General features: G+C 32.8%; 2 protein-coding genes, 1 long non-coding RNA gene and 1 pseudogene across 20 annotated transcripts; 3 read left to right on the top strand and 1 right to left on the bottom strand.

The window, feature by feature from the left end:
* Nucleotides 1-19,614: 19,614 nt before the first annotated feature.
* On the bottom strand, nucleotides 19,615-26,377 carry LOC107922375 (RNA-binding protein 39). Of its 3 annotated transcripts, XR_005920609.1 has the most exons (14): nucleotides 25,353-26,377; nucleotides 24,807-24,885; nucleotides 24,604-24,660; nucleotides 23,436-23,491; nucleotides 22,396-22,627; nucleotides 22,046-22,132; nucleotides 21,843-21,920; nucleotides 21,603-21,686; nucleotides 21,399-21,463; nucleotides 21,134-21,326; nucleotides 20,936-21,024; nucleotides 20,347-20,461; nucleotides 19,913-20,125; nucleotides 19,615-19,822 (listed from the first exon to the last, which is right to left on the bottom strand). XR_005920609.1 is itself a non-coding variant. In XM_041104517.1 (13 exons), the coding sequence occupies exons 1-13, from the start codon at nucleotides 26,021-26,023 to the stop codon at nucleotides 20,090-20,092; spliced, it is 1,842 nt and encodes a 613-aa protein (XP_040960451.1). In that variant the 5' UTR covers nucleotides 26,024-26,377; the 3' UTR covers nucleotides 19,890-20,089. The 3 variants fall into 3 exon arrangements, 1 of the variants encoding a protein (XP_040960451.1); XR_005920610.1 differs by lacking the exon at nucleotides 19,615-19,822 and having other exon boundaries at nucleotides 19,890-20,125; nucleotides 20,936-21,035; XM_041104517.1 differs by lacking the exon at nucleotides 19,615-19,822 and having other exon boundaries at nucleotides 19,890-20,125.
* A 7,202-nt stretch (nucleotides 26,378-33,579) lies between these two features.
* LOC107921135 (uncharacterized) lies at nucleotides 33,580-36,456 on the top strand. Of its 16 annotated transcripts, none has more exons than XR_005920614.1 (6): nucleotides 33,789-33,964; nucleotides 34,235-34,377; nucleotides 34,718-34,766; nucleotides 34,867-34,941; nucleotides 35,471-35,552; nucleotides 35,649-35,994. XR_005920614.1 is itself a non-coding variant. In XM_041104518.1 (3 exons), the coding sequence occupies exons 1-3, from the start codon at nucleotides 35,289-35,291 to the stop codon at nucleotides 35,754-35,756; spliced, it is 237 nt and encodes a 78-aa protein (XP_040960452.1). In that variant the 5' UTR covers nucleotides 34,948-35,288; the 3' UTR covers nucleotides 35,757-35,994. The 16 variants fall into 16 exon arrangements, 1 of the variants encoding a protein (XP_040960452.1); XR_005920623.1 differs by having other exon boundaries at nucleotides 33,798-33,964; nucleotides 34,888-34,941; XR_005920624.1 differs by having other exon boundaries at nucleotides 33,801-33,964; nucleotides 34,891-34,941.
* A 763-nt stretch (nucleotides 36,457-37,219) lies between these two features.
* On the top strand, nucleotides 37,220-38,285 carry LOC121223315 (uncharacterized). Its single transcript, XR_005920608.1, has 2 exons — nucleotides 37,220-37,707; nucleotides 37,848-38,285. It is a non-coding gene; the product is annotated as an uncharacterized lncRNA (long non-coding RNA).
* A 5,159-nt stretch (nucleotides 38,286-43,444) lies between these two features.
* LOC121223184 (calcium-dependent protein kinase 32-like) lies at nucleotides 43,445-45,278 on the top strand (annotated as a pseudogene).
* Nucleotides 45,279-72,089: the final 26,811 nt, after the last annotated feature.

Here is a 72,089-nt window from a genome sequence, read left to right as displayed (position 1 = left end):
GTAACACTTGATTCTATCACTTTAAACTACTTTATAACCTTTGGAAATCAGAATTTTAGCACTAGACTTTAATTCCAAACCTTTTCACAATTAGGTCCTACAAATCAATTTCTATTGAAATTACCTAATAAAATCATCTCATAAACAAATTAAAGCTTCAATTTCATGCTATTTCATCATAAACTTCCAGTACATATTCATAGCAACTTTCAATTTCATTCATAAAATAAAAAACTAATGAATTTAGTAATAGGACCTAGTTGTAAAAGTCTTAGAAACACAAAAATTATAAGAAAAATGCAAGGATAAACTCACTTGGTGCAAAAATTATGAAGTACTAGCTTGAATAAACCCCTAGGACATTTTTTGACTAATGATAATAAAGAAAATATGAAGAGAATTCTAGATATTCCAATTTGGTCCTATTTTTATGTTAGTTAAATTTGTTATTTTCTCATTTTACCCTTATTTCACCAATTCTCCTGATTTTTCTCAGCTTATGCCACCCAAAATATCTCATTTTGGGCTTATTTACAATTTATGTCCCTTCTCCTTTAACAATTGAGCTACTTAATCCTTCTAGTAACTTTTACATTTTTTTCAATTTAGTTCTTTTCACTTAATTGACTACCCAAACATTAAAATTTTCTAACAAAATTTTAATACCATATTACTAACATTTCATAAATATTTATAAAAATATTTTTGACTCGTTTTTACGAGATCGAGGTCTAAATACCTTGTTTTTACCCAATTTCTTCAATAATTTTCTTCTAACCACTAAATCGGTAAAATTCTTCTATCTATATTTTCATACGATTTTCCTATCATATCAATATTCATGCAAAAATATTAAAATAAATTTATCTTTAAATCAAATTTGTGGGTACGAAACCACTGTTTCGATAACCTTAAATTTAGGTCATTACAACTCTCTTCCCTTTAAGGATTTTCGTCCTCGAAAATCTTACCAGTAAAGAGGTTCGGGTATTGTTTTCTCATTGCCTCCTCCGGTTCCCATGTCGCTTCCTCAATCCCATGCTTTTGCCATAATACTTTCACCAAATTTATCTTTTTATTTCTAAGCTCATTTATTTCTCGTGCTAATATCTTGACCGGTTCTTCACTGTAAGTCATATCCGGCTAAATCTCCACTTCTGATGGAGATATAACATGTGAAGGATCTAATCGATACCGTTGTAGCATAGACACATGAAAAAAATTATGAATTCTATCGAGTTCCGGTGGTAATGCCAATCGATAAGCGACCGGTTCAATTCTTTCTATGATTTCATATGGCCCGATAAATCTTGGACTCAATTTACCCTTTCGACCGAACCGGAGAACTTTCCTCCAATGAGACACTTTTAGAAATACCTTATCACCCACCTGAAATTCAATCTCTTTTCGTTTAAGATCGGCATATGACTTCTGACGATCGGAAGCTTCTTTTAGACTATCCCGAATCACTTTTACTTTTTCTTCTATTTCCCGGATCAAATCAACCCTATGTATCTTCTTTTCACTGAGCTCTGTCCAATATAATGGTGTTCTACATTTTCTACCATACAAAGCTTCATACGGAGCCATTTTAATACTGGATTGATAACTGTTATTGTAAGCAAATTCAATCAAAGGTAGATACTTCTCCCAATTACCTTCAAACTCTAATATACAACATCGGAGCATATCTTCCAGTACCTGAATTACACGCTCAGATTGGCCATCTGTCTGAGGATGAAATACCTAAATTACACGCTCAGATTGGCCATCTGTCTGAGGATGAAATGCAGTGCTGAAATGCAATTGAGTACCCAAGGCTTCTTGCAATTTGTCCCAGAAACAAGATGTAAAACGGGAATCTCTATCAGAGATAATGGAGATTGGCACTTCATGTAGCCTGACAATCTCAGATATATACAGTTCAGCCAATTTATCTAGAGAATAATCCATACGTACCAGGATAAATGTGTTGATTTTGTTAATCGATCAACGATCACCCAAATGGCATCTTTCTTCTTCGGTGACAATGGTAATCCCGACACAAAATCCATAGTAATTCTTTCTCATTTCCATTCCAGTATAGTAATTTGCTGGAGCAATCCCGAAGGTACCTGATGTTCTGCTTTGACCTATTCACATATCAGACATCTTGATACAAACTCAGAAATACTACGTTTCATACCTGGCCACCAGTACATCTTCTTCAAATCATTATACATTTTATTACCTCCCGGATGTACGGACATAATACCACTGTGTGCCTCATGTAAAATCTTCTGTACAAGCTCTGAATTCTTTGGTACACATACTCTGCCTCTGAATAATAAACAACCATCAGTCCTAATCTGAAATTCTAAATCATTACATGACTCACGTTGTACCCGTTTAGCCTATAGCTTCTCATCATTTTTCTGAGCTTCATATATTTGTTGTTAAAATGTCGGTTTAACTCTCAACTCAGCTATGACTGAACCATCATCAACCAAAGACAATCAGGCATTCATAGCTTGCAAAGCAAACAGAGATTTTCGACTTAAAGCATCAGCAACATTAGCCTTACCCGGATGGTAATCAATAATCAAATCATAGTCCTTTATCAATTCAAGCCACCTACGCTGTCCCAAATTCAAATGTTTTTGTGTCATCAGATATTTCAGACTTTTATGATCAGTATAAATATGACATTTCTCACCATACAAGTAATGCCGCCATATTTTTAATGCAAATACAATAGCAGCTAATTCAAGATCATGCACCGGGTAATTTCTTTAATGTGTCTTAAGTTGTCTCGAAGCATAGGCTATAACTTTACCTTCTTGCATCAAGAAACAACCTAAACCATTTACTGATGCGTCACTATAAATAATAAATTCTTTACCCGGTTCAGGTTGTACCAACATAGGTGCTTTCATCAACAAATCTTTCAATCGGTCGAAACTCTGCTAGCATTTATCATTCCACTCAAATTTAACATCTTTCTGTAATAAACGGGTCATCGAAGAAGCTATCATAGAGAATCCCTGCACAAATCTCTGATAATAACCAGCTAAACCCAAGAAACTTCTAACTTCAAATACATTTTTCGGTGGACTCCAATTGAGTCCTCCAAAGAAGAAATTTTTTATTCATACTTCTCTGGTAAGGTTGTTATGACTTTCTCAACTACCCTTTGATCACTAAACTCATCCCCAAGCAATCTTATGTTGTTGATTGTGGCCATAATTCTGTCAGTATACTGCTTGATGGTTTTTAATCTTTCATTCTATGATTCTCAAAGTCCCTTCTTAAATTAATCAGTTGTTGCTGCCTGGTCTTGTCTGACCCTTGAAACTCCTCCTTGAGTTTATCCCAAGCCTACTTTGGTGTGTCACAGGCCATTATCCTTATGAAGATGACATCAGAGACTCCACTTTGAAGGCATGACATGGCCTTGTACTTCTTGGCATCGTATTTATTATGCTACCTTATTTAAGCTATGGTCGGATTAAATCTCAAGGGTGGTGGCTCTGTGTCATTCAAAACAACATTCTACAGGTCATGTGCCTGCAGATATGTTCTCATTTTCACAGCCCAAATGTTATAGTTTTCACCAGCAAAAATAAGTGGAGGAAGTGGTGAAAAACTCATCTTTATAGCAACCAAAACCAACCAACAAAAAAATAGCTTCTGTTTTCTTGTTCAAACACGAGTCACTTAGAAACAATGCACAACCAAGGCTCTCAAAGACAACAGGCTCTTGATACAATTTCTTGGAGTTTTGCAGCAAAAGAAAAATAGAAAAGATTGAAGCAAAAACTAAATGAAGAACTTTGGCAAAAAATAAATGAAAAACTTCACGCTATTTCATTCAAATTTTGAAAATATATGAGAGTTACAAAAGTAATTGGTCAGTTACCTAATAGTTTAACTGCTCCCACTTAATACATTGATCAAAGCTAGCCTAACTTGTACACAAAAGTAAGCTGACATATCAGCTATTACATCAATTTAAATCAACAACATATCCTACTGACTTTGCTATCAAATTACAAGTGAACTAGCCAAAGTTACATAGGAAGAAAATAATCAAAAATAAATTGTAGCATTCGGTTCAACTTCAATGCTGCACATCATGTTGTGTTTCTGCTGGTGTTGTACTGAAATGCTTCGTTGACGCTCCCGAGGTAAACCAACCATACGACATTAATAGTTATTTGTAAGATCACTAAGAAGTTAAATATCCAAACAAAATTTTTTACCTTTTTTCCCAGAAATTGAGGGAGCAAGGATTCCCATCTCAGAAGCTCCATCTTCTCCGAGATGTTTCTGGTGCACTCAGGCCTGGAGTTTTTACTGCTTTGATGGGTGCCAGTGCAGCTGGTAAGACAACACTGTTGGATGTTCTATCTGGAAGAAAAACTAGAGGCTATATTGAAAAGGATATAATGGTTGAACGATACCCTAAAGTTTAACAGACGTATGTTATGGTATTTGGGTTTTGTGAGCAAACTGATGTACACTCTCTGTTGTTAACATTATGGGAATCAGTGATGTTTTTCAGCTTGGTTACGATTACCGAAATATATTCCTAGTGATAAAAGATCAGTAAGATGAAATTGCCATTGTTACCACCATGGACGTATTTATTGAAGGCACACTTAATTGTTGTATTTTACAGGGTTTTGTGGCAGAGGTTCTTCAAATGATTGAGCTTGACGAAATTAAAGATGGTTTATTTAGCATCACTAGTGTCAGTGGTCTATCAGTAGAGCAGCGTAAATGGCTATTTATGGATGAGCCAACCTCCGATTTAGATGCCAGAGCAGCGGCTATTGTCATGCGAGTGCTGAGGAATATAGCCAGTACTAGGAGGACAATTGTATGCACCATTCATCAGCCAAGTATAGACATTTTTGAGGCATTCAACGAGGTAACTAAATAATACAATCATAGACATTTCCCATTTGTTAATTAGGAGTTGCATTGTTGTTACTAACCTGCCATGATTATCTTGTTTTGCAGATTATTTTAATGAAAAGAGGAGGGGAAATAATATATTCTGGAGAGCTTGGTCAATGTTCTAGTAAGCTTATTGAATACTTTGAGGTAAGCAAAAAGTAGCATCATGATTCATCCATTTCTTTAGTGTAAGAAAATAGTAATTCAAAACACTTGAAGCAGGGAATACTAGGGATGCCGAAAAAAAAATTACAATCCGGCAACGTGGATGTTAGAGGTCACAAATCCTTCTATTCAATCTCAACTTGGAGTGGATTTTTCCTATCTCTACAAACAATCTCATATGTATCCGTAAGTTCACAACTGGTTAAGGCCTTTGAAGTTGACTTGAGTTTCATGAATTGAGGACCTTTAACCATATATTTCAGCTACAAAAATATGTCATTTAATTTTACTACTTTTATGTGTAGGAGAAACAAAGAACTAGACAAGGAGCTGAAAGTTCCAAAGCAGGGTTCAAAGGAACTATGTTTTACTACACGCTTTCCACAAAATGGATGGGAGCAATTCAAAACATGCCTCTGGAAACAACATTTGTCCTATTGGAGAAACCTAGCATACAGCTTGGGGCACATGGTTTTTTCTATAATATCTTCTTTGTTTTATGGCATGCTTATTTGGAACAAAAGGCAAAAACTGTAAGATTATCTACAATCACAATGACTATGAGCCTAAATTTCTTATTACATCATGCACAATGTCTACAGTCATAAAGTTAAAACATAAATTTCTCATCTAACGAAATTATGTTACTTATTTCCTGAAGAGAAAATGAACAGGATCTGATCAACGTAATAGGATCAATGTATCTCTTCATGATGGTCATGGGACAGAGCAACCACGCATCAATTGTTCCTATCATAATTACTCAGCGGACTATTGTGTACCAAAAAAGGTTTGTTGGAATGTACTCGTCTAAGGCATATTCATTAGCACAGGTTCAAACTACATAACTATTCTCACAAGCTAGCTTTTGAGACTCGGTTTGAGTTTCTTTAATTGATAAACTTGGAGATTTACAATTCCAAGTGATAATTGAAGTTCCATATATCTTCCTAGAAGCAGTTGTGTTCTTGGTAATTTCATATCCAGCAGTCAACTTTTATGGATCAGCTTACAAAGGATTTTGGTACTTGTATACCATTTTTTGTACAATGATGACCTACAAATATTTCGGCATGGCGATTGCATGTTTCTCTCCACCTTACCAAATAGCTTCAATATTTGCAAGTTACTCTGTCACTTTGATGAACTTGTTCTTCGATTTTCTCATACACGAAACGGTAAGCCAGCAGGATAGCTTTTAACAAACAAAAACTATATTCGTTCTCATTTCATACCGAATAAAGTTGAATCCATCAGTAGTGAATTAAGTTTGAGGTTGCATGCAGCTATTACCTAAACGGTGGAATTGGTTTATTGGATTACCCCAACTTCGTGGACAATGAGAGGTCGCATCACTTCACCATATGGAGATATAAATCAAGAAATTACGACATCTAGAGAGCGCAAGAGTATCAACGCCTTATTAGAAAGCCGCTATGGGTTCAAACATAACCATTTACCCCTCACGGCTCTTGTGCTAATTGCTTACCCGCTGGTCTTTGCCTCTATTTTTATGTATTTTATGACCAAGCTAAACTATCAAACGAGGTAAACCACCTTTCATTTTCATGCATCTTTTGTATCATCATATAATATATATATAAGTGTGATTCACGTCATTCCTATCCCTTGATAAATCAAATTTTTCTCCTGATTTTTAGCATTTTTAGTTTGATTTGAAATTTTTGATTTGTCATTCTCTTATTGAAAATGGATAGGGATGATGTGGAATCACAGTTTCATACAATCTCTTCTCATAATGAGAAAAAATTGTATGAATTTGTGATTCCATTCCACGTTGTAAGGGCCCAGTTTTATTCGGCCCTAATAAAACAAAATCCAAAAAATAAATAAATAAAAAATAAAAAGTCTATTAATAATAACAGTCCATTTTACAAATACAAGCTCAAATACTACCCAAGACTCATTCAACCCAAAAAAAAACAAAACCCTAATACCCAATAAACCCGAGCCCAAATACCTAGCCCAAGCCCACTATTCTAAAACTATTAGAAACTCTAATCCCTAAAACTTCACCAGCCGGCGCTGCTCCTCAGCACTCGCCACGTCAGCAGCGCACCATCCGAGGCTTATGCTGTCACCTATCTACCACCGTTTCACCAAAGTAGCAAAGGGGCATGTCCCCCACCATGGTTGACCGAAAAGTCCCTCACCACCACCATGTTACCTGCAAAAAAGGAGAACAGAACAGAGAAAAAAATAAAACAAACAACTAATTTGTTGTATATTCGGCTATAAAAGTTGAGCCCTTTGTAACCATTTGACCATCATGAATGAAAACATATAACAAAAAAACAAGAAAGAACATTTTCTAGAAAGAAAAAAAGAAAGAATCGCAAGGTATTCGGATTTATTTTATTTATTTTTTAAAGAATAAAGCTTTTTTTCTTACATTCAAGTCATTTCATCTTTTGGCACGAGACACTCCCCTAAATTCCTTTGGGTTCATCGAAGCGCCGTCGAAAGAGAGGTAAAGTCGTTTAAAAAAATAAGGAAAATCGAGGGATTTTCTTGTTTATTTCTAAAGACCCATTTAGTTCTTATAGTTGGATGACCACTAGGTCTATCAACTAAATTCCATACTTGATTTCTTTCAAATTGATTTAATTTTTCTTACATAGCCATTATCCAAAATTCATCATCGAAAGTAACATAATTACAAGTATTTCTAATTGAAGATCTAGTAATTACCCCTTTAGATGGATCACCAATGACGTGTCCGTCCTTAACATATGAAATCTCTCTAGGGTGGCTAGATTCTCTTTCAACGTGAGTTGGTTCTTGGAGTTCATCAGTTTTTAGTTCTTGAACCAACTCACTTACGCCTTGATCTACACGTGATGCTTGATTTTTCTCAACTTGATATATTTTTACATCATCAAAATCAATAGATTCCTTACTAGAAGGAGAGTTAGATTCATCAAAAATAGCTTGTATAAATTATTCTACAACAAGGGTTCTCTTGTTAAAAATTTTATAAGCTTTAGAATTTGTGGAATATCTAAGAAAAATAACTTCATCACTTTTGGCATCAAATTTTCCTAAATTTTCTTTTCTATTATTCAAAACAAAACATTTGCAACCAAAAGGATGAAAGCTTGTTAAGCTTCATTCCTTTAAAAAGTTCTTAAAGTTTTCTCTTCAAAATAGGCCTAACCATAGCTCTATTTATTATATAGCAAGAAGTGTTTATGGCTTCCGTCCAAAAATATCTTGGCAAGTTATTTTCACATAACATGGTTCCAGCCATTTCTTCTAAGGTCATATTTGTCCTCTCAACAACTCCATTTTGTTGAGGGGTTCTAGGTGCCAAAAAATTATGACTAATACCATGTTCATTACAAAAATTATTAAAGCTAAGGTTTTCAATTTTTTTTCCATGATCACTTCTTACACTTGAAATTGAATATCCCACTTGGTTTTGAATCATTTTACAAAAAGTAAAAAAAAATTCTAAAGCTTAATCTTTTGAAAACAAAAAGAAAACTCATGTATATCTAGAATAGTCATCAACAATAACAAATCCATTTTGTTTACCTCCTAAACTCATAGTTCTATTGGGTCTAAAAGGTCAATATGAATAAGTTGGACTACTCTAGATGTAGAGACTATATTTTTAGACTTAAAAGATACTCTCCTATGTTTACCTTTAGCACATGCATCACATACTTTGTCAAAGTCAATTGGAAAGTTAGGTATGCCAACAACAAGTTCATTTTTAATAAGCATTGAAATAACACTCATGCTTGCATGTTCTAATCTTCTATGCCATAGCCAACATACATTTTCAGTATTAGCCATAATGCAAATATTACAGGAAGATATGTCATCAAGATGCACCATAAAAATATTACCTACCCTATGTTCTACAAAAAAGAATCGTATTATTTACAATATTTACAACTTTGCACCCATTAGACTAAAACATTACTTTGAATCCCTTGTCACAAATTTGACTAATACTAAGGAGGTTATGCTTAAGACCATTCACATAAAACACATTTTTAATAAGAGTGGACGAATTTATACCTATAGAACCAATACCTTCAATAAGCTCTTTGGGGTTATCACCAAATGTAACTTCTTCTCCATTCTTTGGCATTAGTTCCATGAAATGGATTTTGTCACCTGCTATGTGTCTAGAACATCCACTATCAAGGTACCATGAGTTCTACTTAGAGTTTTTTGCCTTGAAGCAATGCTCTTCCTCCTACAAGCATAAAGTTAAACTTCAGATTTTGGTACCCAAACTTTCTTAGGTCCATTAACATTAGTCTTAACAATTTTTGTTCCCTTAGGAATCCACTTCTTTAAAGCATCCTCATTTTCAAATGTGTTTTATTCTTTTGGAATCCACACACTCTTAGTGAATTTGCTCCTAGATGTAAGCTTCCTTAGAGAACATACTTGTCTATCATGCCCCCTTTTTGTGACAATGTGTGCATGAGAGTGAGACACCATAAATATAGCTTGGTTTGTCAAAGAAATTTTTAAATTTACTTTCTCTTTGTAAATTACAAAACCTAAACCACTCTTGTCAAAGAAGGCTATTTGAGATTCAAGCATATTGTTTAGTTTTTGTTGCCTCATATAGAACATAAAAAAGGAATTATGCAAGTTCTTATTCTTTAAAACCAAATCATCAATTTGAGCTTGCATATCATTAAATTTTTTTCTATTTCCTCTTTAGTTATGATTAGAGGTTTATTTTTCTCCTTTCATTTTGAAATAATTTCCTTATATTTGGAGTTCACAGTGTCAAAATCTATAGTTAATTCATCAAAGGCATCTTATAATTCTTCAAATGTATATTCATTTAATTCACTAGAATTTAGGATTACCTTTGGTTCTTCAATAGCCATAAAACATAGGTTTGCAACTTCATTGTTATCATCACTCTCGGATGAACCGCTATCGCTCTAAGTTGCCATCATGGCTTTCTTCTGTTGTTTTAATGCCCCTTTTCTTCTTTAATTGTGGGCAATTAAATTTAATGTGACCTTACTTTTTACACTCATAGCAAATGATTGGGTCATTTTCCTTCTTGCTTGGTTCACCCTTGATGATATCTTTTCTTGGGAATCTGTTGGCTTTGTTGAACTTCATGAATTGTTTGAATTTCTTTGCAAACATAGCCATCTTATCCTCATAATCATCACTACTAGAGTCTTCATCCTTCTTACAAGTTGTTGGTTTGAAGGTAACTCCTACTTTCTTTAGAGCTTCTTTGATTTCTTGTGCATTGTGATTGATCTTCATTTCATATGTCAACAAGGAACCAATGAGCTCATCAAGGCAGAGTGATTTGAGATCCTTTGATTCTTTTATTTTCGTCACTTTAGCTTCCCCTGTAGTCTAATTTTTCTAAATTTTTCTTCTCATTTCCGATTGTTTCCAATTTGATTCCAAACTATTCTTAAGGTATTGTTAGGGCCTCGAAGAATTGATTAAGGGACGTTATGTATGTGATTGAATCTATTAGATTAGGATTACAATAATGTATGAAATAAATGTTTTAATGTTATATTTGTACAGTAATGCTCTGTAACCCTACTCCGGCGACAAATACGGGATAGGGGTATTACATTTAGTGGTATTAGAGATACAGTTTAGTCGATTCTAGAACTAACATAGCGAAGTAAACTTTAGTATATACATGTCACATATACCCTGTGATAGTGTGATGCTTTTGATCCGTTCTAACATTGTATTTTTTTATAGATTCAAGATGTCAGCTGAGTCGAACCGAGCTACAGTTAATGAAGCTGAAAGTAATGTTCAGGCTTCGAATCCTGAAGCAAGTAATAGTGCGTCTATTCCACTACTCGTTGGTGATGAGATGAAATATGTATTTCTTGGAATGATAAACCAATGGTTCAACAAGTTTAAGAAAGAAAATCTTGCAACCCCGCCGCCTCCACCCCTTGTTATACCTCTTCTGATACCCCTAACTACTCCAAACCTTATACCTATGACGGTTACCTGAGTATTAGTAGATAAAATTCATAAATGTAGACCAAAAGAATTCAGAGGTACAGTAGATGATGATCCTTCAAAAGGCGAGTATTGGCTAATGAATAAAAAGAGAGTTTTTGCGGAATTGTTGTGCACCCCTCAATATTATTTGAGGTGTGCGGTATCCTTACCAAAAGATTAGGCGTATCTATGGTGGGATATTTTGAGCACAATGACATCGAATGATCATGTTAATTGGGATTTCTTTCAGAATGAATTCAAGAAAAAGTATGTTAGCTGACTGTTTATTGACCAAAAAAAGAAAGAGTTTCTCGAGTTAAAATAAGGAAATCAGACTATACTTGAGTATGAATGTGAATTTATGCAGTTAAGCAAGCTCGTAACATCGTATCAAATGAGAAGGAAATGTGTATTAGATTTGAAGATGGGTTAAATGATGATATCCGTATGGTTGTAGCAGCATTAAAGTTATCGGAATTTGTATAACTTTCAAAGTGGGCTCAGAAAGTTAAAGAAATTTGTAAAAGCAAACGACATTCAGATTCAAAATTTCGAGAATATAACAAAAGGGGATCATTCAAGCCTATTCAAACGTTTCTATCGAAGAAATTTAGAAATGAAACTAGTCGATCAGCTACTCCTTTAGAGTTTGTTGGTAAAGAGAAATCGAGGCAAAGCAATTTCCAGTCAATTAATTCTCAAGTGGCTAGTGTTGAAAGTGTAAGAAATCTTGATAGAATCGTTTCTGTGTGTGATGAATGCAATAAAGGACATTTTGGTGAATGTCGATCAAAATTGGGAGCTTGTTTCCGTTCAAGGTCTACTAACCATTTTCTTCATAACTGTTCGAAGAAGCAAAATGATTTCGAAAATTAATCAAATAATCCTGAAATAACTTCTCAGAGGGGTAGACGATCTAGAAACGTTAGAATTGCTACTCTCGGTCGAGGAAAAAATAGAGAGATGAACGAATGGTCTGAAGCAAAAAACCAGCTAGGGCCCGTGGAATTTGAGCTCGAGAGGAAGCTACTGCTCCAGATGTTATTGCGAGTACTTTTTCTCTCTTTCATATTAATGTATATGCATTGATTGATCCTGGATCAACTCATTCGTATATATGCACTACATTAGTAGCAAAGAGAAAATACATGTTGAATGCGCTGAATATACTGTCAAAGTTACAAATCCCCTGGGTTAGTGTGTTCTAGTTAATCAGTTATGTAGATCATGTCCACTGAAAATTAGGAGTTACGATTTCCCCACTAGTTTGATGTTGTTACCCTTTGATGAATTTAATGTGATTCTGGGTATAGACTTGTTGACTCTGCATGATGCTATTGTGAATTGTAGAAGAAAACATATTGTCATAAAATGTCAGGATGGTAAACGGATCTAAATTGAGTCAGATAGATGAGATGGTACATCTAATATAATCTCAGCTATGACGGCATAGAAATATATTAAAAAGGGTTGTGAAGCATATCTCACTTATATAGTTGATTCCAAGGTTTCAAAATTGAAGTTAGAATCGGTTCCAGTGGTATGTAAGTATATAGATGTATTTCTAAAAGAGTTACAAGGGCTACCGTCGATCAAAGAGGTTGAGTTTGCTATTGAATTAATGTCGGGAACATCTCCGATATCGATAGCCCCGTATAGAATGGCACCTATAGAATTGAAAGAATTGAAAGCTCGGTTGCTAGAATGGCACTTATAGTTAGCTCTTATGTTATTTGTTAAGAAAAAGGACGAATCCATGCAACTATGTATAGATTATCGACAGCTTAATAAGGTCACGATCAAGAACAAGTATCCATTGCCACGTATTGATGATTTGTTTGTCCAGTTGAAAGGTGGAACAGCATTCTCAAATATCTATCTTCGTTTTGGTTATTATCAGTTACGAGTTAAAGACTCAGATGTGCTAAAAACCGTGTTCAGAACCAGGTACGAACATTATGAGTTTCTTGGGATGCCATTTGGTTTAACTAATGCACCTACTATATTTGAAGATTTGATTAATAGAATATTCAGACCATATTTAGATAGATTTGTTGTTGTGTTCATTAATGACATATTTATCTATTCACGAGATGAGATAGAGCATGCCCAGCATTTGAGAATTGTTTTACAAACCTTATGCGATAAACAACTATTCGCTAAGTTTAGCAAATGTGAGTTCTGGCTCAGAGAAGTCAGTTTTTTAGGGCATGTGGTATCAATAGGTGGCATTAGATTTTATCAGAGCAAAATTTTAGCTATGATAGGTTGGAAGCCTCCGAGAAATGTATTTGAAGTTAGAAGTTTTTTGGGTTTAACCGGATATATTACAGAAGATTCGTCAAGGGATTCTAGATGATTGTTGTACCATTGACGAAACTGTTGCAAAAAGATGTAAAATTTGAATGGTCAAAGAAATGTTATCAAAGTTTTAATCAATTGAAAGCTTTGTTAACCGAGGCACCTGTGTTGGTTCAGCCAGAGTCTAGTAAAGAATTTATGGTTTATAGTGATGCTTCATTGAATGGTTTAGGTTGTGTTTTGATCCAAGAAGGCAAAGTGATAACGTATGCTTCTAGACAGTTGAAACCGCAGGAAAAGAATTATCTGACCCACGATTTAGAGCTTGCAACTATTGTGTTTTCTTTGAAAATTTTGCGATACCTTTTGTACGAAGAAAAATGTCATATCTTCACGGATCATAAAAGCCTAAAGTATTTGATGTCGTAAAAATATTTGAATTTGAGATAGCGTAGATGGCTTGAGTTATTGAAAGATTATGACTTGATCATTGATTATCATCTGGGAAAGGCTAATGTCGTTGTTGATGCATTGAGTAGAAAATATTTATGTACTTTGTGAGCTGTGAACACACGATTAATGTTGAGTGATGATGGTCTGATTTTAGCTAAATTAAAAGCCAAACCGATGTTTCTGCAACAATTTTGTGAAGCTCAGAAAAGTGATGATAATTTGATAGCTAAACGGAAACAGATTGAGATGACACTTGATTCAGATTTTCATGTGGGTTCAGATGACAATATGTACTTCAAAGATAGAATTTGTGTTCCGAGAAATTCTAATCTTATTCAACAAATTTTACAGGAAGCTCACAGTAGTAGCTTGTCGATTCATCCTGGTAGCAATAAAATGTACAGTAATTTGAAACAGATGTACTGGTGGCCAGGTATGAAACAAGAGATTTCTGAGTTCATATCAAAATATTTGGTTTGTCAGCAAGTTAAAGCCAAGCATCAGGTACCTTCTGATTTGTTACAACCAGTGATGATTCCAGAGTGGAATAGGAAAGTGTCACAACGGATTTTGTATCGGGATTGCCTCTATCCCCTAGAAAGAAAGATGTTGTGTGAGTCATTGTGGATCATTTGACAAAATCGGCGCATTTTTATTCCAATGCGTACAGATTATTCACTCGAAAGATTAACAGAGTTGTATGTTGTTGAGATCGTTTGGTTGCACAGTGTGACACTTTCTATTATATCTGACAAAGATCCACGGTTTGCGTCTCAATTTTGGAACAAGTTACATGAAGCTCTAGGTACTCGACTACATTTTAGTACAGCATTTCATCCCCAGAAAGATGGTCAATCTGAGCGAGTGATTAAGATACTCGAATATATGCTACAATGTTGGATTTTGGAGTTCGAAGGTAGTTAGGAAAGATTTCTATCGTTAGTTGTTGAATTTACATACAATAATAGTTATCAATTGAGCATTAAGATGGCACCGTACGAAGCTTTGTATGGTCAAAAGTATTTAACTCCATTACATTGGACTGAGCTCAGTGACAAAAAGCTTTTAGGTTTTGATTTGATACGGGAAATCGAAGAAAAAGTTAAAGTAATACATGACAGACTGAAAGCAGCTTCGGATCGACAGAAGTCTTACGCGTATTTAAAAAGAAAAGACATTGAATTTCAAGTCGGCGACAAAAGTTTTTTGAAAGTGTCACCTTGGAAGAAAGTCTTCTGATTCGGCTGGAAAAGAAAGCTTAGTCCGCGGTTCATCAGGTCATATGAAATCATTGAAAGAATTGGTCCAGTAGCTCACAGATTAGCTCTACCGTTAGAGTTAGAAAAGATTCATAATGTATTTCACATATCGATGTTACGACGGTATCGATCAGATCCTTCACATGTGATTTCACATGTTGATGTCAAGATACAGCCAGATATGACTTATGGTGAAGAACCGATCAGAATTCTAGCTCGAGAGGTTAAAGAATTCAGAAATAACAGTATAACTTTAGTGAAAGCTCTTTGGAAATGACACGGAATAGAAGAAGCTACCTAGGAACCAGAAGAAGCTATGAAAGTGCAATACCTGAACCTATTCTCTGGTAAGATTTTCGAGGATAAAAATTCTTTTAGAGGGGAGAGTTGTAACAGCCCGTTTTCAGTAAAATCGAAATAGTGGTTTTGGGACCACAAATCTGACGAGTAAATTATTATTTTATTATTATTTTAATATTTACGAGACATTTGTAAGGTCATATTAAAATTTCATTAAGGAATTTTTACGTTTGCATGATTAATTATGTAAAAAGGATTAAATCGTAAAAAGTACAAAAGTAAAGTTCTATTAGTTAAAGGGGTCAAATGGCTAAGGAATTTTAAAGTGAGTGGACTTAAAGGATAATTAGACCATTCAAAATGTTAGTGGACATATATGGACATGGCTTAAGTGATTTTTAAGGTTAAAAATAAAGGTTAAAATAGTAATTAGTAAATTAAATTAAAAATAAATAAAAGAGAATTCGTGCTCATCTTCTCCAAGGGCTATTCCACCGAAATTGAAGAGAAGAAATAATCCATTTTAGGTTTCTTAATTTAGGCAAGTTCAGAGGTGTGCATGTAAGTGATTTCAACCCCATTTTTTAATGATTTCGATGTTTTTGAGGTCGTTTTAGCTTAACCTAGCTAACCCTGGGATAAATTTGTAAACCTGTTAAAGAATTAGGATTATACCATGAACACTATTTCATGATTCTTGATGTTCAATGTTAGATTATTAGTCCTTGTTGAAAAATAAACAAGTTTTGTTAAATGATTTTTTGTTGAATTTTTAAATTAGGGATTCAATTGTTAAAGGTATAAATTATAGGGTTTTATTATGAAAAGGTGATAAATATGAGTATTTTCAAGACCCCTAGCATGTTTGGTTAGCATGGAATTTGATTGAAATGGTTAAATTTTAGGCTATAAACTAAAGGACTAAATTGTGAAAAGTTAAAATGTTTAGGACAAATGGTAAATATGCATAAATATGAAATATGGATTGAATTGAATGTTTGAGATTGATTGAAACACTTAATTGAATATAATTACTTATTTAGATCAAGATAAATCTCAACCGAATCTAAATCGAGAAAAGGCGAAAATCACAGATTAGCTTGATCATATTTCCACGCTCTAGTCGTCAATGTAAGTCCATAGTATTTCATTATGTAATTGAATTTCTATTTGAATTTTTAGATTATATTTATGTAATTTAAATGCTTATAGTTAATTATTGTATGAATTGCACATGCGTGCCCCTGTTTGTACTTTAGTACCCCTAAATTGCACATGTATGCCCCTGTTCGTACTTCGGTACCCCTGAATTGCACATACGTGCCCCTATATACACTCCGGTAATTTTGAATCGAGTAATATATGAGTTTTATTCAATTGTTGTTAGATTTAATGATATACTATGTCCTTACTAAGCTCTATAAGCTTATTCGTTCTTATGGATTGTTTTGTAGATCGTTGTTGCTGACATTTGGAAGGATCGATCTTTTGACTCACACTATCCATCGATGTTGGTAATTTTTGTGTCTCTTAGGGTAGTGGCATGTATATGTGGCTATGTAGGTTGTTTTGGTACAATATGACACTAAACAAAACTAAGTTATTAGGTATTTTATCAATAGGTATCATTTTGGTATAATTAGAATGGTGTGAAGGTGACTTGTGGTATGTTTTAGTTTATGATTGAATTAAGTTGATATGCTAGGAATGGATCAATGTTGACATGTTTTAGTTTATGTTTGGACATAATTGTAGTGTCTATGAAGGGCATATTGGTTGGTTGTTTTTAGGGCATTAAAATGGTATGTTTATATGGAATTGCTTATGCTCATAATTATGGTATGTTTTAAGATGATATTGAACTAGATGTGCATGTTTTAAATGTGGTAATGTATACACATTTAGGTAGGTTTGTATGTTTGTATTTGAGGTGCCTTGTATGGTATATTGGTTGAATGGTTTTGAACTTTTGAATTGATCATTTCATGTTGGTTTTGGTCATATTTTGATGCTTTGAATAGGTGTTATAAAGGCCTTTAGATGATTGCTTGAATTGGTGATTGAAATGACTTGTTTTTAGGTAAATTCATGTTCGCACGGCCTGAGACATGGGCATGTGACTCAGCCGTGTGTGATAAACGGCCAAATTACATGGTCGTGTATCCCCTGTAAGTTTTCAAGCATGCAAGTCAGGCTGTTACACGGCCTAGCACACAGCCCGGCGCACGGGTGTGTGTGACTATTTCCAGAGTTACACAGCCTGGCATACAGGCGTGTGGCTTGGCCGTGTGACCCAACTCAGAGAGTTACATGGGTGAGGACACAGGCTGGGACACGGGTATATGTCCCTATTTCGATTGTTACACGGCCTGAAACACGAGCGTGTGTCTCAGCCGTGTGAGTCACACGGCCATGTGACCCCTGCAGTCTAATTTTTCTAACTTTTTCTTGTACTTTTTTATTGTTTCCAATTTGATCCTGAACTGTTCTTAAGGTATTTTTCGGGCCTCGAGGACTCGATTAAGGGACGTTATGTATGTGATTGAATGTATTAGATTAGGATTACAATAATGTATGAAATAAATGTTTTAATGTTATGTTTGTATGGTAATGCTCTGTAACCCTACTCTGGCGACGGATTTGGGATAGGGGTGTTACAAGGTTAAGCACTCTCACACAAAGTTACAACATTTGAAAGAATATAGAAAACTTAACCCACAAGTGTGCACAAGAAATATTTAGTAAAAGATTGAGAAAGATTGAAAATTGAGTTCTTGGAAGTTAGGCACTTGTTTCTTGTCTTTGTTGACTTCAATGGAGAGCCTTTACCTTGTATTTAAGTCCTCTAACAACCTTGTGAACGTTTGTAGCCGTTAGAAACAAAATGGAGTCGTTGCAACCTTATAAACAAGCATTAAATGCAATCTGCAGCTTTGTTGTATCAGTAAAAGGAAACTTGTATCGATTGAAGTCTTTCCAAAATATGATCGTTGGGCTTGTTCTATTGGTATAAGTTCTCTTGTATCGATAGAACTTTAAGGGTTCCATTTGGTATCGGTAGAACCCGTCAGAGTATCAGTAGAACCTGTCAAAGTATCAGTAGAAGTGCAGGGGATGCTAAACTTTGACTATTGTCTTGACTTGTTTCGGTAGAAGTCTTCAAGGTATCAGTAGAACTCCAGTGGTTTCAACTCGTATCGGTAAAAGCCATCAGAGTTTCGATAGAAATGTAGGAGAGGTTGAACCTTGGCTACTGTTGACTTGTTGCGGTAAAAGTCCTTAAGGTAGCGGTAGGACTCTAAAGATATCAGTAGATTTGACCGGGGTATTGATAGAAGTCCCAGGCCAAAACTACCTTGCTTATTGGAGTGCGCTCTGCTGATAGAAGTCTAGGTTGTATCAGTAGAACCCATAGTTGTATCGGTAGAACATCCAGTTCTACCGGTAGAATACTGTAGCCTTTTCAAGGTCATTTTCATCTTGAGTTCTTATCCACCTAAGTATCGGTAGAAGTCCTTCAAACTTCAAAAAACTCGTTAAAAATCAAGGTAATTTAAGACTTTTTAAAAGTTTATTTTGTCTAATACTTTGGAAATAATTTTCAAGACCTATAAACAATTTTTGCAAATTTAAGTAGGGGATTTTTAATATTTTTTTTATTATATCAAAATACTTGAAAAACTAGAGCTAATAGATGTTTTATGATTTAATCAATCACAATCTATAATTGGTAAATCTTTTTAGGTGATAAATTTGAAAAAAAAAGTTAAATTACTTAAATAATAAAAAAAATTATGTTATTTCAATTAAATAATTATTTAAATAATAAATAAAATTATTTTTCATTATTTAAATAATTTGAAAAAATATATATCCAAATTTATCACCTAAAAATTTAAAAATATTAAATTTTCTAGTATTTTTTTAAAAATTTAGTACTTTTTATATTTTTATAATTTTTTTTGTAATTTTGTAAATTTGTTTTATTTTTTAAAGAAGTTTGATAGTTTCCATAATTTTAAAAATACTTCTTTGTAATTTTCTGCATTTTTCACATTTTTTAAGGTTTTTTTGGATGATGATGTTACAATTAAGTACTAAACTGAATATCTAACATCAAGACCCAAAGTCTCTCATTGGTCTAAATTGGTAGCATGCTAAAAATTGAATATAAGTTCCGACATCACATAAGACCGTCTGATCTGTTACGTAGCCATTATATAGAGCAGAGAAAGAATTAAAACAAGTACATAAAATTCCGTCCATTTCAAATAAATTGTTACCGATAAATTTCTTTTGAAGTTCATATGGCCATAGCTGTTCTTTTTTAAATGATCTTGAAAATTTTGGAGTACTGGAATAAATTCTGATACAAACAAAATTATTTGCCTCTTCCAAGTATTGTCCTGTTCCCAAAAATAAAATTGGCAGATTTTTAAGCAAATTAAAGAAAAAAACAACAACAAAAAAGTGTGAACAAATATCAATTATCTTACATTTAGCTCATTGTGTACCAATCTGAAATAAAAATAAAAATAATCTGAACCCAGTCAAGACAATTATCCTAAATATATATATGTGCACTGAAGCAAACATGAGGAACCGAAAATAAAAACCCCACATCGAAAAATTTGCAAAACTCACTTGATAATCTGAAAGCTGCTGAACTTCAATCAACCTTTAAACCTCGCTTCATATTCATGGGGTTGCTGAAATAGTTGATCAAAGTTATTAACTAGGAAAACACATGTAACCAGCAAGTCCTCTATATACTAAATAGATTCAACCACCAGAAAACATACTAAGACGACAGATAAATTAAAGACCAAGGTCCGTTCAAACTTCGACCAGGAATTAAGATAACTATGGAAGTATTACTAGACTGGAAAAGAAAAGCTAAATGTTTTTCATTCTGGAAAACGACTTTTACCATAAATAAGGCTGATATTGATCTGCCTGCAAACCATCTCATGTGCATTGCACGTTGAGCTTTACCCGCTGCTTCTGTCGAATCAAATCGAAGATAGACACAACCGCCACTGTTTCTGTAAGGAAGAAAAAATGACAAGTGTTAAAAGAAAGAAGTTTTCTGTTAAACTGCAGATGGGAAAAAGGCAAAGCAATCTTTCTTTCCTCGTAACAGTTTTCATTTGTTAATAAAATATGTATTGGGTAATCCTACAAATTGAAATGATAAACCAAAAGAGCTTTATAATACAAAATAAGATGCCATTAGTCATTGATTGTCAGCTACAGATATTAATCAAGTTGCTGAATGACTGCATAATGTCCATAACTTGCACAGAAATAACATTACTAACAGATTAATAGATGTAAAAATATGTGATTATCCCCTTGCTCAACATTGATACAACATTTGCCCCTTCATAAACAACATAGAACAGATAAAATATATTTATCCGGTTCTGGAGTACACAATTATCAAGCCAACTAAAAAAAACAAAAGAATTGCGGTAAAAAATGAGTTTATCCAATGCAATAGACAGTCCAATGCTTACTTGTCCACATAAATATGCTTCACCCTGCCATATTTGCTGCATTCTTCTTCAACATCCTCTTTAATATCCAAATCAAAATCAGGTTCCGTCTGAAATAGAACTTAAAAAGAAAATCATCACATTGTATAAGGAAGCAAAAAAGGAAGAAGACAAGAAGTAACGCAGAAATAGCATGTTTAGAAACCGGAAAATCTAAACCTCAGTTGCAGGATCAAACATATTCTTCAACAGCAAACACTCGCTGGGCTGTCCAATAGGTTCAAGGGCTGTAGTAGACATGATTGGCTGTAGAACTGGTGCTGGAAATGCCCCTTGGCCATTGACAGGTAATGTTGCCTGTTGATTTGGAGCAGACCCATTAACGAGGGGTACTCCAAGAGAGCTCGTAATGCTGTAAAACTATCACATTAGATATATAATATGATTAAAAACAGGAAAAGACAATCTGAAAGTACAAACGAACCTCGTTGCAATACCAGAGCGATCCAGTTTCTGCATAAGCAACGCTCTTGATTGTGCGTTCAAAGCCTGGATAGAAGTTACGCCAGTTAAGCAAAGAGAAAAGTGATATAACAATTCCTCAGCACTATTACTAGAATGAGACAAACTGCGAACTAAAAACCAGCATTCATTAAATACTACTATAATAAAATGAATTTCAACTTACCAGGCCACCACCCTCATCATCATCAAAGTCTGCAGATTTTGCCGTAGCATCTTGGGTAACAACATGATCTGTAACAGATGAAACCTACATCCAATTTTGACCGCAAAGCCATTAATACGATATAAGCCAGTTGTAGTTTTTTTTTTTTTTATTCCGCTACAGTGACTGAAAATAGAACACACAACTGACACTGAGATTACACTAACATAACATACAATTTCATGAAATTAACAAGCCTACCTTAATGGTTCGACCAACAATCTCCAGTTTCCCGTTCAAGGCACTTTGAGCTGCTTTTGCATGTTCAAGTTGAGCAAACTGTAAAAACACAAACGGCCAACAAAGAACATGCATGGTTATTACTATACAGGAAAATGAACATGCATGGTTATTACTATACAGGATAATGAACATAAAAGCTCAAGTCTTCAGCCATATCTAACCTGGACAAACCCAAAACCTTTGCACTGCCCAGTCTCAAGGTCAAGTGGTAGTTGCACAAGCTCCACAGGTCCAAAAGGTTCAAATATCTGAGCCATTAACATAAGAAAAGGGTTTGAAATGAAAATAATGTAACATGGAAAAGGTTCAAAGAAAATTAACATTTCAAAAAATTCATGTAACTCCTTCCAATTTTTTTCCTAAGAAACAACTATTAGAATGTACTTTTCTTTTAATAAAAAGTTAAATTTGGAAGAGTACAGAGAACACCAAAATATAAATGCAGTAATTCATAAACCAAATCAAAGAATGGTAACTTCTAATTTTGCTGATAAGCTAATGATCCTATTACCTGTCTAAGCTGCATTTCTGTCATATTAAAATGCAAGTTCCCTACATATAGTTTTCTATCAACAGCTCCATATGGTCCAGCAACACCACCTGCGCCTGCACCAGAAGTATTGGACTGAACAAGATTCTTTTCGGCCTCTGAAGGTTTAACCATCACAGGTTGACCAAGAAGCAGTTGACCAGACAATGCTATTGCCATTGGCACAGACATCACATCATAAAACTCAATGTACCTGCAATTTTATCAGTGACTAATTAGTTTCTCAAAATATGAGAAATAAATACAACCAAAGTTTATGTCAAAGTGATGCAGGGAAAGAAAAACTGTTGTGCAGGGAGCTATGCTGAGCAACTTTTGTTGAATCTGAAGTCTGATGCAATAAAAAGGTTAGCTCAGCATAACGATTAGAAAAGCAAAATTGATTTCATACACCAAGATAATAAACAATGATAATCAAACGACACAAAGGACTCAAAAAGGAGGTTAAAAGATTGGCATGTCCTTCTTGATTTTAACAGAAAGTAAAGACAGCATAGATAACACCTTTAGCTTAGATTATACACATGGAACAAGAAATCAAAATGAACCCGCAAAAAAAAACAAAAACAAAAATCATAGATGAACAACATCTCAACCCCTCCAGACAACCAAAAAAATGAAAAAGAACATATTAAAGGGAGAAAAAAAAGCCTAGCAGTGAGTCAAGTCACAAACAAAACCACTTTTAGATTAAACCATATGGAGTACCTTAAAATTCTTATCTGTACCACTAACAAGTTGAATAGAATAAGGTACCCATGTCTATAAGCTGCATTTAATGCTAAGAAATTTGAAAGGTGAGGAACAGAATTCAGGTTTATGTCATCTAATATGCGAAAGAAGCATGAATTGATTAAACATTGAGAACTATTCCCATCAATCCTCATCGTTATAGCATTGCAAGTGCATTTAAGAATACAGTAAACCTTGATTCTAGTACAAAGATATATTTCACACAACTGCAGAAGGAAGTCTAATTTGCTCAACATAAAGGCACATACCCAACCCCCTTTGATCTTCTTGAATTTCTATCCATGATCAGCCGAACATCCCTTACCTGAAGATAATAAAGGAAAACAGATATGACATCAAACATAAAATAATAACCTAAAAGATAAAATAAGCGGGGAGATCCCAGACTTTCAAGCTTCCCGATGAAACACCTATCAAGGAGTGTCCGCAAGATTATATCGTTTAACATGTGCTTTTAACTCACCCCACATATATAGAATGTTGAGACACAAGAAAGTCATAATACTACTCGAAACTGAAGGCAGAGGATCATATACTGCAAGAGGAAGCAGATGAATCTCAATAATGTGCATTCACATCATTCTAAACATTGTTTTATGCATTAACTTAAAGTTATTATCAGAAATGCATAAAGACAAATGAATTTGAAGGATATAGCAGATTATGCAAAATGATAATCCTAGTATGCTAAATTCTAGAAATTGCAATAGTGAGTTTTTCTAAAGGAAATAAACATAGTATTTGAAGTGTACACAAACTTCCAAAACATTACATTAACATTCTCCCAGGTCAATTAATGTGGAATCTTAGCATGCTTGAAAGTTGTTGATAATTCATAGAACAACCAATGTTGTCAAGGGCGAAAGGTGCATCTAGGTACTAGAACCCTTATATTGCCTCAGGCGCAAGGCTCAAAGATAAAAAGAATGCTTACCTAAGCTATGTAGTGCCGTATAAGTACAAGTGCATGTTTTTATGTGTGTGTGTGATAAGCTTAAGATATACAATCATCATGACAATATCTCTAAAGAATGGTGAAATTTATTTGCAGAAAATGCAAGTATTTTTTGGTCAATATGCATGGTTCTTTACAGTCCCATGCCTACTGTTGAATAGGCAACTATCAAAAAGTGGAGAGTTTGATGCTATCCCCTTTCTTACCAGTAAAGCAACATCCAATGAAAAAAAGAAAAATAAAATAAAATAAAGAGTAACTTCGACCAGGCAAGCTTTTTTATGCATATTGCCCTTAAGAAAAAGTATGCCTAGAAGCACCAAGTGTGTGCCTGATCAAATGCACCTCGCTTGAAAGGGTATTGAGGTGCTCTATTATCAAGCACAAGGAGCAAAGTGTAGGTACAATACTGACTACAACCTTCACAAAGAAATAAAATAACCAAGTTAAACCCGACTAACCTTGCCTGCTTTTGAGAAGAATTCATAGACATCTCTCTCAGTTGCTTTTAGAGGCATCTGTCATCAACCAATTCAAGGTGAACAACAATTAATAAATAGTGAAATTCAAAAAAAAAAAAAACAATGCATGTTGATACACATAAATATTACATTTATATCTTACAATACTTTGAAGATGAAAGCAAAAATTGCAATGTATCTACCTGGTAAGCAAAAACAGTTCTCTGGTCCCTCTCAGGATCAGCCTCAGGCTCCACTGCATCTTTCTTATCCTTAAATCTCCTGAAACATCCATGTTCATGAGATAATTCAGGATACCACTAAAATCATGCTCTGAAAAAGAAAAAAGAACCATCTGCACAAAATTACTAGACATTGCCATCCACATCCTACCAAAAATGCCCATACAAAAGGCGTTACAGTTCTATAACTCTAAAGGATACAACTAAGGAATCCTCTCACCCTATTTCTTGCATATAAATTTACTCCAAAAAATGAATTCTGAAACATCATAAAATAAAATAAACTTCATCCCTAAGGGGTGACCACTGAGCACTCCAACCATGTTTATGTGCTTAGATCATGACAGACAACATAATTGGATGGTATAAACACGATGCAAAAATGCATGTTTAATTGAACTTAGCAGTCATCTAGTCATTTCTACATCTGCATAAACATTACAAAACTTCAACATAGGTGCCTAGAAATTCATTTTGCGTATATAATGTACTTTTTAAAAAAATTACCTGCTATCTCTGATGTCAATTTCACGTTCCCTCTCTTGATCGCGTTCACTTTCGTGTCTCCTCAACCTACTACTGCTTCTCTCTCTCCTATCTCTCTCCCGCTCCCTCTCTAGCTCACGATCACTCTCGTGCCTCCTCGACCTACTACTGCTCCTCTCTCTCCTATCTCTCTCCCGTTCCCTCTCTATGTCACGATCACTTTCGTGCCTCCTCGACCTACTACTGCTTCTCTCTCTCCGGTCTATCTCCCTCTCTTTCTCCTTTTCCTTCTCTCTTTCCCTCCTCTCTCTCTCCTTTTCCTTCTCTCTCCTATCCCTCTCTTTCTCCTTATCTTTTTCTCTTCTTTCTCTCTCCCTTTCCTTCTCCCTCTCTCTGCTACCCCTCCTCTCTAAATCCTTATCTCTATCTCTCTCCCTTTCCCTATCCCTGTCGCGGCTGCTTCTATGGCGGTCCTTATCCCGATCTCGCCTCTCCTCGTCGTCCTCATCGCGGCCGCTTCTCGATTTCTTGCTGCTCCTCTTGCCCTCATCATCCTCTTCCTCTCTATCTCCATCTCTCTTCCTATAGCTTTTCTCGCTTTTATCCTCCGATCCTCCTCCGTCTTTCGTCTTCTTCGGATCTTCCTGCTCCTCAACGGTTTTTTCCAAATACTCGTACTCGTCGAAATCCATTATTTTGTTTCAGAACTTCCAAGATTTCACCTCTTTTTGTTGAAGATAATAAAGTTGGAACCTCGAAATATGGTTTGAGAAATTAGGGTTTTGTTGGGGTTCAGCTGTCAATTGCAAGGGTTTGGTTTAATTTGGGTCCTCGAAATCTGGGAATGGGACTTGGTGCAATTTGATAAAATTGCGTGGGCTTTGAGAGAATTTACCAAGAAGTTTGAAGAAAGATAGAAGAAAAGAACCGAGTAGAAACAAAGACAAACAGCGAGTGATTCCCTTTTCCACAGCCCATTCACCGGATACGATATGTGTGAAGTGTGTGAAGCGTACGGAATCTATGGGCTTCCAACTTCGTTGTATACAATATTGGGTATGTTATAGGTTTCTGACAATAATGGTTGGCCTGTGTTTTAGGGAAAATTTGTTCTCCCTTTTTGTGTATTTGTTTTTAAAAAAACAGTTTCATCATCAGAAAATGGCTTAAAATTAATGTAAAACAAATTATTTTTTTGTAAAATTACTTATGGTCGTGATACGAACTCGTTTCGGTGATGATTTGAGTCGTAAAAATTGCCCGATCGTCAAATTAAGTAGTTCTCGTTTTTAATTCAATAAATTGGCTAAGTTATAAAAATAGCTATTTAGGCAGCGGATAAAACAAAGTAAATATGATGGATGGATGGTATAGTGAACTCAAAACAAGAATGAACCCGTAACAAAGGTTAAGGACCCGATCCTTAAATGTTTTAAGGTGATTGGCGAAAAGTTGGATAAAACCGAGACCCGTTATCTATAAAGATAGAAACCAACGGTATAGGTGAACGCCACACACAAAAGTGATAAGTTCAGGAACGGAGATTGGATGACGCCGTTAGCAATGCTAGATAAGTCAGATCGAATCACCAAGAACAATGAAAGTTGAATAAAACTCACAAAGTTTATAATTCATAAAATAACAAAGTTCAGTAAGCTAACCTTGCAAATGACCTATTACAAACTATTTATAGATACAAAGAATGACCATTTAAATTCGGCATCTTTGTGTTCACTCAACTATTAAAAAAATGTTCACACTTCAAACATTAAATCTCTATTCATGGATAGTGTAAGTTCATGCACGGTTGAATAATCATGTTTCTTCCCAAAACCGTTCATGCATGCTTAACCAATAAGAAAGCTTCTTTGTTCCATGAATGTGCATCTTTAATCATATCCATCCCCCCTTGGCCGAATGCTAGGTTCATGGGACATGCATCTCTCTTAATTGAAGCTTTAATGATGGGCTGGTTCATGAATGGCAACATGTACCTTGTAAATTCGTTCTCCCCTTTGTGCATGCACATTATTCATTCAATGTGCTAAATTTATGTGTCAATTCCTCCCTTGGACGTTCTTAAAGGTGAAGGTGCCATGCATATCCCTTAATTGAATCTTAATGGCGTCTTGAGCATATAAATGGGCAACAGGCATTAAACTGATTCAGCCCCTACTTTCAATGCATGTATGCGCTGGTACATTGGCTGAATTAATGAGCTAATTATTCATGAACTTGAAGCATGTATCTTGGAGATTCAAGGCATGACATTAAAACCCGTACAATGCCCTTTAGAGTGCATGAATGGATAGATTCGTTCCTCTTGATTAATTCTTGTATGAGCAGAAACGAACAGCCACATTCTTCATCTTTAAAGAATGCGCATGACATGAATTTTTGCTTCCATGTGATCGGTTACAATGCACCTTCATTGAAGCATCTTCATTGACGTCCATGCATGTACATGAAAGCAAATTAATTCAGCAACTTAAATCATGTTAGAACATATTTAAATCGGCAGCAACAAGACACATTAAAATGATGTAATGAGCTAAGACACATTAATGATATGTACTAACTGGACATATTAAAAAACATGCATTAAAATAAAACATATTTAACATATAATTAAAAATGTCCAGATTTGACAAATTAAAGACCTAATAATTATTCGAGCTGAATTAACTAATTGCATTTATTTAATTCCAGCAACTAAAACGAATAAATTGAAATAAACTCAAAACAAATAAATGAGCTTATTGATCTGGAAATGAGCTGAATTGAGCTCAACAAGCTGAGGTTAAGCTTCATTTTGCACTTGGGGCCCTCGTGTTTAGGCCAATCTCGGTGTCGTCGATTTGAGTCATAACATGATGCGACCGGGATCGCATCAGGTCGTGAAAAGCGTAAGTTATTTTTCGAAAAGAAATTAATTAATTTAAATCAAGTTTAATATTATTATATTGATAATAAATTTTATTTTTATTTTTTAAATTATTAAAATATTAATAAAATATTATATTTTTAATATTATTAAACATACATATTTAATTATTTATATTTATTCATATAATTAGTATAATTTGTTAATAAATTATTTAATATTTCAATTTTATTTTAATAATAAATTTTAAAAATAATAATTTTAAATAATATTATTCAATCTTATTGAAAATATTTAATATTAATATTTTAATAATAAATATTTATTACAATTATAAATATATTAAAAATAAATGTTTTGTAGTATAAAGGTTAAAATATGTCATAAGTCTATATAGTATTCACAAATTTGTAATTTAGTCTATGTACTTTTATTTTCAAGAATTTAGTCCGTCTACTTTTCAAATTTGAAAATCAAGTTCAATTGTTGACATTGTTAACTTTTTTTTGTCAATTTTGTTGATGTCACATTTTTAAATAAAAAATACTTAATTGATAGTCTTGTAACTAAAAAATGACGTTATAATGAACCTGAATTTTAAAAAATATTTTTAATTTAAATTTATAGATATAAAATAAACTCATTTAAACAATGAAAAGATAAGAAAATCTCAAATGTATGTTTGTTTTATTTAAAACAATTTTTATGAAATATTTTTAAGATATCTGTCAAACAACAGAAAATATTTTACACAGATTCATCCAAACACCAAAAAATATTAATTTTTCCAAGAAGGTAAGTTATTTTCCAAAAATCATTTTCAGTGAAACAACCAGACCCTAACTTCAAACTCTATTATTATATAAGAATAGTGCGATTGTTTCACAAAAATTGATTTAGGCGTCAGTTTGATAAATGATTTAAAATTTTAATATTTTATACATTAAATTGATAAAACAAATATAAAAAAATAAGATAAATAATAAGTAGATAAGAGTTTTTTTTTTGAAATTTCCGGATTGGGCTTTATTAATAAAATAAATACAAACTGTTCAAAATGAAACTAGATCCTAAGAAATCCAACCTATAACATAAAACTTAAAAAAAAAGCCTAAGCCTAAGAAATATGGCCCAAAGTAGATAAGAGTTACTTATCACTGAATGGAGAATATTTTCAATTTATTTATCAAACAATCTAATTATATTCGGTAATTAATTTTAAAAAATATATCAAACAAATTTTATAACTTAAATTTAGCACTCAAATGTTCAACATTTATTTTTTTCAACATTTAATTTTTCAATTTATCAAACAATAACTTATATAAAATGTTTTTTTTCATTTTATTGTATTTTATTCATTAAAAAAATTGATCAACAAAAAAATACTTACAAATCAATGGAAATTAAGCCTTTTTTTTTAATTGAGTTCATTTTTGAAAAACTAAGTTATTTTTTAAAGAAGTGTTCATTTATGGGGTTTTTATTTAAAAATTAAATTAAATTAAGCATAATATTATTATATTAATGATATTTTTATTTTTATTTTTAAAAATATTAAAATATTAATATCAAATATCATAATTTTTTTTAATATTAATCTCATTACATATTCTTATCATATCTGCTCTTTTTCATACAATGCTTAGAACTACCCATAGCCCTTCCCCAACCCTTAAATAGAAGCGCACTTGAACTTACGTCCTCTTGCACTAACAAAAATATCGATGTCAATCAAGCTAACACTCAATCCACAAATATTAAAATGTTGAATAATATGAAACATACTTATTTAATTATTTATATTTAATATAGTAAATTCTTTAATATTACAACTTTACTTTTAAATATAAACTTTAACAATAATAATTTTAAATTTTAAATAATATTTTTAATATATTATTGAAAATTGTTTATATTAATATTTTAACTATAAATGAATATTACAATTTATAAATATTTAATAATAAATAAAATATTAATATTTTAATAATATAAATATAAGTATTTGTTTAAATCATGATTAACTTCATTTATTCATTCCAACTCTTATGTGTCATTATTCATTTTCATATATGTAATTAGTTTTCTTACTCGTACAATGTACTTATTAAGTGTGTATATCAATTAAAATGTATTAAAAATTTTCTAATTTTTTATATAATTTTTGTGAATGATATGAGAAAAAATTCAAATTGATTATTCAAGAAATTGTTAGAAATAATAAGTGAAACAATAATTAAAAGGAATAAATCTTAAAATAATATATAAACTTTGGTTTAATGTGCATATTTATACATAAACTTTTATTTTATGCAATTTTATACATAAAATTTTGATTTGATCCAATTTTCACAAATTAATATAGTTATGGGTATAGCGCTATTTTATATTTATATATTACATACAAAAATAATTATATTTATCCAATATATAAATAAGTTGATGTATTTATTTCTTTAAAAATGTATGACTGGATATAAATAAAAATTATTTTATTAAAAAAACAAATTTTTGGTAATTATGTTATTTAAATAATTTTTAATTTTTTCCTAACAGTTTTAAACGTTTTTTACAAGCTTTAAAAAACATATTTTTTGAAATAATTCTATGGTTTTATTTATGAAAAAAGGTCCAATATTTATTGGAGAAAATAGTTTAATAATTTTAAATTAGAAATTTTTATGTTTAGCACCTTTAAGACATTGATTAAAAATTAGAAAAAAAAATTGTTTAGAAAAAATGGATTATTTGTAAATTTTTTAGAGTGACATTTTTTTATATGTAACGAGATAATTGTTTAGAAAATATATACAAAATTGTTTGGTGATATGTTTTTAGGTGGGATTTTTTGTTTCTATATTGTATTTATGATCTCAAATTTTTGGGTGCAATGTATAAAAGAATGGTTAAATAAGTTAAATATGTCGTTTTTTTAATTGGTTAAATAGGTTTTTTTTTTAATTTAAGGAATTAGGTCGATTTTGGAGAGATCATGTGAAAGTGCGTCTAACTGGACGAGTTTTCTACTGACATGTCAGAGAAAACGTGTCCAGCTAGAAGTGTTTTCTAAAATTTCTAAAGAAAACATATCCAGTTGGGCACGCTTTTCCTGACATGTCAACAGGAAGCTCGCTCAGCCGGACGCGCTTTCACACTCTCTCTCCAAAATCAATCTATTTTTCTAATTTTAAAATATATGACTTATTTAACCAATTAAAAAATCAGCATATATTAAAGCAAAAAGTAAAAAAAAAAGTAAATTGTATTAGCGACAAATTCAAATTGTTGTATATAATTATCATTAAATATTTTGAAAATTATTTATTTTAATTTATTGGTTTTTTTTTCAAAATGTTGTATTTTATTTTAAATATATGTTTATTTTAATGCATACTACGTCGTTGATGGTGCGTATTCTAATAGCCAAATACTTTCCTAATACAAGGTTTCTTAGTGCTTAGTTAGGTTTCAAAGCATCCTACGTCGTTCATGGTGCGTATTCTAAGGGCCAAATACTTTCCTAATACAAGGTTTCTTAGTGCTCAGTTAGGTTCCAAACCATCACTCGTTTGGAGGGGCATCTGGAGTGCCAGGAAATTAATTGAGATGGGGCTTAAATGGAATGTGGGGATAGGTGAAAGCATTAACATTTGGGAGGACTGTTGGGTGCCAAGATCTTTACCTGGAAAAGTTCAAACTTCTAGATCAAGTAATATTGAAAGGGTGTCTGAGCTTATTTTGCCAAATGGAATGGGTTGGAATCGGGATTTGATTGACTTGCTTTTTGTAGTTGCTGACGCAATCCTCATTCAGGGTATTCCTTTACCGTCTATTCATTAAGGGGATTGTCTCGTGTGGCGCGGTGAACACTCGGGTATCTACTCTGTTCGTAGTGGTTATCGTTTATTATTCCAACAGCTGACTCCTTTATCATCTAGGCATGATGTTTTCAAGCAAATTCGGGCAACTAGATGTCCCCCGAAAATCAAAATAGCTTTGTGGAAATTTGTTCATGGTTCTGTAGCCACTAGATCATGCTTATACAATAGAAGAGTTGCAAATAACCTAAGCTATCCGAGGTGTAATGTTGATTATGAGACAGTGAACCATGTGCTAAGATTTTGTGCTAAAGCAAAAGATGTGTGGGTAATGTTGGGTTACCCTTTGCATGTGGTTAGTGCTCAAATGGATTTCCATGAGTGGCTTTCATGGATACTAAAGATACATCATACAACAAAACATAATGAAATTTGTGTTACGATGTGGGCTATATGGTTTGCCCGGAATCGTATGGTGCATGAGGGAACAAACCAGAGTGTACGTGAGATTGTTAGCTTCATTTGCAACTATTGTGTGGAGTTGGTCTCTATGATCCATACGAATAATGGTGTAGTCTCCGACGTTCAAGTTCGGTGGTCTCTGCCACCTGCAGGGGTGGTCAAAATAAACGTTGATGCAGGGTTTAGATTAAATCAAAAGAAAGCTGCAGCAGGGGTTGTGATTCGAGATGAAAATGGGGAAATTTTGAGAGCTTGTTGCAAAATCACTTACCTTGTTCTTTCGGTATTTGTAGCAGAAGTAGTTACGGTGATACACGAGTTCCGATTTCCTAAAGAGTTAGGTTTTCTGTCAATAACAGTCAAGGGAGACTTAAGATATGTTATCAGGAAGATTAACAACCATGAATAGGATTTTTCGGATATAAGTGCTCTTAACTAGTCTGCAAAGGAGATAGCAAAGGAGTTTCATGCCTGCGCCTTCCACTTCATTGGCCAATATGGTAACAAAACAACGCATGCAATGGCGCAAAATGGGATTAAGTCGAGGTGAGGATGGTTACTGGGTTGAAGAAGCTCTGACGTTGGTAGAAGCAATCGCTGCAGAAGACTGTTGTCTTCATGAACCTCCATAGAACTGTTGGTTTTCTTTGAAGGGTTGTGAGGATTTGATTTTTGAAGGCTCCATTTCTTGTTTTGGTTTCTCTATATTTAGTATTGTTAATGATTTTGTTAAGTAACTGTCGGTAGGAATCCCATGATTGAGGGTTCTTTTTCATGTTTTTCTTTTAACTGTTGATTCATTTAATTGTTTTTTTCTTTATTCTATTCATCAATAAAGAGGTCGGCTTTTGAGATCAAAATTTTTTTATTTTTTATCAGAAAAGATAAAATAATTTAAAATAATTTCAAAACAAAAATCATCTCAACTATTATCTTATATGATAAAACGAACAAATTTGAAAACCATCCCAAAAATCATCTCTGATTTAAAGTTTGTATATAGATTACAAATATTGACTTAGCATACTCTCATGCATTATTATTTTTAACCAGCTGGACAGTCTTTTCTTTAGTTTGCATTCGTAAAATTATTTCCTTTTGAAAGTATAGGAGAACTCTTAAAATGAGATACCAATTAATTTTTAGATTTAAGATTTAGGCTGTGTTCTTTATTCCATCTGAGATGGGCTTTTACATGCAAAAACACTTTTCTGTCAAAAGTAATAAAGAACACACTGCATCTCTTGCAAATTTTTAACTTACTTGAAGTTTTTTTTGGGCAGATGAAAAAACAAATTTTTTTACCGTTTTCAGCCAAAAATTGCTTTTGGGCTGATCTTTTACTTTTTTTAGCCACACAACACACAACAACGTTTTTCATTGCTGGTTCTTTGTTTCTGCCGTTTCTTTGTTCCTCTTCTTCACTGAAGAAGTATCTGGTTCTTTGTTCCTCTTCTCCACCACCGGTAAGTTTATGTTTTTCTTCTCTTCTTCTGTATATTTTTGTTTGTCTTTATTTTGGGATTGATTTTTATCATTATTTCTTCTGTATATTTTCTCCTCTTCTCCACCATCGGTGCTTCTCTTTGGAGGATTTTCTAGTTGATTGTTGGTTGTTTTCCCAGTTGATTCCTGACCCTTGATATCACTTTGGTCGCTGCTGTCACTCTTTTTAAGTATGTTTATAGAAAACATTCCTTATTTTTATTTATTTCTATTTCTGTTTTAATTTTCAGCACAGCAGATGCGTTAGCTCACCGCCCCCACCTGCGTCTCTCCAATTTCAGTATTGGTCATCTCCCTGCCGATTAATTTCCTTTCAGAAAACACTAATTCCACACTCTCTTTTTCTTTTTTTTTTACATTACATCAAAAGCAGGTACGTTTTTCTTATCTTCTTGATCCGATTTGATTTTCCATCCATTACCGTTTGGTTCCCACTTTCCAGCATCTTATATGAATATATGTTTTCTGATTTAGATTTCTCGATTTATATAAATATAATTTCGTTTATTTTTCTGAATCATATTTTAGTGAATAGTTCTCAGATTTACTTGTTTGAATAGATAATCCTCATAGTTAGTGAGTGAAATAAGCATTTTACACTAATCAATGCTTTAATTGCACTAGCATTTATTTAATGCATCTTTGATTTATATGAAACTGGGATTAGCATTGCAAGGAACAATTAACAAATAGCTTGTTGTATTGTTGTTCAGAGAAAAGCAAAGTGGATGAGGAAATATGTTAGCAATAGCAAGGCAAAGGGTGAGTTCTGGAAACTCTCCTGCTCTTTCATATACCTATGACGTTTCAGTTAATCTGATTGGTTTTTTTTTTTAAAAAACAATCTTTTTTGTTTATTTAGATGTTGGGGCAATCATTTAAGAAGATTCTGCCTGCAGTGTCTGTCTTGAGAAGTTACTCATCTGCTGCAAAACAGGTAATATTTTTCACCTATTTTATTCTTGGTGTAGTTCTGTATATTTTGGCATATGATTCTCTAGTTGTAATGGTAAAGGATGATTGTTTCTTTAAATAATGATATAACGAATCCTGGTTCCCTCCTGATACCTTTCTGTTGCTGAACTTGTGTTGTCATGTCCGAGCAAGAAGCTGCCATTCTGAAATGGTCTTGGGGGACACTGTTCATGCTTTAAAATGAAGGCTGATTCATAATCTTGAGAAAACTGGAGAACTTCTAAACCATAGGACATAAATGCTATGGATATTCATCTCTTTTTTAGGCTCACATTTGAGTGAGAACATGGTTAATGGTATAGGACATAAATGTTCTTATATGCAAATACAGATGATTCAACACTTCCTCAGGACATGTTAGTGCTATAAGTTCCTCTAATTTATTCTTTTTTAAAGATGACAAAGTATATGTTTATATGGATACTTCATATCTACTTGAGTTAATTATATGGATATTCCATTTGAGTTCTGTTATCGATCTTACTTTGCAGGTACCGAATGCTAAGTCGACCATATGCTTTTAATTGCATACTAAGATTGAGGACATCTACTGAATTCAAGCCTGGCCATTCTGTAAGTTTTCCTCTTTCTACTTTCAAATTTTCTTACTGGGGAAATATCATCTAATAATTTTTGATTTCTCACTTCTTTCAATCCCACCTTTTGCAGTATGGTCACTTTTTCCCAGATCCACAATATGAAAATGTTCAGCACATCATTTGTTGTGATTTTTTTGCAACATATGCTTATGATTTTGATTTCGCTAATAATGTTTGATTTTACAGATATTAATTACTCGTTACAATTTCGTTCTTTGGCTGCCACAGTCAATATTACTAGTATTTTTTATTGTTGAATCTAATGGACATACATTCTGGACTATTTTGCTCTAGAATGCAGGGACTTCATCTGGCATAGAATCTTATAGCTTAGTGTTCTACTTTCTTTGAGTTCTCTTGATTCAATAAAATATATTCATTATGCTCAGATTATACAATGTTATTATGATTATATATATTTTTTCTCATTGTATTAGTTTCTTGCCTGCATCAGATGGGCCCACCTAAATGCTTGAAACATGCTCCCTTTAAGTGTTTTGTGGTTGTGCTACCTTTTTTTGTTGATAGCAATTTGTGGAGCATTACTGTTATATTATTTAAATATTTTAATCTCCTTTTTCTTTTAGAGACATTCTTCTGAACTACCTATAGTGCAGATTGCATTTCAGTACACTGTTGTTGTGCCCCCTGAGGAACTCTCGAGTTTAGGATTGGTGTATCCTAGTAGGACTTAACAAAAAGTTCGTGTTACATGGATCATTGTACTTATTCCCTTGTTCATTACCAAATTCCAGTACTCCCCAAACCAAATGGTTGGAATTCGTATTAGAGTTTAATTTGTAAAACATAGATAGATGTAGGTATTGAGAAACCATTTTTTTGTTTAGAACATCAAATACATATATAAATTTTGTCAATATATGAATATTATATTTGGATGTGAAATATAATTCTTAAGTTATTTATTACTTTTAGTATTTTGTTTTTTATTGTAGAATTTTTAGTATTTATATTTGGTATATAAATATTATCCCTTTTTAAAACTTTAATCCAAATATATGTAATGTTTTAATTTTTTAGGTTTATGTTTTTTATGTTATGTTAATATTTAATATGAGTATATATTCAAATAAATTTTAAAATAAAATAATACAAATGTGTTAAAAGTATTAATTAAAAATAAAAAATAAATTTTAAAATAATACAATTGTGTCAATACTTAATTACAAATATTTAATTATTATATTTAAATATTTAAATATAGTTTATATACTCTAATTAAATTTAATAAATAATTAATATTAATTACTTAGAAATATTTAAAATTAATATTATATATAAAAAAATATTTTTATATTTTTGCTAAAATATCATAATATTAATTAATTTGAATATTATTTAAATACATATTTGTTACTTTATAATATCATGTCTAAAATGGACATTTTATTCTTCAAAAGCACTTTTTGACAGCAATACCAAACACTCAAATTTTTCAAAAGCACTTCTAGCACTTTTTCACCGCACTTTTCAAAATCATTCTCAAAAGCAATGAAGAGCTGGCCCTTAATCTATCTCGTCAGAATAAAGAGCACACAACACCTAATCCTTTTTCCTAATTTAAGATTTAAGATTAGGACTTTCAAGATTTAGCAATTTGGGTACTCAGTATTTGTTTTTCTTTCTTGAAAGAAATGAAGAGAAATTCACTTTAAAATTTTGGGTATTCAATATTCACTTGTATTTCCTAAAATTCTTTAACGCTTCGTTTGGTTCAATGTAATGGCAAAGCCATTACAGGACGGTTCCAATTTCTACAGTAAAGTAGAGGTTTGGTTCATTGGAAAGCTTAAAATGCCGAATGGCGATTACAACTTCATTCTGAAAATCGTTGAATAGCCATTCAAGGGAGGAGGTGCCGAATTGGCTATTCTAGCCTCTCCACCGAATGACATTCTTTTCCCTTCCGAAAACACCTTCAGACTGAAATTTCTCAACGGCTTCACTTTTTTTTTCTTTAGCCATCAACAATCTCACGCTCAAATCAACCTGAAAGGAAACAAATCAACTTGAAAGCCAAATACCCACACTTCGTTTACCACTCCTAAGCGGTTCCAACCCATCCTTAGAATCGTTTGGTGCTCGGTAAGGCCCTGCTTGTTTTGATGGTAAGTTTTTTTTTTCTCTTGAATAGAGAAGTAATTCAATGGCTTATAGCCGTATTCATTTAAGAATTTATCCATTATCTACATGGTCCAAAAATAAGGTTGATAAATTGAAACTTTCAAGTTTCATTTTCCTTTTCCAGGTTGCCATATAGAACATTTGTAATTGAAAAAGGTTGAATTTTTTTCTAGGTTCAAAACGAAGTAGCTTTTTCATTAGGACATGGGTTTTCAATTTGCAGAACTCCCTATGTTAAATGTTCACAAAAGCTAGGTGAATAATCACTGGGCATTTTCAGAGTTGTTGAAAAGTGGGTCTCCTTTAAAAGATTGAATTCAGTTTATCAAAATCTTGAATTAGAAGCCCAAAGTTACTAAATTTTTTAGGGTGCCGAAAACCAGTGAAAAAGGTTGGAAAGAACGAGCATCACTTGTGGAAAAAAAGAGATTCAGCTGGCTCTGGAAAAAAGGCACTCAATCTTGTTAGAATTGTAAGTTTAATTTGCTTATTTGTTCTATATTGGCTATAGTTTTTAGTTATGGTATGGATTTAGTATTTGAAGTTTAATTTCGATTTTTAATGATGTTTGTGTTGCATTTATTTAGTGATTTCACTGTTACTGTATACCCACTGATTGAAATTTGTTTTGTACTAATGTTGTTGAAGTTATTCTATTATTTAGGGTCTGTTTGATTGGCAGTAAAATGTTTTCCGTAAAATGATTTCTGGAAAATGTTTTACTTTTCTGTAAAATGATTTACTGGAAACTATTTTTTGGTGTTTGATTGAATCTGTGTAAAATATTTTCTGCTGTTTGACAGATTTCCTAAAAATATTTTCCGAAAAAGTTGTTTTTACATATATTAATAAATTTATATACATATTAATAAATTTTTATATTTTAAATTATTTTTACACATATTGCAATGATTTATTTATAAATAAATTTTTTATTAATAAAAGTTTTATCTAATTAAATTCCAAATGTTCATCTATTTGTAGATTATACCGATTTGATTTTACTTCTTCATTATTAAAACATCTATTTGTATTTAAATTTTATATTAATTTGATTCTACTTTTATCCAATCTGATTCTTGTGATACATATATTTAACATGGGATTTAAATTAAAAAAATACTGTAATTATTAGAAAATTTCATTTTTTTTAAAAACTAGTATATTGTATTAACTCGTACTAAATGATATGTCAAACTTAAATTGCTACATTAATATATATTGGGTAACTAATGCAAGTGTAATATGCAATTAAAAGCTAGAATTTAAATGTTACCAACACAAAAAATAAAGACGAGATAATAAAAATTATTGAAAAAGAAAAGCAAAACAGTAATTCATAGCACAACAAGAAACTAGTTATATTGTTGTTCTTTTTTTTCTATCCAAACCCAAAACAAAACATCAAAACCGCATTTAGTACTGCCAAAGTCTTTTATGGTTCCATCTAAGATTTGCAATAAATGAATTTGAAACTACTTAGGACCAATGTCTTTGAGAGCACAGATCTGCTCTTCCCCCATTGCAGACATAACAGACACAACCAGGTCTTTCCCCTCAGCAAAACCATCCTTGATCTGCAATCACACCAAAACACATGAATGTAAAATTATATAACTACCATCTTCATGATATGTAAATTGTAACCAACATTTTCATGTTTGGATATATGGACATCACATCAGGCACCAGTCGCAAGAGATATTAGTAAAATGCAACTCATATTTTCATGTTTAGAATGTTTTTGTCATGTATATATAGACATTTGCATCAGGTACAAGTCGTGTGAGTTAAGATAATGTATAACAAACCCAGTAAAATTATAGCAGCACATATATAAAAGAACAATATAGTTCAGCTAGTACAACATGAGAAAAATGACTATATTTCCCTAAAAGAATATGGGGTTCAATAAGGTTCCCCGCATCATAAGGCCAAGAAATTATAGAAGAAAAAGACAGAAATCGATCAAATATAAACCTCTCATTCACAATTTTAACTGCACTCCTCCTTCTGTAGAAGAAAGAGGCTGCAAACTTGCTCTTAGAACTTTTGACAGAGTATGTTACATACATTTCAAACTGGATTATATCATTTAGGGGTTATATCATTTGGTATAATTTGTTTAATCCTTTCCTTTAAAACTTCCATACATTCTAATGGATAACCTTAGCCACTTCGAAATATGTGCTCTATTCTTTTCATCTTGATCACAAAAAACCATTTCCATTTAAATATGCATTAAAAAGAAAGGGGATAATTACTATCATTTTCTTAATGTTATTAAGAACATTACCTCAAATGCAGCAAAATATCACAAGCCATATTTTAGTTAAATAAATATATGGCGTCAGACTGTTATACTACTGAACTTTGGTACGAAAACATCTAATAGAAGACTCTAAGGAAGTGCAGCTAGTAGCTAATAGTAACATCTGCACATTTCTAGGGGCATTGCTTCATATATTTATACAACTTTAATGCTTTGGTACAATCAAGTAGAGCTGACAAAATTCTTCAGAAAAAGAAATAGGGAATTCTTAGAAGCTAAAGATTTGTTTTACTTGCCCTGTACAACTCATCCTAGCTAAAAAATGCACAAAGCAAAAGTAGAAAACAGTTCTAGACTTAACCTAAACCCAACTGGTTATCATATGATATACATTTAGTGACGATGCCTATGAATCTCACTAGAGGCAATGCAATAAACCATCAAATAATACTCTGTTTCATATAAAAGATTACCCTAGTCCACATCTTATCCTATCCATCTACGTTTTGGGGAAGAGCTTTGCTCTCTTCCATATCTGCTCAACTAGCAGACAAATAGTGAACTATCACAAGTCCATGGCATCACTGGTAATTTGAGCAAGGGATTAGACATTGGCCACAAAGATGTTCCCTTGTATATTCATTTGATAGTAAGTTGTGTGATTTATCAAAAAAAGAGTAAGTTGTGTGATGTTAGCATTTTATATTCAGAAGCTTGTGTAATAGCTAAAACCAAATCCAAAATGATTACCTAGTAGGATGATGGCTCCATAATCATATCTATGGCGTATACAACACCCTGCATAGTAAAAAAGGTAGTCATTGAATAACACCATTGAACTGAAGAAAGTTTTTTTTCTTTTTTTTTTCAAGGGGAGATTTATGAAGAATATATGCTTAAATGACATAATCAACCATTTGTATATAACCAAAATATAACCAAAATATCATCCAGCAAGAAAAGTCGCCCAAATAGGAGGCGAATAGCCCAATAGATAATCTGTAATCTTCATCGGCTACTATACTTTCTCTCAATTTGATGACAATCAGCATAATTCATTAAAATAAAAATGTTAGAAATCAAAGAACGACCATCGCCTTAAGCCAAGACCCGACGAAGAATTCATGGTAAATTTGCCTGAGAAAGAGAGAAAGAGGGGAAACAAAACAGAATATGCTAAGAAGAGAAGATGAAGAACAGAAGAAGAAAAAGGAATGAAGAACGGAAGAAGAAGAAGAAGAAGAAGGAGCCTTACCTGGATTAAGGAGGAACCGGAAGAGGTCCTTGACCAAACTGATTTGCAACCCAAGGGGAAGGGAAAAGGGAAAGGGAAGGGAAAGGGGAAAGGGGAGAAGAAGGCGTCATTTTCCGGAAAATGTCTTACCGAGTTCAAAAGCGTAAGATATTTTTCCCAAATTTGTAATAGGTTTTCCCGTGTTGCGGAATTGGTTTTACAAAAGGAAAATATTTTCCTGCTATCAAACACTGGAAAACGTGTAAAACCAATTCCGGAATTGGTTTTCCCCTATCAAACACAGCCTTACTGATAACCCATTTTACTGAAATTTTAGGAGCCATTTTATTTTTTCTATGTAAATTAGGGTTATTGTTCCTTCTGCAACCATGGAAGACTTTGGCTACTCATCAATAACACCATTTGCAGCTTGAACCAAACTTGAATTATTCTGCGGGTGGCTATTTGAACCAAGCTTACTTTATTCTAAGCATCAGTTTTGATTGCAATCAATTTATTTTTCCGAGCTTAATATGCAGTTTTAGTTGTAATGATTCTAGGCATCACCATTTGCAGTTTTAGTTGCTATTAACGTTTTTATATTTTCATCATTAGTCTGCTGCCCTTTTGACCATAAGAAAAAAAGGGGGTGTAACAGAAGATAGTTTCTAAATGCGTGGTGCCTTTTTGGTTAAAAGTTAGAACTTAGATGTGTTAGTTTTTTTTAATTACACATTTCTATATGACTACCTATTTGTTAATTTCTGTGGGGATAAATGACTTCATTGAAACATTGGGTTCTTCTTTAATGGTGCTACTCTTTGGCCATATATTTTAACTTTTGGATTATTGTTTGTAAAGAAAATAGTATGTATAGAGTTACTTTTTCTTGGAAAGGGGGTAGAGAGCTTAAATTTTACATCTTCCTCTAGTTTTCTCACGCTGAAAGATTCATTGAATGATTATTTGGTGTGCTTCTATTGATCAACCTATTTGTTCAAGATGCTATAATTTAAGTTGTGGTTGTCAGCTTGGTTATGTTTAGTATATTCTCGAGTTAAATTAGATTTCATGAAGTCGCTGATACTCAAGTGACAAAGTGGATGTTGAGCAAAGGGCAATGAGCTATGATGGGAACATATGACACCCTTCTGCTTGCATTTGATATGGAAAATAGAGTGGATAAGGCTGGATCATTGTGGAACATGGTTTCACATACACATAATCGTTCTATCTCAAAGTGGTTGTTTTTTAGGAACTATAGGTCCAAGCAACTATAAGACTGCTTCAGTTATCTCCTTTTTACATTTATGCTCAATCATTGATGGGTGTCGAATCCACCAATATAAACCTACGCCTTAGTTTGCAAATTATACAGTATAGAGGGTAGGGTCGATCCCTCAGAGACTGGTTTACTGTAAACTGTTGCTCACTTGACCAGATTTATGTCGGGGCAGCTGTCGTGCCCAAGACGTTCGAGGAGAAATAAAAATTGATGACCTGAAATAAATAGAAAATAACGTAAAAAGTAAAAGTTGAAAACAGAATAATAAAAACTGTGAAATAAATATTAAGAAAAATTAATTAGAATGAGCTCAGCTTAGACACGAATTTTTCTCGTTTTTGAACCGATCCTCGAAATTGGATAAACTCCTCTTTTCCAATAAGCTAGTTATAGCTACTAAGGATGCCTCGAACACCAACTCTTCCTTGTGTAAATTAGTTATGGAACGTCCAATAACTAATTCTTACCGATCGAACAACCACGAAACGTTCGTGATTTAGAATTCCGACAGCTTTGCGTTCTAGAAGAGCCTAGCTCGAACCAATGCCCTCAATCGCGTGGGACATTTAAATCCGGTTACTACTTCCCTTGACGGAACCAAACAACAATCTCCACTTAGCACGCCAATGTGTTCACAGAAAATCGATTAGAAACGTTCCTTTCGGAATTCCAACTGTACGTCTAACCACACTAAATCAAACAACGTCTTTTTTGACTTAGTGTTGATCTGACTTTATGAGTTGACAAAATCATACTCTTAATCCGGAGAAGTAATAAGTACTGGAATTTTAGGAGTTAAATGGCTCGGGTTCGTAACTCACGGGTTTTGACGAGGCTAATTTCGGCCTAAAGCTGAAAATGGGTTTAGTTGGCTAAGGTTTGGGGCATGTTGGTATTTGATAAATTAAATAAGGTAGAAAAGGTGAAAAGATGGGTGATGTGATTGAGTATGGGGGTTGGGATATATTAAAGTGGGGTGGTTGACTATTTGGAAAAAATCGAAAAAGGAATTGCAAATGGCTTGATTTGGTGATTAGCTACTGGAAATTAAAAATTGAAGGAAAGGAAACTAAAGAAACAACAATGCTACGTGAGAAAAGAGAGAATGTATTGAAAGACAAGAACTTAATATTTTTGATTGATGAATTGATGAACAATACAAGCTCTATTTATACTAGGGGATTTACTAAATTAGGAGCCAACTAGTCATAGGAAATTAAGGAAAAATATCACATAATAAAATAAATCCCAAAATAATCTCTCACTAAGTCAAAAATTTCAGCTAATTAATCTTGGAAAAATTCTTCTTTGGCCCTCCTTTTTTGCTTCTTTCTTCAATCTAGCCCAATTGTTTCCTTTTTCTTCTATTTAGCCCCAAATTGTATTCCTGCACAAAATTCAATAAATATGGCAAAATTAGTGGTGCATTCTCATAAATTAACCAAATTAATTATATAAAATATGTAACTTTAGCATTTAATCAATCATCTAAAAAATGCTCTCTTTTAACAGGTGAATGATTCAATGAGATTGTGGGAAGCTCATATTACATGGCTCCGAGGTTTTTAAACGTAATTATGGCCCAGAGGTTGGTGTCTGGAGTGTTGGAGTTATCGTCTATATTTTACTTTGTGGTGTGCCACCATTCTGGGCAGGTTTGTCTTTCTATTTTCAAGTACATCCCTTTTTTTCATCTAACATCATGAAGGTTATATCTCGAGATAAATGTAGAGACAATGTGTGCTTCCAGATTTTGGATAAAGAAAAGAGAGATATAAAGAAAAAAAACTTTTAAATTTATCTTTAATATTATGTATCAGGAATTTGATGTATTCTTTTGCATACGGTTCACTATCTACTCTTTTACTTTTAAAAAAATAGATATAAACTACATTTCTCGTGTTTGCATACAGAGACTGAGCTGAGGGTGGCACAAGCAATTATTCACTTTGCTATTGACTTTAAGAAGGACCCATGGCCTAAGGTTTCGGACAATGCAAAGGACCTTGAAAAGAAAATGCTTAATCCTGATCCAAAGTAGCGTCTTACAGTACAAGAGTGCTTGGTAATCTTCTGTTACATGCTTTATTTTTGTTGATATATATTTTCTATGCATGAAAAATCATCCCAACTATTGTATGCAGAACATCCACGGCTACAAAATGCCAAGAAAGCACCCAATGTTCCATTGGGTGAGACTGTGAAAGCTAGGCTCAAACAATTTTCTATAATGAACAAGCTAAAGAAGAGAGCTCTAAGGGTAATAATCCATATAACTATTGTAGTTTATCTGCTTTTAATTTGCATGGACCTATAGTTTCTACATTTAAGACAAGCAGAAGTTGGTTCTTAGAAGATACATAAGCAAATGGAAATTCGATTTCTACTAGTTGATTTCCTAACATTTTAACATGCATATTGCAAACATAAAAAATGATTATTTATAGGTATTTTATTAAGCCTCATATGTCTATATGACTTTGACCATTCAAGTTTATGGCAGGTGCAACATCCGAGAATCCAGGATCTTATGATGACCGGCATTCGTAACTTGCAAGCATTTGCACTGTACATTCAGAAGAATGATATCAAATTTGATCTACTTTCCATTACCAAGGAAATGGAAAAACAGATATCTATATTCACACTGATGTTTCTTCCAAAACACATCTATCCTTCTTTTATTTACTTTTCAAATTATGTAAATTGAGAGTATCGTTCCACTTGGATTTGGATTTATTTTTTCTTTTGCATGTCATTAATTATTTATCCTTTGTGTTGTCAAGATCGTATATAAGTTTGACTTTCTAAGAGAAGTCAATGCTATGGAGAGAATTCGCTATTTCTTATATGATAATAACATAAAGAATTATGAGTTTTTGAACAACATAAAATGAGGAATGGCTTTTGAGACAAAGGGATTACGTATCTCAGCTCCTTCTGTATTTATGTCGAGTTTTCTTCATGTTTTTTAATAACATAAAGAACTATGAGTTTTTGAATAATATAAAATTAAGGATTATGGTTTTTGAAAAACAAAGGACTATGAGTTTTGATTTTTTTATTTCACATATGAAAAGATCTAATGTTACTAAAATTTAGTAATTTTTATGTAAAATTTAAAGGTTTTTATTTCACCAAAAGATTGCTATAAATAATTAATTATTTAAATAATATACCTTATAATTAATTGTTGTTACCATGTTGATAAAATAAAATATAAAAATATGTCTTCTATTAAAATTGACTATTAAAATAGAATGTTATTAGAGGATTATCATACTGTATGTTAAACTCATTTTTATATTGGCGATTGTGACCTCTTTGTAAGAGAAGAGGTGAGAGGCTAGACTGAAGCAAATATATTAGGCATTGAAATATTTTTAATAATATTATTATATTAAAATAATTATTAAATATTATTAATAATTATATTAAGAATGTTACTAAATTATATATTATTTTATTAAATTTTATTTAACAATAATCTTATTAAAATTTAATAACAATAATCAACTACCTACAAAAATTTTGTTAAGGGTACTTTGGTCATTTAAGTATTTTTCCTTATACTATTCCAATATCTATTACATTCAACCAAACACAAGAATGTTATTACAACTCTATGCCATTCCATTCAACCAAACAATTGAATTACTGATTACCATTACAGCTCTATTCAATTACAATTGTATTCCATTACAGTGAACTAAGGGTACGTTTGGTTGGGGGGAATGAAATAGAGCTGTAATGTAATAGAGCTATTAATAGAATAGAGTTGTAATCAATAATTCAGTTGTTTGGTTGAATGGAATGGAATAGAGTTTTAATGGCATAAGGAAAAAGACTTAAATAACCAAAATACCCTTAGTAGAATTTTTTTGATAGATGATTATTATTTTAAAATTTTAATAAGATTATTATTAAATATAATTTAATAATAAATAATAATAAATAATTTAATCATATTTTAACATATTTATTATTAAATACAAGTTAATAAAATAATATATAATTTAATAACATTCTTAATATTATTATTAAAATATGAATTAATAAAAATCATAATATATAATATTAAAAAAATAATATATAACTAGTTTATTATTTTTAAACACATATTTAATGTGCTAAATGTTCCATTATCCATTTATTTTTTCCTTGCACTCTTTTTCTTCCTTTAATAAATTTCTTTTATCTTTTATATAATAAAAATCAAGTTTATATAATCTTCAATTGAGTTAATTGGAAGATCCATCTACAACCATGGCTGAATAAATAGATTATCATATTTATAAACATATCATTTATATTTTTATATAGTTAAATTAAAACACTTGTTCCTTGTCAAAAAACTATAAGGAAAGTCAATCCAAGCTAAAGTGCTATACTGTAAACAAGCATCAAAAGAGCACATAAAATATATATTTCAAAGTTTCATCTCAAATTGGATTATCCCCCACATTCATGCAACCAAGCATTGCAAACGACACACATATCTACATACAGTCAACATTATGATCAACTACAGGTTGCAAGAATACTTAGTAGCGATACTTTGTCGAGTAATCTTTCGGAGCAATTACCAGACCACGACCTTTCCTTGCCCCACGGTATACAGTCTCAATGATGTCTATGAACTCTTGTTTGTCCTTGAGAGCCCAGTTAATCTTGTTATTATCGGTGCCAAGATCAATCATAATGTGCTTGTTTCTGAAAAAAATCATTGTTGATGGATCGACAAATTGAGCAACACAATCAAGATACTCAAAGTGTTTCCTCATTAAAATTCCCTCCATTCTATCTAAATTAGGTGGTGCATATCCCTGTTTTTAGTTCATAAAATTTCAAACGAGAAACCAAAATTTATTTAATAAATACAATCTATCCATCCGATGACAAATTGGTTAACCCTAGATATCAAATATAAAACATACAAATTCTTTCGTTCTAAACAGTTGCTTCATTGATTCCATTAATTGGAAAAGAAAGCCACCAAGATCATACAATAAAGAAACATTACACCCTTAAGAAAATGCATTTGGAACAAACTAAAACCTGATACTAAACGCCTCCGAAAAAGATACATTGATACTAAAAGCAAAGCCTAGTACCTTGGCATCATTAAACAGAAGAAACTCATTACACTAGGAATGCAACAATTAAAATGTTATTAAGCTTTAAAAGCACAATCCAGTGAATTGTAAGAGAATTTTTTATATGAAACATTCTACAAAGCCGATAATATTAAAGGTGGCAGCAATTAACAAAAGATCATCACTTTACATTAAAAAGCCTTATTCTTTGAGGTTGAAGATGTTAACTTATTAACAGTTGTATTACCATCAAAATTATTTGTATTTCTGACCCCTCCTTAAATGAAAGGAATGCTTTTCAGTTACTAAAATCATGGACTTTTAAAGAAGTCTAAAGTCACACTAGTACAAGAATAAATCATTTTTTTCCGTATTTTTGTAATAGAATACATGAAAGATACTACAGTCACTCTAAACCTCACCTCTACAGATTTGTCCATGCCATCACTTGTACCAGTATCATTCTGTAAGAATCTTCTTTGATAACTAAGAGATCATTCTTGTGAACCTGAATCATCAAATATATCTGACCTTCTATTCAATAATATTTTACCAGGAATACTGCGACCCTTAAGCAACCTTAAAAGAGGCATAAAAGAATATTATTATTTGTTGATGAAGCAAAAAATTTGGAGTAAACAAGTGCATGAAGCAAAGATTTTATTAACATGTAATCCTAGCATTTGCTTTTACAATTAAGATAATAAAAACCACCTTAAATTCCCAAATCCACATAAGCAAGGTAATAAAGGTTAATAACACGACAAGGGAACTTTACTGCAAAGGAATTTTTTTTCAATTTGACTTCTTAACAGTGAAAGAGAGATTTGCATAAAGAAAAACAACATTGCAACCCATGTTGGCATTGATCTTCAACCAATTTACATAAAGAAAAACAACTCCCCAACCCATGTTAGCATTTCAACTAATTTACATTTAGAAATCCAAGCTCAGCAATATTATCATTCATAAGCATGGGCAAACAAATTGTAACATTTTTGTTCCATAACCTTTATGAACTCCCCACGTTTAGTAACTGTCCTTTTTATTATCAGGAAAGCCAAACTAAAAGACAATGAGTAACCCTTTTTGAACCCCTATGATTCCTATGATTCCCCAACAACAATGCCATGATCAAATTACAACATAAACCAAAATATCAGACTTTTTAGGGAAAAAATAGATAAATACTATGATCTAAGCACAAAGATAAAAAGATCATCTTCCAAAAGAAAGAAACCAGGTTATGCCATTGAGTAGAATTTTTGAGATCTGGCTTTAATTCCTAAAAGGCGCTTTCAATCTAAGTGCAAACCGCAACAAATTAAACCCAATAAACCTAATTGAAAATTTTTGCGAAATCAAAATTTCCCCCTAAAGAGGAAAAATTCTTCCACAGGAATTCAGAATCAAAACTGAAATTCGAAATATCAGAAGGTATTTCTCTAAATCCAATGAAAAAGAACAATCCAAAATCAACATTGAGAAACTAGAAAGAAAATAGAGGAAGAAAAGTAATGGGAAATTGGAATGGTTAGAAAGATGTACCTTTGGACATTCTTGAGGGTTTGATTAAACTTGGAATCAAGGCTTTCTTTGTTACGCTAATCTTCTTCGCCATGGTTGCTGTTGTTGTTCTTTCAAACCCCTCTTCTTACTTACTCCAAACGTTCTACACAGGTATATTGGGAGAATGGTGAGGGTAAAGAGAAAGTAAGAAGAGAAAGTTTAAATAATATAGAGAAATTTCATACTCGCACGATAATCTTTAAGATTTGTTGAAAAAATCTCAGATGGGAGTTGGGAGTTTGAAGAGGATGTGAGACGGGTAGAAAAGGAAAGAAAAATAATTTGTATATTACTAGAAGCGTTGAATAGCCATTCATTATAGATGGCTTTGAATTGCTATTCAATAGTTTTGAGGAATCAAGCTGTAATGGCTATTCAATAGAACATGTTTTACATCCAACCAAATCCTTGAATAGTTTTATTATGTTTGTAATACCCCAAAATTTCTAATTTCATTATTGTGAAAATATGACATAAATATCTGTCAGCTTTAGTGGTTATGTGTGCTGGGAGTGTTTGGGAGGTCCCAAGTTCAAGCTTTCGCTTGGGAAAATTTTGGTATTTTGAATGAATTAGACCTTACTCTTGTTTAGTAGGCTTTTATTTGATTTTTGGGTAAATTACATCAGAATAGGCCTGCTGGTCTGGTAGTTAAATGGTGTGTTATTATGGTGGAGGTCTTGTGTTTGAATCCCTATGCAGGCAATGGTATTATGATTTTTAGCTCAGGTTTCGGGATAGAGTTGTGTAATAGGGGGATTCTGAGTAGTGGATATGTAGTGGGAATTAGGGGAGAAGATTAAGGGATTTTGAGGGTTATCAGGATTTTATTTTATTTTTTTCCCATAACTAAATTTTCACTCTTTTTTCCAAAAAAAATTCTGTCGTCAATTCTTCTCCCTCTCCTCTTGCCAAAATTCTCTGAGTTTTTCCATCTTTATCTTCTTTTTATTCTTCTTGATTTTTCCCTAACCTATTTATTTTCCTTCGTTTTCGCACGCGATTAGTGCTTGTTTAGTTTCGGTAAGTGTTTCTCTTCGTTTCTATCATGAATCTCTTAACGACTGAAGTAGTAATGTTTTTTCTCTACGATTTGGGTGTAGGGGGAGGCTCGGACTGGTGAATTCAGTGTTCTTGTCTTAACAATAGTTAAACGGAGGGTTATTGTTAGTGGTAAGTTGGGTTTCGGTTCGTTCTTGTTGTCAATTCGCTTGTAAATTCATTAAATTGATGTTGAGTGTCTCAATTATAGGCTTTGGAGTGCTCGAGGACTGTTTCAGCATCAAACAAAACTAGGTGTGTACCCGAAACGCAAAAAAAAAAGATTCGGCGAAAAGCCGAAATTACTTACTATTTGGGCAGCAGCAATAGGCTAACTTTGAAAAATCACCATAAATTGTGGAAATCGAATTATAGGATGAAAAAAATATAAAATTAAATCTTATTGAGTCTAGTTTCTCATAGAAGAAACGGTGTAAGTGATGGAATTGTAAATCGTGAGATATAATAAACTTTGTGAGACAAGGTTAGATTGAATTCGGGTTCCCCTGTTCTGAATTTGGAAAATCAACAAAAATTAGATAAAAATAATTAGGGGTTAAAATTTAGATGTTTAAATTATTAATGAGTCTATTTTCAATAGAAACAAATGGAAATATCATCCAAATTTTGTACTAAGAGATAATTAAGTTTTAGCAAAGAAGGGACGAAGCTGTCAGACAGCAGAACAGGGGTAAGTCTGAAGATTTTACTATACTTATTGGTTGAGCCAAAATTCTGAAAATTTTATGGTAGAAAAGTATTTGAGTCTAGTTTCAAAGACATCAAACAGATCTTAATTCGGAATTCTATAGCTGAAGATATAAATAATTTAGTAACAGTGACTCAAGTGGATAGCTTTGAAGGAACATATAAGTAAATGGTGAAAACATATATGAATAATTAACTAGCACGAGTTACATAAAAATGAATCAAGTGGCCAAGGCCAATTTGGGCCGAGTGGGCCACATGGGCGTGTGAGCCCATTTTTTTAAAAAGTTCTGTAAGGTTCAACGGGTCGCCCAAGTTGACTGTGGACCTACTGTAGGGTCGGTAAGCTTTACTTAGACCCCTATATTTGTGATTTGTCTGCCTAATTTCTATACCGAGCATGACTTATGATATCTGAATGTATGTATTATTAATTGCATAATGACATGAAATATTTTGTATGTTGCATTGCATCGGGGTGGGTTGATGATATTTGGAGGAAGTGTCTGAAAGGCTATTAAGCCTGTTATCTGACAACTCAGCTCCAACCTTCTGATTATGTGCCACATTTCGGTACAGCATGGTGTGTAAGGATGGGTGGGTTGATTTAATCCCCACATGCTGTGTAGGGTTGGACGGAGATGGTGTGTAGAGGCTCGTGGGTAGGATTCTGATTTACTGTATCTACATTTGTATCTGATATAGGCCAAGGCCCTAATGTATTTCTAAGACTGTATCTGAATGGGCTAAGGCCCAAATTGATTCTGTGATGGGCACGGGCCCCAGACTATATCTAACTAAATTTTGTTGATTATCTGTATGCATGATTTCTGTGGAGATTAAACACTAAGTTTGCGAAAACTCACCCTTTCTCTGTTTAACTTGTATAAGTAATCTTCAGGCTTGACAAGTCGGTGCAGCGGAGGAATCGACGGTGGCCACACGTAAACTTTAGACTATTTTTTGTTAATGCATAGAATTTATTACTTATTTGGGGTTTTTGATGTATCTTCTGGACTATGGACTGGTTGGCTTTAAATTTGAGACTTTATACTATTTTTTATGATTTTTTTAAAAACTGCAACTCTAAAAAACACGGTTTTTTCTAAAAACTAAGGTTTTTTGTAAATAGAAATGATTTTTCCTAAATTAATTGGTCACAAAAGCTTCCGCTAGGAGACAAGTTTTAAAGAAAATAAACTAGTTTTTTTTCAAATTAAATAAAAGCTAACTTACTGTAATGGTTTTTAAACTCAACAATCTTGTCTTCAAATCCTTTTCCATGTGACATCGCCAGATTCGACCATAACGTCTAGGCCGAGTTTGGGGTGTTACATTTAGTGGTATTAGAGCCAGGTTGCAAAACTCGACTGTGGATTTGGGTTTTAAAACTTGGTTTCAAAGAGTTAATTTTTAAATGGTTTGAAATATTTTTGACTGAGTATGTGGTACACCGAGTTTCCAGCGCCGATTCTGTAAGTGTTCTAAAAACTCTGATAAGTTTTTGAAAATATGAGTAGCATATTCTGAAACTACTATAGGTAGTACATTGTACTAAGAACACTGTAGATAGTGTATACTGAAAACAGTAGCGAAGCTGAAAACTGTAGTAAGTCTGCGATTCGTGATAACAAACTCTAAACTTCTAATATTATTTTGCATAAAATATCTACTAATAGATATCGAAACTATAACTGATTCGTAAAACTGTTAACACAAATAAGCTATAAATTCTAGTATGAGTGCACGAGGTATCTGTAGATGGGGAACTAGAGCCCGAGGTAGAGGCCGTAGAGGGGCTTGAGCTGAGTCCTCGTCGTTAGGCAGCATGTCGAATCTAGATACGAGCGAGATGCCAGTTTCACCTGCTACAGAGACTGGGTCTCATGATCGCATGGCCGAGGACGACGCATTGTCCCAGGCTATGCTGAGAATATCCAGATCGAAAGTCAATCATAGAAAAAACTGAAGCTCCTCGGAACTGGTCAAACAGATCATCTATCCTCGATGGGGGTACTTATTTTTAATGGTCAATTTATGCAGCTGATTGTAGTCGATACACATACACATGGATCCATCCTTTTTCTTTACAAACAGAACCAGTGCTTCCCACAGAGATACACTAGGACATATGAACCCACAATCTAAAAGCTCTTGAATCTAAGCCTTACGCTCCACAAGCTCCTTCGGTGCCATTCTATAGGGAGCAATGGACACTGGAGTTGTACCAGGAAGGAGCTCTATCCCAAACTCCATTTCATGATTCAGAGGTAAACCTGATAGCTGATCAGGAAAGACGTCTAGAACATCTTTTATCGTTCTGATATCCTTAACTGTAGAGTCCTTAGAATTCGAAACACTTACATGGGCCAAGAATACCTCACATCCCTTATGAACCAACTTCTTCGCCACTAGTGCAGAGATCACATTAAATAAGTAGTTCTGAAGTTCTTCGATCATGACTACCTCTATATCCTCCTCAGCGATTTTTGCCTTCTTGACCAGGGCAGAAAGATCTTACTCCCTCTGCGGGGCTATCAGAACTCCTAAATTATCTCTGAAGAATTCTCAAAGCGAACATATCGCTCATACTTAGATGCCACAATACCTCGCACATAGCGGCTCAATCTCAGAAACTCTACCTCGTACTCGATAATTGATCGATTCCCCTATGTAAGATTCAGAAACTCCCTCCTACGTGCATCCACATAACTAGCTCCGACATATTTCCCCTAGAAGGCGGTCTTAAAGAAATGCGGTCTTAAAGAACTCCCAGGTCAAATGTTCGGGCTGAGTGCCGTCCTTCATGGTCAACCACCACTAATGAGCCTCATCCCGCAGTAGCGAGACTACACCATTTAATTTCTACTTAGCGTGCAATCTAGATCATCCATGATCCTCTCCTTGGCCTCAACCTAGTACTTGGCCACACTAGGGGCGACCCTAGTGACACCCCTGAGAGCTTAGCTCTATTGGACCGGAGTTGTTTCGTAACCAACCCTTGGCCCTCAAATCCAATATTGGGCCCAACGACCCTCTCTAAAATCCTGAGCATAGCCTGGGACAATGCATCGTCCCCAGCCATGCGATCTTGAGACCTAGTCTCAATAGCAAGCGACACTGGCATCTCACTCATATCTAAATTTGGTAGATTGCCAGATGATGAAGACCCAGCTCGAGCACCTTTACGGCTTCTACCACGGCCTCTTGTACCCCATCCGCGAGTACCTCTAGTGCTCCTTGTCTAATTACATTTTATCGATATTAATAGTTTTATGCATCATTTTACAGTTCCAGTGTTTATTAATAGATATTTTACGAAAACAGTATCAGAAGTGTACAGTTTGTTTCATACATCGCAGTGTCAATCAATGTCTATCAATTTTACTACAGCCTCAGTATACATTATTTTAATTGTTTTCAGTATAGTCTATCTATAGTAGTCTTAGTATATACTACCTATAGCAGTTTCAGGATATATTATCAAAAGCAGTTTTAGTTTCAGTCTAAACAATTCACAGTTTAAGAAAACATACTGGATTGGCGCCGGAGACTAGGTGTACCACACTTTCAGTAAAAATATTTAGAAATTAGTTATTAGAAATCACGTCTTAAAAACCCACATCTATAGTCGAGTTTTGCAACATTGCTCTGATACCACTAAATGTAACATCCCAAACTCAGCCTAGACGTTATGATCGAATCTGACGATGTCACAAGGTAGTGCTTTTCGAAAAATATGTCGTCGCTAAATCCCCTTTTCTATTTAACCATTTTTTTCTTTATCTTATGTTAATTTCAAATCGTGTCGTTCGTTTCCAAAATATTATTCATTTACAAATCGTTATTCAATTTCAAAATGTTTTCTTATTGTGGAAGCTTTTAAACAGTTTGCGTATTCGTGGTATTTTTGATAAAATATTAATTTTATTTAAAACCCCGAGTTTTACCTAACACTAGCATATTTAAATCATAAAACAGTATAAAAACCAAATTTAAACCAAAATCCGTAAAGGCCATAATTATAGCAAAATACTCTCAAATAAAAGTAAAATCAAAAAGAGGCAATAAATAATGTAAAAGAAGTCGTGTGGCCACCACTGAGTCCTCCGTCGCACCGATCCGCCTAAATCTAGGGATTACCTGTACAGATTAAACAAAAGGGGTGAGTTTACGTAAGCTCAGAGTGTAATCCCCATACAAATGAACAGACAGTAAACAGATAATCACAGTTTGAGCTAAAGCCCTTTTCAGTGTCAATATCAGTCTAATTTGGGCGTTAGCCCATCTCAGTACTAAAATAGTCATGCAGTAGGGCTTTAGCCCATCACAGTATCAGTAGCAGTAACAGATATGCAGTCACAAAAATTCTACCTATCCAGCCTCTACACACCATCTCTGCCCAACCCTACACTCCACGTGGGGATATAATTAACCCACACATCCCTACACTCAAAGTAGTACCGAATGGGGCACTAGACAGTAGTTTGCAGCTGAGCTGCCAGTAAATTAAGCTCGAGGCCTTTCAGTACACTTCCTCCAAACATTATAATCGCCCAACCCAATGGAATGCAATATACATATATGACATGCTATAACATAATATCATGCATGTAAATAAGGCATACAGTATCAAATCAGTGGGACATCATCGGGCTTAATCATATCAGTCATACAGTCGTTTCAGTCAATTAGGGGTCTAGGTAAGCTTACTGAACCTATAGATATGACATGATATAATTAACGCACCCATCCCTACACTCCAAGTAGTACCGAATGCGGCATTAGACAGTAGTTTGCAGCTAAGCTGCCAGTAAATTAAGCTCAATGCCTTCCAGTACACCTCCTTCAAACATTATAATCCCCCAATGCAATGCAATGCAATATACAGATATGACATGCTATAACATAATATCATGCATGTAAACAAGGCATACAGTATCAAATTAGTGGGACATCATCAGGCTTAATCGTATCAGCTATATAGTTGTTTCAGTCAATTAGGGGTCTAGGTAAGCATACCGACCCTACAGTAGAGTTAGAATCGACTAGGGCGACCCGTGCAACCTTATCAGTCAAACAGTGAAAATGAGCCTACAACCCCATGATGTTTGCCAGTGTGGGCCCACACGCCCGTGTGGCCCACATGACCCGAATTGGCCTTGGCATCGTGATCCATTTTAATGTAATCCGTGCTAGTTAATTATTCATATGTGTTTCCACTATTTACTCATATGATCCTTCAAAGTTGTCTACTTGAGTCACTGTTACTAAATTATTTGTATCTTAAGCTACAGAATTCCGAATTAAGATCTGTAAATTTTCCTTGAAACAAGACTCACATATCTTCTTACCATAATATTTTCAAAATTATTGGTTTAGCCAATAAGTACAGCTTATTCTTTAAACTTTCCCCTGTTCTGCTGTCTGACAGTTTCGACCTTTCTGTACTAAAAATTAATTATCTTCTCGTACAGAATTCAGATGATGTTTCCCTTTGTTTCTCTTGAAAGTATACTCATTGTTTGATTTTAAACATATAAATTATAACCCATAATTATTTTTATACAATTTTTAATATTTTTTCAAAGTCAGGACAGGGGATTCTAAAATCATTCTGATCTTGTCTCACTAAAATTCAAATATCTCAGAATATGAAATTCTTTTTCTTACTTCGTTTCTTCTATGAGAAACTAGACTCAAATATATTTAATCTCATATTTTTTTCATTCTCTAATTCGATTTCCACAATTTATGGTGATTTTTCAAAATTAGGCTACTGATGTTATCCAAATAGCAAGCAATTTCTGCTTTTTGCCGAATCCCTTATTTTTGTGTTTCGGGTACACACATGGTTTTGGTTGATGCTAAAATAGTCCCCTAGCACTCCAAAGCCTATAATTGAACAAATAACACCATAATCAGTCTTACCTCGTGATTAATCAAAATCTCGAAACTAAAATACTTACTCATAAAACGATGAACACTTACAGCAAAAACTTCAAAACGGTACGTTTATGAAAATCATGAGGAGAGCCTTAATCCTCGAGAAATGGTATTGCCAACACCCCAAAATTAGACTACTGATCACAAAATAATCTCTTAAAATGATACCCAACAACTTACTAAATTTGCACAAGTGCTGCTTAACGCTACGAAATCAAGAGGAAAGAATGATTTTGGGGGAACAAGGGAATTTCAGCAGTAGAGGAAAGAAAAGAAAAGATAATCGAGTAAGAAGAAAAGAAGAAAAATCTGGTAGAGATAGGGGAGAGAAAACATCAGATTAATGGAGAGAAAAATGACTTTTTTTTCAAAAAAGGAAAAAGTGATTAGATTTTGGATATTCTCCCCCATAATCCCTAATTCACTTCTAAAATCGCTCCCTCACTTCCCACTACACATCTACCACTCAAAAACCCAGTTCAGCACAACTCTTACCGAAATTAAGAGTAAAAATACAACCTTTGTCATCCCAAAGATTCAAACCCATGACCTCCCTCATACCAACACTCCACTTATCCACCAGACCAGTAGGCCCATTCTGTTAATTATTTGCCAACTTTTACTAAAAAGCCTACTGAATAATGATTTGCCTAAGTGTTGGCTTGAACTTGGGACCTCCCAAACACTCCAAGAACACATAACCACCAAAGCTGACAGATGTTTGTGTCACACATTCACAATACCCAAAATTAAAATTTTGGGGCATTACACAAAATCTCAATACCTTTAACTTAATAGGGAAAATGTTACATGGTTTATCTATCGTTGAAAAAACCGAATAGGAGGTTGAATCGGTTGGACTATCTATTTCTTATTTTTTCTTGATCAGTCTCTAAAATTTTCCAATTCAACTTATAAAGTTGAACTGCCAAATCAATAGATTCCTGGTTCATCCTGTTGAATTAGTCGGTCTTATTTTTAAAGCCATGGTTTTATCTAAAAACCTAAATTATTTTAAGGGTTAATGATGCAACATTAACCTGGATAACTGTAATACCCCGAAAATTACTACAGTAAGAAAGTAGGTATCTTTGATATAGTAAAATAAGGAAATAAAGTGGAAAAAAGGGAAATTTTGAGTTATGTCAACATTGGGAAGTATATTATGATATATTAATTCAAGAAAGGATTAAATTGCAAAAATGAGAAAAGTTTTATTGCCCAAGAAAGGGTTAAAGTGTAAATATGAAAAGTTGAAGGACCAATAGTGTAAATATTTTAAGGGTATAATAATCTAGAAAGTAAGGAAAATGAATGAATTAGGTCCAAATTGAATAGGTGAAGAATTATGAGGGACAAAATTGTAATTTTACCAAATTAAGTGATGACTCAAGGATGAAATTTTAAAAGATCATAAAGGGCAAAATGGTCAATTAGAAAGAGAGAGAACTCTAGAAGGTAATGATGATGTTGGTGATATTTTTAATTAATTAATTAGATAAATGTTATTTTATTAATATTTTATTAAGATTTTTAGTATTATTTTATTGTTAAATGATTAATATAAAAGGGAGGAAAGATGAAGAGAATTTATCATCCTTTCATGCCTCCAACGTGAGAAGAAAAAAGAAAGAAAGAAAATTTCTTTTCTTTACAATCTGGTCCTTTCACCAAAAATCCACCATTTGCACTTAGAAATAAAAAAAAATTCATAGCCACCAAGAGAGAAAATTGATAAGGAGACTAAGGGGGGCTACAATATCAAGTTAGATTCAAGAAATAGAAGTTGGAGGAGAGAGAAAATCAAGTTAAAGATTGAAATCAATAGGGCAACGTAAGAACATCAAGATTTCAATATATTTTTGAGTTTGATATTATTGAAAAAGTATGAAATTGATGTTAATGTAGAGTTTTATTATATAAGGTTATATGTTCTTGATATGTTAGTGAAGGGAAATAAGAGGAAGTGATGGGAAATATTGTAGAGGAAGGAAATGAGGGTGTTATAAATTTGATTATCAACATTTTGCACTAAAACAGTTTTGGACAGCAGCAGTAGTTTGATTTTAAAAATTCACCAAAAATTGTAGAAATTGAACTAGAGGTTAATTAAAGTATTAAATTAAATTCTGTTGAGTCTAGTTTTACATAGAATAAACAGTGTAAGAAAAAGAGTTTCATATTATGAGATATATGAATTTTTGTGAGACAAAGTCAGATTGATTTTGGGTTCCCCTATTCTGACTTTGTAAAATCATCAAAAATTGTAAAAAAAATAATTAGGGGCTCAAATTTATATGTTTAAATTCTTGATTAGTCTATTTTCAATAGAAACAAATGAAAACATCATCCAGACCCCGTCCTAAGAGATAATTAATTTTTAGTAAGTATAGGTCAAAGCTATCAAACAACAGAACAGAGATAAATTTGAAGAATTTACTGTACTTATTGGCTAAACTATAAATTCTAAAAAAATTATGGTAGAAAGATATTTGAGTCTAGTTTTGAAAACATCAAGTGATTCTTAATTTAGAATTCTATAGCTCAAGATATAAATAATTTAGTGACTATAACTCAAATGGACAGCTTTGATATGAACATATAAGTAAATAGTGGAAATTATAGATAATATTATATATATGCATGTTATATACATTAAGGATGTGGAATGGAGAGGAGGAGGAGGAAAATATATGAATATTCAACTAGCATGAGTTTTCATTAAAAATAGCTAATTTGCATGTTTTAGGTTCAAGGACTAAATTGAATAAAAGTAAAATTTTAAAGGTAATTTTGTAAAAATGTCAAAAATTACCAAATTCCATGAAATGAATTGTTTTATTATTTAAATTAATAAATTGAATGAAATATTAATTTAGATCAAGATCGGGTGGAAATTCGAGGAAAATAAAATTTTACCAAAATGTCCCTAAATTTTGGTATTTCTGCAATTTAGGCTGGTAAGTTCGTATGAACTATATTCTGTATAATTTTGATTAAAGTGATTGTTATTTGGTGATGGATATTACAGAAATATGTGTTAGTATTGAATTGAATGAGAAATATATGTTAATATTGAATTGAATGTTGATTAGTGAATGAAAAAGTGAATTTGATATTGAAAGTAAATTTTGAAAAGAAAGTGAGTTTGAATTGAGAATTGGAAACCCAATTAACTAGTCAGACTAAGCCGGTTATAATTGGCATGCCATAGGATTGGAAGAGTACGGGAATTTATCGGCTTTTCCGATCAGGCACTATATGTGTCATATTAGGCACCACGTGTGTCGTTTCAGGCACTTTATGTGTCGTATACTGCTTATGATATATTGATCCGGCACTGTATGTGTCGTATTAGGCACCACGTGTGTCGTTTCAGGCACTTTATGTGTTGTATACTGCTTCTGATATGTTGATCAGGTATTGAGTACCGTTTTAGGCACAAAGTGCGGTACTGGTGTTTTGTTGGAATCCGTGTATCTACCAAAGTCCGAGCCTATTAATAGGGGTAATTAATTGAAAAGTTAAATCGAATGAAATGAGTCAGTTGAGCCATTGAAAAGAAACGTGATTGTGGAATATAATTTAAATATGTGAAGTGAATATGAAAATGTGAATAGAAAGCATGAACTAAATGTTCATGAGATAAATAATGGCCCACATTCTGATGATAAGACCATAACTGGGTTATGGCACTACAAATGTAAGACCATGGCAGGGCCATGGCAATGCATGTGTAAGACCATAGTTGGACTGTGGCACAGAAAGATCGATGTACTCATATCCATAAGTCGTTCTTCGATTCAGTAAGAAATGGTAAGAGACTTATGTGATTGAATTAAAAAGATTTATAGATTATTATTGATATTGATTTTAAGGAAGTGTGTTTATTGATTATATTGTATTTGGTAAAGAAATTATGTATGTTGGGACGAGTAATAAACTCAAGTGTGACATGATGAGAAAATAAGTTTATCAATGTTGAATTTATATGTAATATGTGCAAGTACGCTAACCAATGTTGTTGCTTGATGCTTAGGCAAGTGCTAAGCTATTGGATGAATGGTAATATGATTATTTATATGATGCATTGAATTGGTAAGTATTTAAGTGAAAATATACTAGTGCTCATGAAAAAGTGGTAAGGTTTAAATTAAGCAATTTCTTATAAAATGACTTATCATGTGATCAATTCGAGAAAGGCTTTGGTTAAATGCACTAGCTTGTGACCATGGTTGAATGATATGTTTATGACTTTTGTGTCACGCATATGGAATAAGTGTGGAAAGTAAAGAAATGCAAATGAAAATTAAGAAATTATGAAGAGTTAAAGTTATATAAAATCTTACTGAGCTTGGGATAATATGTATAGGTGATGTTGTGGATTTATTCACCTTGTGAGTTGATGAATATAGCTTCACGAGTATTGCGGTATCAATATTGGATTATTCTTGATATATATAAATTTCATATTTGAAATGAATTGATATGATTAAATTTTATACAAGCTTACTAAGCAATCATTGCTTATATATTTGTTTTCTTCTACTTTTCAGATTATCGAAAGCTCGATTGGGTTGGAAGTTTGTCGGATATATATCACACTATCCATTGGTTCTATCGGTATGTATTAATGTTTTGATTTTGGTTATAATGGCATGTATAAGTTAATTTGGCCAACGTTGGTTCATTAATATTTTGATTTTGATTGGTTTCAAGTATGAATGCTAGATGAAATGAAATATCTAATAATTAATTTGTAAACTTTGGTAATGCTCTGTAACTCTGTTCTAGCAAAGGATTTGGGTTAGTAATAACAAACCTTATTACTAACTCGCTGATAAGCACACAAATATAAAAAGACAAAATGAGTGAATCTATATCGATATAGCCTTTATGCTTGTCTATCGAACCAATAAAGACAACACCAAATCCTAAACTACAAAATATAATGCATTTTCAAACATCTATTCCACATATCCTTGGATAGTACTAGGACAAACATGTACAAGCAAAATGAAGAATTAAAACAAAATGAACTTTCCTTGTAACCAAACCTTGAAGTACTCTCGGAACCAGGACCGGAGTCTTTTTGTTATTCTCGTATAAGAAACAGCGAATTCTCTCCATAGCATTGGCTTCTCTTAGAAAGTCAAACTCATATCTGATTTTGACAACACAAAGGATAAATAATTAACGACATGCAGAAGAACAAAGAAATCCAAATTTGAGTGGTACAATACTCTCAATTTACATAATCTGAAAAATACATAAAATAAGGATAGATGTGTTTTGCAAGGAACAACAATGTGAATAGAAATACCTATGTTTTCCATTTCCTTTACAATGGAAAACAGATCAAATTTGATATCAGTTTTTTGAATGTACAGTACAAATGCTTGCAAGTTACGAATGTCAGTCATCATAAGATCCTGGATTCTCGAATGTTGCACCTGCCATAAACTTGAATGGTCAAAATCACATAGACATAGGAGGCTTTAAAATAATCTTCAAGGGGACTTACCTTAACAACAACATCGTTCTTATCACCTCTCAATCTTGCTTGATGAACCTAATTCAGATACGAACATATATTAAGGTATATCCATTTGGTTTTTGTAAGCATTATCCTATTTCCAAAACTCGAGAACCCTGCAAAACTGTTAAAATTTATGGTAGCATTAAAACAACAAATGTGCCATATCCTACTGTATGTTGGAAAGCATGACGCTTGTTTAATGAAAATGTTCAAACTTCAAAGATTTCATATGTTTAAATACATAAACCTATACCCTTCCCAACATGATTATATAAACCTATACCTTTCTTAGCATGCTCATATAAAACTTGAAACGAGGTAAAGAAATGAAAAATAATACCTATGCAATCGATGCTGAACCGAGAGCATTTACATCAAAATTCTCAAAAATTTCACCCATGCTTTGACCAAACTCCTTCTCTAAAACAAGCTGAACAACATCAAATGGTATATTTACCAATAAAAGTATTTAGTACCAAAGTGAAAAGGAAAATACCAATAAGTAAGACAGGATTTCAAAAGGAACATAAGTAAATTTGAACATACAGCTAAAATTTAGTCTTTAATTGAGCTGACAGAACACAAAAAGCAAATGTTGTGCACTGTATTATGGTCGAATCTAGCGATGTCACATGGAAAGGGATTTGAAGACAAGATTGTTGAGTTTTTAAAAACGGTTACAGTAAGTTAGCTTTTATTTAATTCGAAAAAAAAACTAGTTGATTTGCTTTAAAACTTGTCTCTTAGCGGAAGCTTTTGTAACTAATTAATTTAGGGAAAATCATTTCTATTTACGAAAAACCTTAGTTTTTTAGAAAAAAAACCGTGTTTTGTGGAGTTGCAGTTTTAAAGAAAATCCATAAAAAAACAGTATAAAGTCTCAAATTTAAAGCCAACCAGTCCATAGTCCAGAAGATACATCAAAAACCCCAAATAAGTATAAATTCTAGGCATTAACGGAAAACAGTCTAAAATTTACGTGTGGCCACCGTCAATTCCTCCGCTGCACCGACCCGTCAAGTCTAGGGATTACCTGTACAGATTAAACAGAAAAAGGGTGACTTTTTGCAAACTCAGTGTGTAATCCCCACAGAAAATGTGCATACAGATATTCAACAGTGTTCAGTTAGATAAAGTCTGGGGCCTGGGCCCATCACAGAATCAGTTTGGGCCTTAGCCCGTTCAGATATAGTCTCAGAAATACATTAAGGCCTTGGCCCATATCAGATACAGAATGCAGATACAGTAAATTAGAATCCTACCCACCAGCCTTTACACGCCATCTCCGTCCAACCCTACACACCATGTGGAGATTAAATCAACCCCCATCCCTACACCGTGCTGTACCGAAATACAACACATATCAGAAGATTGTAGTTGAGCTGCTAGATAACAGGCTTAATAACCTTTCAAACACTTCCTCCAAATATTATCAACCCACACCAATGCAATGCAACATACCAAATATGTCATGTCATTATGCAATTAATAGTACATGCAGTCAGATATCATAAGTCATGCTCGGTATAGAAATCAGACAGACAGATCACACATATAGGGGTCTAAGTAAAGCTTACCGACCCTACAGTAGGTCCACAGTCGACTTGGGTGACCCGTGCAACCTTACAAAAATTTTCAGAAAAATGGGCTCACACGCCCATGTGGGCCACTCGGCCCAAATTGGCCTTGGCCATGTGATCCATTTTTAATGTAACTCGTGCTAGTTAATTATTCATATATGTTTTCACTATTTACTTATATGTTCCTTCAAAGCAGTCTACTTGAGTCACTATTCCTAAATTATTTATATCTTGATCTACGGAATTTCGAATTAAGATCCGTTTGATGTCTTTGAAACTAAACTAAAATATCTTTATACCATAAAATTTTTAGAATTTTTGGTTTAGCCAATAAGTACAGTAAAATCTTCAAACTTACCCCTGTTCTGCTGTCTGACAGCTTCGTCCCTTCTTTGCTAAAAATTAATTATTTCTTAGTAAAAAATTTAAATGAAATTTCAATTTATTTCTATTGAAAATAGACTCATTAATAATTTAGACCTGTAAATTTTAACCCCTAACTATTTTTATCCAATTTTTGATGATTTTCCAAAGTCAGAACAGGGGAACCCAAATTCATTTTGACCTTGTCTCACAAATTTTATTATATCTCATTATTTATAATTCAATTACTTACACCATTTTTCTGTGAGAAACTAGACTTAATAAGATTTAATTCCATATTTTTTTCATCCTCTAATTCGATTTCCAAAATTTATGGTGATTTTTCAAAGTTAGCCTACTGCTGCTATCCAAATAGCAAGCAATTTTGGCTTTTTGTCGAATCCTTTTTTTTTTGCGTTTCGTGTACACAACTTGTTTTGTTCGATGCTAAAATAGTCCCCGAGCACTCCAAAACCTATAATCAAGATACTCAACATCAATTTAATGGATTTACAAGCAAATTGACAACCTAGAATGAACAGAAACCCAACTTACTACCAACGATAACCATCCATTTAACTATTGTTAAGGCAAGAACATTGAATTCACCAGTTCGAGCCTCCCCCTACGCCCAAATCGTAGAGAAAAACATTACCACTTCAGTCGCTAAGAGATTCATGACAGAAACAAAGAGAAACACTTACCGAAACTAAGCAAACACTAATCGCGTGCAAAAACGAAACAAAATAAATGGATTAGGGAAAAATCACGAAGAAGAAAAAGAAGAGAAAGATGGAAAAACTCAAAGGATTTCGACAAGAGGAGAGGAAGAAGGATAGACGGCAGAATTTTTTTAGAAAAGAAAGTCAAAATTCGGTTGTGGAAAAAAAAATCCCGATAACCCCTAAAATCCCTTAATCTTCTCCCCTAATTCCCACTACACATCCACAACTCATAATCCCCCTATTACACAACTTTATCCCGAAATCTAAGCAAAAAAAATAATACCCTTGCATGCATAAGGATTCGAACACAAGACTTCCACCATAATAACATACCATTTAACCACCAGACCAGCAGACCCATTCTAATGTAATTCACCCAACAATCAAATAAAAATCTATTGAACAAGAGTAAGACCTAATTCATTCAAAATATCAAAATTTACCCAAGCAAAGACTTGAACTTGGGACCTCCCAAACACTCCCAGAACACATAACCCCTAAAGCTGGCAGATATCTGTGTCATATTTTCACAATAACTAAATTAGAAATTTTGAGGCGTTACATGCAGTTTGCCAATAGCTAAGAACAGTAAAATCAACAAAAGGAGCAATCAATAAGAATCAAATAGTAAAAGAAAAATGTAAAAATAGACAAACCCATTTAAATTTTAACTAAAAGAACACAAAAGCAAAGACTATAATTTGCAAAGAGCTAAGAACAGCAAAATCAACAAAAGGGGCAATCAATAAGAATCAAATAGTACAAAAGAAGTAAAAACAAACAAACCCATTTTAATTGAACTGAAATAACACAAAAGCGAAGACCATAGTTTAAGGAACTAAGAATAGCTAAATCAATCAATAAGAATTAAACAGTAAAGAAACTAAAAAAAAAGAAAAAAACTAAAAAAACCGACTCATGTTGTTTATCCCATTTTGCTTATTGCTTTTGTGGATCCTTCGCAAAACTTACTCAAAGTTGAAACACCTATCGTTTCAACAATTACCCAAAAATGCAAAACTATCAAATTAACAACAAGAAGAATAATCAAAAGAAGAAGAAGATAAAGAAGGGAACTTATAGCCCGTATAAATATCAACTGCTCGAACCCAGAATTGAAATGAATGATGCTAATGTCTTAAATGAAGAGAAACCTTGTCTTGAATCGCTTTGAAATCAAAACCAGAAGCTAATGTGTTTTTCAATTAAGTCTGGATTTTTCCTTGCTGAAGATTTTTCCCTTAATTGAGAAATTTCTACGATCTCAATTGCTACGAGGAAAAGATTGAAAAAATTGGTGAGGGGCAATGATGTTTAGGGCTTTATAAATGGAGAAGGTAATGAACGTAGAGGCTGTAGTTGAAATTGCAGAAAGGATGATGATGAAAAATGAGGGTAAAATGAAAAAAAAAGGTAATCTCTCAGCATTCTTATCGTGCTCTGAATGGCAATTCAGAGGGTGGGGAAAAGAATGCTATTCATCCTCTATTCAGTGATGAGCGGGAATAGAAAACTAAACAGCAAGGCCTGTTATACACATTCCACTGAACCAAACAAGGGTTTGTGGTGGGCCTATAGAATTGAGTTGTAATGGCTATGCCATTACATGAAACCAAACAGGCTGTAAGTGTTTTTCATCAATTAAGAAAAAAATCTCAAATACCGAAAGAAAAAAATATCGAATAATTTTTTAAGTGTGGGCAAAATTAAATTGTAATTTTTACGATAGTAAAAATGCAATTTCACTATTTGAATAGCCTATATTTTTATAATTTTTAAAGGATTAAATCAAATTTTTATCATTTTTAGGCTGCCAAAGTGCAATTTTGCATTTACTAATTTAAGGGCCTAAATGGAAAATTTTCCATTTTAGGGGGCCGAGCCCCTGCCAACCCCCCAAGATACACTCTTATTCTTGATAACCCTAGTCTTTTACTTTCAATCCCATTGCAAATATGTGCTTAAAAAAAACACCTAAAACTGTTTGTTTCAAAGTAAAAGCTTGTACGAAAAATATTTTCACCCTTTTTTATTTTTTTATGTAAAATAGGATGGTCAGCGTAAAATTACCCTCTTATTCCTGTAAAATATCTTATCAATTTTTTTTCGTAAGACATTTTCCAAACTAATAAGACTTTATCCACTGTAACACCCCCATACCCGACTCGAACATCGGGTCAAAATACTGGGATGTTACATTCTCTGCTACATTCTTCACTTATCAAATATTTTTTATAAATTTCATAAATTTTCAATTTAGTCCCTTTTTGTCATAAAAGTTCAATATTCACTAATTAATCATATTAAATCAATTTTATTTCTTGTTACATTTTAATCACATAATTTATCTCAATATCTTGTTCCACATATCAAATTTCTATATATTTCACTTCTATTATTTCATCCACATATTTTTTCAAGTTTAACAATTTAGTCATTATCATCATAAAATTTTTCATATTTTTCAACAATTTCACTTTTACAATACTTTATGCATATTTCATCACCTCATAACACATTTATTAAAATTTTATCATAATTTCCTTATTCACATATTAAATTTTTTCAAATTTAAACTTTTTTACAATTTTAATTTAGTCCCTATTACCATGTAATTTATTTTTCACTATATAAGCTTAATCAAATAATTTATTATAATATCTTATTTCACATAACAAATTTTCACGCATACCACTTCTCTTGTTTCAATTACAAACTTCACAAAGTTTACAATTTAATCCTTAGCATAAAAAAGATTCATTATTTACTATATTTTCAACTTAATATAAATTTGTAATTAATTCACTACTTTATTTAAATTCTTTATTACCAATCTAAAATCTATGTTTGTTTCATTGAAAACAACTTTTATGAAATATTTTCAAGGAATCTGTCAAACAACTTTTATGAAATATATTAGCTTTTCCAGAAAAGTAAGTCATTTTCCAAAAATTATTTTTTGAAAACCATTCTAGTAAAACAGACGGAGCCTAAGAGATTATCCAAATTTCTTTCAGCCTAAAACTTGTATTACACTGTCAAAAAACAAAAGGGGGGAGATTGGGTGTTGTGCTCTTTATTTTAATGAAATAGATTAAATATTTAATCTAAGACTTAGAATAATTTATTTTGATCTAAGGGTTAAAAACAATTTGATTCTCATTTTAAGAGTTATTACTATAATTGTCAGTTGTCACTAAACTTATAAATTATATTTACTTTTGTGTACTTCTAAATTATTAGTTATGTACTTCGTAGGGATGCCATTTTCCAGTTCTTCAAAACAAAAATTATTTGAATTATCATTGTCGCTAACTGCCATGATTTCTGCGTTGCTTTCCCCTTTTTTGATCCTTGGTCTCTTGTGCACTCAAGCTTAGATAGGGGGTTATCCTTTGATGTAGTGCCATGCAACTGAAAACACAGTATCCTACATGATGGTGTAGGTTGGCCATGTGGCAAGTTTGTTGCATGTCAGTTGTCGCCATGAAGTGTATTGTGTTGGCTTACTTTGAGATTCTCATCCTTAAGGTCATATAAGGTGGTTATGCCTTAGTGGTCCCCATGAGATGTGTGCAGTGGGCTGTCACCAGGTTGCCTCAGAGAGGATTTGCAAAGGGTTGCTTGCGGACTATTCCACAAGGATGGTTGATACAATTGCAGAGGATTATTTGCGAACTATTTATCGACTTGTCACATGTGATGCTAACATGGGAAATGAAACCTTGAATTGATTTACCTCTTCATTGTTTATTTGTAGGTGATATTTGATTAATCACTTGGGAGGTATATTTTCTCTCTTCTAATTTGATTTATGTTAGCAATAAGCTTATTTATGGGATTTTTTCATTTGATGCTATATGTGGATTTTTAGCAGCTTTCAATATTGGGAGTACGTATATTTCACTTCACTTGAATGTTGGGAGTAGTTCAAGGTAGTAGGGTGCTTTGTATTTGAATGTTAGTAATGAATGTATTTGGTAATTGGTGGCAAGTAAAAGATGCTTTGTATTTGTGCCATATCTCGTTTTTCAGTAATGTCAAAAATAATGGTTTTGGGATTACAATTTCGATATAAGAGGTCATGCTTATTGTTTAATTACTTTTTATTGAGTTATAATGTTATATTAGGGTTATATTAAAATTTGGTTAAGAAATTTTAATGTTTGGATAGTTAATTAAGTAAAAAGGATTAAATTGTAAACGTTGATAAAGTTAGTTACTATTAGTAAATTGGGTTCAATATCTTTAGAAATTTAATTTGGTGGCCTTAACTGGTAATTAGACCACCACTATCTATGATGGACGATAATAGGTTTAAGTTTGGCTTAATTTAATGATATATCAAAGGGTAAAATTGTAATTTAGAAATTAAAAACTATAATTAAATAAAATCAATAATGTCATCATCTTCCAAGAAGCTTACTTGCCAAAATTGTAAGGAAAAACACCATTTTTGGGTGCTTAAGGTTCAAACTTTTAGCCTATTTCTTGTATTTTCTATATTTTTGAAATAGTTGTAACTAAGTCTAGCTAACCTGTACCTTTGTTTTAAAAACTGTTATGAATTTTAGATTTTACCATTGATGAATTCTTGTGATTCATGATATTGATTGATGAAATTGAAGTGTTAATTGATAGTGTGAATTAGTTTACTAATTGATTTTCATAGTTTTATTTAATGGAGTAATTGTTAAAAATAATTAAAGTTATATGGAATTTGTGTATAATTGTAGATTGCCCTTATATAAGAAGAAGTTTAGTTAGCTTGGGAAATTGTAAAAAAAAATTAATTTGGAGATTTTCGGTATAGGGACTAAATTGTGATAAAAGTAAAAGTTTAAGAAAAATGTCTGAATAATGAAAATTTAAGGGTCATATGCATTGAGTTGAGTGTGATATGTATGTGAATTTAATAGACTGTATTTAACTATTATATAGATTAAGACACGAATCATAAAGACAATAACCGAGGAAAGAGAAAAATTACGGAGTAGTCCTTATTGGGAAATGTGTCCATATTGTAGTAAACATGTAACTGTTTTCTATTTATTTGAATGATGAATAAATAAATAAAGTTAATTTAACATTTCAATATTATGTCTTTTGTATTTTTTGTCTTATGTTTTACACGCATGGCGAAATTGCAACAAACAAATATTAGCTCATTGGTTGTTTACAAACTAAAGATAAGTGGCATTTTAAAGAATGTTTACGTTGTGAGAAAGACAACTTAATTCAGTAGATAATCTAAATGATTTCGTAATCTCGTAAATGAATCAAAGTGAGCATTTGATTCAAATGCTAAGAAGGATTATTATATCGACTACAATTCCAATTGGGGAGATGGCTAGTCTTGGCTATCGGAGCAGTTGACTCCACGAGTAGAGACATAGATGTATTCATTGGTAGAATGCTACATTGGACTAGACCCAAGATGAATTAATTCTAAATCCGTTTGTGAATTTATTCACTTGTGACGTTCATGGTGTGATTTACCTAAATCATGAGTTAGTCATTGACCATGCGTATGCAACTCATGTGCTTTGATATAAGTGGAGGCTTATGCTCTAAAGATGATTGAGCCCATAGCCAGTATGTCGGGTACATGACTTGTATATGACATGACTTTACTAATAATAATGGAATTCATAGCTCAATTAAAGAGTTAATGAAATCCTCTCATTGGCATTGTGTGGATTGATAAATATGGAATGTGGCCACAGGTTGCTTGTTCTCAAACGAGCAATTTATCACAGTCATTTGTTGATAGTGATTATATTAACCATTAAGAAGACACAATGGTGACAATAAGATAAAATAGGATTGTATTGAGTGAACTAATTTGACTCGAAGGAATCAAGGATATCATATGAGGGTAACACACACATGACGAGGTCATTGGACAAAGCAGTAGATGAGTTGCTTTAGTAAAGAGTATACAATAAGAAGTTTTCAATCATGATACTTCTTGTGGACTGACTCCATGATTAAGTAATTGTGAATTATAGGAACAATGCTTCTGGACATAATTGCAATCACTAGAGCCTAATTGTTTATGTCTGATTGGTCCCTCTGCTAGCTTAACAAAAGCTCGATCGTACTGCATTTGAATCAAAAGAAAATTCTATGACTTTGGAAATAATTTAATTGAGTCAATTTATTCGATGTGGAATTAAATTAGGTGGTCGTGAGAATTGTTCAACTAGAGAATTTAATTAAAGAATTTTCTTAAAAAATTAATTTAGAAAATCTAAGTGATTTTTGGAAAAATTAATTTTGATCTAGTAAAATTAAATTAATTAAAATTAATATGATATTTTTTGAAGTTAATTTTCAAGTTAGATAATTGGCCGAATGGGTAAATAAATTTGAAAATTGGACCTGAGGTCGTAAATTGGGCCTGGGAGCCCAAAACTGAGACCAAGACTCAAAAACTGGTCAAACTGGGCCCAATACATGAAATGGAGCATACAGTCCAACCGGTGGCTAGATCAGATCGGTCAGGTCATCACTTTTAATTTTGCAATATTTTGAGATGTGTCCTGATTTTCCACATATATAACCTTTTATTGTTTTATCTATTTTTTTTCTTGTTTTTTTGTTTTTTCTTTTCTTTTCTGTATTTTCTATATTTGGGTTTTTTTATAATATTCTGAAATATTCTTTCTCCTATTTTTGAGTTTTACAGGGTAACATGTTTTCGAAGAACAAGGTTCATTCCTAATGTTAAATTGGTGGCAGAATGATCCTAATTCCTTTCCACATTGATATCTTTCTTTCTTAAGTTGTTTTTGTAATTTTAAATCTTGACAAATTTTTAATCATTCTTTTTGGGTGAAACTAATTAGTTCCCCATATGTAGGTTTTTCATACATAATAATACCTCTGTAATTTTCTCTTATTTGATTTCTAACTTTTTCTCCTAATAAAATAGGAAGTCTTGCTAGAAAATTATTTTTCCAAAATGGTTGTGGATTATCAGATCTTTTCATAACTCTAGTCATA

This window comes from Gossypium hirsutum, chromosome D11 (genome assembly GCF_007990345.1).
Source record: "Gossypium hirsutum isolate 1008001.06 chromosome D11, Gossypium_hirsutum_v2.1, whole genome shotgun sequence".
Lineage (NCBI taxonomy): Eukaryota > Viridiplantae > Streptophyta > Magnoliopsida > Malvales > Malvaceae > Gossypium > Gossypium hirsutum.
The sequence above is the reverse complement of the archived record's forward strand: the minus strand, read 5'-3'. Positions and strand labels throughout refer to the sequence as shown.

Excerpts from the sequence above, each read along its gene's own strand:
- LOC107922375 (XM_041104517.1), bottom strand. The coding sequence starts at position 26,023 with ATGGATTTCGACGAGTACGAGTATTTGGAAAAAACCGTTGAGGAGCAG. Across the intron at positions 24,661-24,806 it reads GAACTGTTTTTGCTTACCAG|ATGCCTCTAAAAGCAACTGA; the intron begins GTAGATACATTG and ends GGTTGATGACAG. Across the intron at positions 21,464-21,602 it reads ATGATGAGGGTGGTGGCCTG|GCTTTGAACGCACAATCAAG; the intron begins GTAAGTTGAAAT and ends ACTTCTATCCAG.
- LOC107921135 (XM_041104518.1), top strand. The coding sequence starts at position 35,289 with ATGTTCTTATATGCAAATACAGATGATTCAACACTTCCTCAGGACAT. Across the intron at positions 35,336-35,470 it reads TCAACACTTCCTCAGGACAT|GTACCGAATGCTAAGTCGAC; the intron begins GTTAGTGCTATA and ends CTTACTTTGCAG. Across the intron at positions 35,553-35,648 it reads AATTCAAGCCTGGCCATTCT|TATGGTCACTTTTTCCCAGA; the intron begins GTAAGTTTTCCT and ends CACCTTTTGCAG.